Source organism: Phyllobates terribilis, unplaced genomic scaffold (genome assembly GCF_046119375.1).
Source record: "Phyllobates terribilis strain yellow unplaced genomic scaffold, ASM4611937v1 Scaffold_12__6_contigs__length_324123572, whole genome shotgun sequence".
NCBI lineage: Eukaryota > Metazoa > Chordata > Amphibia > Anura > Dendrobatidae > Phyllobates > Phyllobates terribilis.
In genome coordinates, this window is record NW_027362772.1 from 18644 (window position 1) to 85131 (window position 66488).

At 47.5% G+C, this 66488-nt stretch overlaps 1 protein-coding gene across 1 annotated transcript; it reads left to right on the forward strand.

The window, feature by feature from the left end:
* The first annotated feature begins 31466 nt into the window (after window positions 1-31466).
* On the forward strand, window positions 31467-32822 carry LOC141172916 (uncharacterized). Its single transcript, XM_073657533.1, has 2 exons — window positions 31467-32105; window positions 32275-32822. The coding sequence occupies exons 1-2, from the start codon at window positions 31656-31658 to the stop codon at window positions 32782-32784; spliced, it is 960 nt and encodes a 319-aa protein (XP_073513634.1). The 5' UTR covers window positions 31467-31655; the 3' UTR covers window positions 32785-32822.
* The last annotated feature ends 33666 nt before the right edge of the window (window positions 32823-66488 follow it).

Consider the following 66488-nt stretch of genomic DNA (forward strand, 5'->3'; position numbering starts at 1 on the left):
GGCCATCCCTTTCCCCCTAGGGATCTTAAGGTGCAGTTCTGTCCTCTTCGGTCTCCTCTTCGGTGGGACTCCTCTTCGGTGGGACTCCTCTTCGGTGGGTCTCCTCTTCGGTGAGACTCCTCTTCTGTGGGACTCCTCTTCGGTGGGTCTCCTCTTCGGTGGGACTCCTCTTCGGTGGGACTCCTCTTCGGTCTCCTCTTCGGTGGGTCTCCTCTTCGGTGGGACTCCTCTTCGGTCTCCTCTTCGGTGGGACTCCTCTTCGGTGGGTCTCCTCTTCGGTGGGTCTCCTCTTCGGTGGGACTCCTCTTCGGTGGGACTCCTCTTCGGTGGGTCTCCTCTTCGATGGGTCTCCTCTTCGATGGGTCTCCTCTTCTGTGGGACTCCTCTTCGGTGGGACTCCTCTTCGGTGGGACTCCTCTTCGGTCTCCTCTTCGGTGGGCCTCCTCTTCGGTCTCCTCTTCGGTGGGTCTCCTCTTCGGTGGGACTCCTCTTCAGTCCCCTCTTCGGTGGGTCTCCTCTTCGGTGGGTCTCCTCTTCGGTGGGACTCCTCTTCGGTGGGTCTCCTCTTCAGTCTCCTCTTCGGTGGGTCTCCTCTTCGGTGGGTCTCCTCTTCGGTGGGACTCCTCTTCGGTGGGACTCCTCTTCGGTGGGTCTCCTCTTCGGTGGGTCTCCTCTTCGGTGGGTCTCCTCTTCGGTGGGTCTCCTCTTCGGTGGGACTCCTCTTCGGTGGGACTCCTCTTCGGTGGGACTCCTCTTCGGTGGGTCTCCTCTTCGGTGGGACTCCTCTTCGGTGGGTCTCCTCTTCGGTGGGACTCCTTTTTGGTGGGACTCCTTTTCGGTGGGTCTCCTCTTCGGTGGGTCTCCTCTTCTGTGGGACTCCTCTTCGGTCTCCTCTTCGGTGGGACTCCTCTTCGGTGGGTCTCCTCTTCGGTGGGTCTCCTCTTCGGTGGGTCTCCTCTTCGGTGGGACTCCTCTTCGGTGGGTCTCCTCTTCTGTGGGACTCCTCTTCGGTCTCCTCTTCGTTGGGACTCCTCTTCGGTGGGTCTCCTCTTCGGTGGGACTCCTCTTCGGTGGGACTCCTCTTCGGTGGGACTCCTCTTCAGTCTCCTCTTCGGTGGGCCTCCTCTTCGGTCTCCTCTTCGGTGGGTCTCCTCTTCGGTGGGTCTCCTCTTCGGTGGGACTCCTCTTCGGTGGGACTCCTCTTCGGTGGGACTCCTCTTCGGTGGGACTCCTCTTCGGTGGGTCTCCTCTTCGGTGGGACTCCTCTTCGGTGGGACTCCTCTTCGGTGGGTCTCCTCTTCGGTGGGTCTCCTCTTCGGTGGGACTCCTCTTCGGTGGGTCTCCTCTTCGGTGGGACTCATCTTCGGTGGGACTCCTCTTCGGTGGGTCTCCTCTTCGGTGGGACTCCTCTTCGGTGGGTCTCCTCTTCGGTGGGTCTCCTCTTCGGTGGGACTCCTCTTCGGTGGGACTCCTCTTCGGTGGGACTCCTCTTCGGTCTCCTCTTCGGTGGGTCTCCTCTTCGGTGGGACTCCTCTTCGGTCTCCTCTTCGGTGGGACTCCTCTTCGGTGGGACTCCTCTTCGGTGGGTCTCCTCTTCGGTGGGACTCCTCTTCGGTGGGTCTCCTCTTCGGTGGGACTCCTCTTCGGTGGGTCTCCTCTTCGGTGGGTCTCCTCTTCGGTGGGTCTCCTCTTCGGTGGGACTCCTCTTCGGTGGGATTCCTCTTCGGTCTCCTCTTCGGTGGGACTCCTCTTCGGTGGGTCTCCTCTTCGGTGGGTCTCCTCTTCGGTGGGACTCCTCTTCGGTGGGACTCCTCTTCGGTGGGTCTCCTCTTCGGTGGGACTCCTCTTCGGTGGGTCTCCTCTTCGGTGGGTCTCCTCTTCGGTGGGACTTCTCTTCGGTCTCCTCTTCGGTGGGTCTCCTCTTCGGTGGGACTCCTCTTCGGTGGGTCTCCTCTTCGGTGGGACTCTTCTTCGGTGGGACTCCTCTTCGGTGGGACTCCTCTTCGGTGGGTCTCCTCTTCGGTGGGTCTCCTCTTCGGTGGGACTCCTCTTCGGTGGGACTCCTCTTCGGTGGGACTCCTCTTCGGTGGGATTCCTCTTCGGTCTCCTCTTCGGTTGGACTCCTCTTCGGTGGGACTCCTCTTCGGTGAGTCTCCTCTTCGGTGGGTCTCCTCTTCGGTGGGACTCCTCTTCGGTGGGTCTCCTCTTCGGTGGGACTTCTCTTCGGTCTCCTCTTCGGTGGGTCTCCTCTTCGGTGGGACTCCTCTTCGGTGGGACTCCTCTTCGGTAGGACTCTTCTTCGGTGGGACTCCTCTTCGGTGGGTCTCCTCTTCGGTGGGACTCCTCTTCGGTGGGACTCCTCTTCGGTGGGTCGCCTCTTCGGTGGGACTCCTCTTCGGTGGGACTCCTCTTCGGTGGGTCTCCTCTTCGGTGGGACTCCTCTTCGGTGGGACTCCTCTTCGGTGGGTCTCCTCTTCGGTGGGACTCCTCTTCGGTGGGTCTCCTCTTCGGTGGGTCTCCTCTTCGGTGGGTCTCCTCTTTGGTGGGTCTCCTCTTTGGTGGGTCTCCTCTTTGGTGGGTCTCCTCTTTGGTGGGTCTCCTCTTTGGTGGGACTCCTCTTCGGTGGGTCTCCTCTTCGGTGGGACTCCTCTTCGGTGGGTCTCCTCTTCGGTGGGACTCCTCTTCGGTGGGACTCCTCTTCGGTGGGTCTCCTCTTCGGTGGGACTCCTCTTCGGTGGGACTCCTCTTCGGTGGGTCTCCTCTTCGGTGGGACTCCTCTTCGGTGGGACTCCTCTTCGGTGGGTCTCCTCTTCGGTGGGTCTCCTCTTCGGTGGGACTCCTCTTCGGTGGGACTCCTCTTCGGTGGGTCTCCTCTTCGGTGGGACTCCTCTTCGGTGAGTCTCCTCTTCGGTGAGTCTCCTCTTCGGTGGGTCTCCTCTTCGGTGGGTCTCCTCTTCGGTGGGTCTCCTCTTCGGTGGGTCTCCTCTTTGTGGGACTCCTCTTCGTCTCTCTTCGGTGGGTCTCCTCTTCGGTGGGTCTCCTCTTCGGTGGGACTCCTCTTCGGTGGGTCTCCTCTTCGGTGGGTCTCCTCTTCGGTGGGTCTCCTCTTCGGTGGGAGTCCTCTTCGGTGGGACTCCTCTTCGGTGGGACTCCTCTTCGGTCTCCTCTTCGGTGGGACTCCTCTTCGGTGGGACTCCTCTTCGGTGGGACTCCTCTTCGGTGGGTCTCCTCTTCGGTGGGACTCCTCTTCGGTGGGACTCCTCTTCGGTGGGTCTCCTCTTCGGTGGGACTCCTCTTCGGTGGGTCTCCTCTTCGGTGGGTCTCCTCTTCGGTGGGACTCCTCTTCGGTGGGACTCCTCTTCGGTGGGACTCCTCTTCGTCTCTCTTCGGTGGGTCTCCTCTTCGGTGGGTCTCCTCTTCGGTGGGACTCCTCTTCGGTGGGACTCCTCTTCGGTGGGACTCCTCTTCGTCTCTCTTCGGTGGGTCTCCTCTTCGGTGGGTCTCCTCTTCGGTGGGACTCCTCTTCGGTGGGTCTCCTCTTCGGTGGGTCTCCTCTTTGGTGGGAGTCCTCTTCGGTGGGACTCCTCTTCGGTGGGACTCCTCTTCGGTCTCCTCTTCGGTGGGACTCCTCTTCGGTGGGACTCCTCTTCGGTCTCCTCTTCGGTGGGACTCCTCTTCGGTGGGTCTCCTCTTCGGTGGGACTCCTCTTCGGTGGGACTCCTCTTCGGTGGGACTCCTCTTCGGTCTCCTCTTCGGTGGGTCTCCTCTTCGGTGGGTCTCCTCTTCGGTGGGACTCCTCTTCGGTGGGACTCCTCTTCGGTGGGTCTCCTCTTCGGTGGAACTCCTCTTCGGTGGGACTCCTCTTCGGTGGGTCTCCTCTTCGGTGGGACTTCTCTTCGGTCTCCTCTTCGGTGGGTCTCCTCTTCGGTGGGTCTCCTCTTCGGTGGATCTCCTCTTCGGTGGGTCTCCTCTTCGGTGGGTCTCCTCTTCGGTGGGACTCCTCTTCGGTGGGACTCCTCTTCGGTGGGTTTCCTCTTCGGTGGGCTCCTCTTCGGTGGGTCTCCTCTTCGGTGGGACTCCTCTTCGGTGGGACTCCTCTTCGGTGGGACTCCTCTTCGGTGGGTCTCCTCTTCGGTGGGTCTCCTCTTCGGTGGGTCTCCTCTTCGTCTCTCTTCGGTGGGTCTCCTCTTCGGTGGGTCTCCTCTTCGGTGGGTCTCCTCTTCGGTGGGACTCCTCTTCGGTGGGACTCCTCTTCGGTGGGACTCCTCTTCGGTGGGTCTCCTCTTCGTCTCTCTTCGGTGTGTCTCCTCTTCTGTGGGTCTCCTCTTCGGTGGGACTCCTCTTCGGTGGGTCTCCTCTTCTGTGGGACTCCTCTTCGGTCTCCTCTTCGGTGGGACTCCTCTTCGGTGGGTCTCCTCTTCGGTGGGTCTCCTCTTCGGTGGGTCTCCTCTTCGGTGGGACTCCTCTTCGGTGGGTCTCCTCTTCTGTGGGACTCCTCTTCGGTCTCCTCTTCGTTGGGACTCCTCTTCGGTGGGTCTCCTCTTCGGTGGGACTCCTCTTCGGTGGGACTCCTCTTCGGTGGGACTCCTCTTCAGTCTCCTCTTCGGTGGGCCTCCTCTTCGGTCTCCTCTTCGGTGGGTCTCCTCTTCGGTGGGTCTCCTCTTCGGTGGGACTCCTCTTCGGTGGGACTCCTCTTCGGTGGGACTCCTCTTCGGTGGGACTCCTCTTCGGTGGGTCTCCTCTTCGGTGGGACTCCTCTTCGGTGGGACTCCTCTTCGGTGGGTCTCCTCTTCGGTGGGTCTCCTCTTCGGTGGGACTCCTCTTCGGTGGGTCTCCTCTTCGGTGGGACTCATCTTCGGTGGGACTCCTCTTCGGTGGGTCTCCTCTTCGGTGGGACTCCTCTTCGGTGGGTCTCCTCTTCGGTGGGTCTCCTCTTCGGTGGGACTCCTCTTCGGTGGGACTCCTCTTCGGTGGGACTCCTCTTCGGTCTCCTCTTCGGTGGGTCTCCTCTTCGGTGGGACTCCTCTTCGGTCTCCTCTTCGGTGGGACTCCTCTTCGGTGGGACTCCTCTTCGGTGGGTCTCCTCTTCGGTGGGACTCCTCTTCGGTGGGTCTCCTCTTCGGTGGGACTCCTCTTCGGTGGGTCTCCTCTTCGGTGGGTCTCCTCTTCGGTGGGTCCCTCTTCGGTGGGACTCCTCTTCGGTGGGATTCCTCTTCGGTCTCCTCTTCGGTGGGACTCCTCTTCGGTGGGTCTCCTCTTCGGTGGGTCTCCTCTTCGGTGGGACTCCTCTTCGGTGGGACTCCTCTTCGGTGGGTCTCCTCTTCGGTGGGTCTCCTCTTCGGTGGGACTCCTCTTCGGTGGGTCTCCTCTTCGGTGGGTCTCCTCTTCGGTGGGACTTCTCTTCGGTCTCCTCTTCGGTGGGTCTCCTCTTCGGTGGGACTCCTCTTCGGTGGGTCTCCTCTTCGGTGGGACTCTTCTTCGGTGGGACTCCTCTTCGGTGGGACTCCTCTTCGGTGGGTCTCCTCTTCGGTGGGTCTCCTCTTCGGTGGGACTCCTCTTCGGTGGGACTCCTCTTCGGTGGGACTCCTCTTCGGTGGGATTCCTCTGTCTCCTCTTCGGTTGGACTCCTCTTCGGTGGGACTCCTCTTCGGTGAGTCTCCTCTTCGGTGGGTCTCCTCTTCGGTGGGACTCCTCTTCGGTGGGTCTCCTCTTTCGGTGGGACTTCTCTTCGGTCTCCTCTTCGGTGGGTCTCCTCTTCGGTGGGACTCTCTTCGGTGGGACTCCTCTTCGGTGGGACTCTTCTTCGGTGGGACTCCTCCTCGGTGGGTCTCCTCTTCGGTGGGACTCCTCTTCGGTGGGACTCCTCTTCGGTGGGTCGCCTCTTCGGTGGGACTCCTCTTCGGTGGGACTCCTCTTCGGTGGGTCTCCTCTTCGGTGGGACTCCTCTTCGGTGGGACTCCTCTTCGGTGGGTCTCCTCTTCGGTGGGACTCCTCTTCGGTGGGACCTCCTCTTCGGTGGGTCTCCTCTTCGGTGGGTCTCCTCTTCGGTGGGTCTCCTCTTCGGTGGGTCTCCTCTTTGGTGGGTCTCCTCTTTGGTGGGTCTCCTCTTTGGTGGGTCTCCTCTTTGGTGGGTCTCCTCTTCGGTGGGACTCCTCTTCGTGGGTCTCCTTTCGGTGGGACTCCTCTTCGGTGGGTCTCCTCTTCGGTGGGACTCCTCTTCGGTGGGACTCCTCTTCGGTGGGTCTCCTCTTCGGTGGGACTCCTCTTCGGTGGGACTCCTCTTCGGTGGGTCTCCTCTTCGGTGGGACTCCTCTTCGGTGGGACTCCTCTTCGGTGGGTCTCCTCTTCGGTGGGTCTCCTCTTCGGTGGGACTCCTCTTCGGTGGGACTCCTCTTCGGTGGGTCTCCTCTTCGGTGGGACTCCTCTTCGGTGAGTCTCCTCTTCGGTGAGTCTCCTCTTCGGTGAGTCTCCTCTTCGGTGGGTCTCCTCTTCGGTGGGTCTCCTCTTCGGTGGGTCTCCTCTTCGGTGGGTCTCCTCTTCGGTGGGACTCCTCTTCGTCTCTCTTCGGTGGGTCTCCTCTTCGGTGGGTCTCCTCTTCGGTGGGACTCCTCTTCGGTGGGTCTCCTCTTCGGTGGGTCTCCTCTTCGGTGGGTCTCCTCTTCGGTGGGAGTCCTCTTCGGTGGGACTCCTCTTCGGTGGGACTCCTCTTCGGTCTCCTCTTCGGTGGGACTCCTCTTCGGTGGGACTCCTCTTCGGTGGGACTCCTCTTCGGTGGGTCTCCTCTTCGGTGGGACTCCTCTTCGGTCTCCTCTTCGGTGGGTCTCCTCTTCGGTGGGTCTCCTCTTCGGTGGGACTCCTCTTCGGTGGGACTCCTCTTCGGTGGGTCTCCTCTTCGGTGGGTCTCCTCTTCGGTGGGACTCCTCTTCGGTGGGTCTCCTCTTCGGTGGGTCTCCTCTTCGGTGGGACTCCTCTTCGGTGGGACTCCTCTTCGGTGGGACTCCTCTTCGTCTCTCTTCGGTGGGTCTCCTCTTCGGTGGGTCTCCTCTTCGGTGGGACTCCTCTTCGGTGGGTCTCCTCTTCGGTGGGTCTCCTCTTCGGTGGGAGTCCTCTTCGGTGGGACTCCTCTTCGGTGGGACTCCTCTTCGGTCTCCTCTTCGGTGGGACTCCTCTTCGGTGGGACTCCTCTTCGGTCTCCTCTTCGGTGGGACTCCTCTTCGGTGGGTCTCCTCTTCGGTGGGACTCCTCTTCGGTGGGACTCCTCTTCGGTGGGACTCCTCTTCGGTCTCCTCTTCGGTGGGTCTCCTCTTCGGTGGGTCTCCTCTTCGGTGGGACTCCTCTTCGGTGGGACTCCTCTTCGGTGGGTCTCCTCTTCGGTGGAACTCCTCTTCGGTGGGACTCCTCTTCGGTGGGTCTCCTCTTCGGTGGGACTTCTCTTCGGTCTCCTCTTCGGTGGGTCTCCTCTTCGGTGGGTCTCCTCTTCGGTGGATCTCCTCTTCGGTGGGTCTCCTCTTCGGTGGGTCTCCTCTTCGGTGGGACTCCTCTTCGGTGGGACTCCTCTTCGGTGGGTTTCCTCTTCGGTGGGCTCCTCTTCGGTGGGTCTCCTCTTCGGTGGGACTCCTCTTCGGTGGGACTCCTCTTCGGTGGGACTCCTCTTCGGTGGGTCTCCTCTTCGGTGGGTCTCCTCTTCGGTGGGTCTCCTCTTCGTCTCTCTTCGGTGGGTCTCCTCTTCGGTGGGTCTCCTCTTCGGTGGGTCTCCTCTTCGGTGGGACTCCTCTTCGGTGGGACTCCTCTTCGGTGGGACTCCTCTTCGGTGGGTCTCCTCTTCGTCTCTCTTCGGTGGGTCTCCTCTTCTGTGGGTCTCCTCTTCGGTGGGACTCCTCTTCGGTGGGTCTCCTCTTCGGTGGGTCTCCTCTTCGGTGGGTCTCCTCTTCGGTGGGACTCCTCTTCGGTGGGGTCTCCTCTTCGGTGGGTCTCCTCTTCGGTGGGACTCCTCTTCGGTGGGACTCCTCTTCGGTGGGACTCCTCTTCGGTGGGTCTCCTCTTCGGTGGGTCTCCTCTTCGTCTCTCTTCGGTGGGTCTCCTCTTCGGTGGGTCTCCTCTTCGGTGGATCTCCTCTTCGGTGGATCTCCTCTTCGGTGGGTCTCCTCTTCGGTGGGTCTCCTCTTCGGTGGGTCTCCTCTTCGGTGGGTCTCCTCTTCGGTGGGACTCCTCTTTGGTGGGACTCCTCTTCGGTGGGTCTCCTCTTCGTCTCTCTTCGGTGGGTCTCCTCTTCGGTGGGTCTCCTCTTCGGTGGGACTCCTCTTCGGTGGGTCTCCTCTTCGGTGGGTCTCCTCTTCGGTGGGTCTCCTCTTCGGTGGGACTCCTCTTCGGTGGGTCTCCTCTTCGGTGGGTCTCCTCTTCGGTGGGACTCCTCTTCGGTGGGTCTCCTCTTCGGTGGGTCTCCTCTTCGGTGGGTCTCCTCTTCGGTGGGACTCCTCTTCGGTGGGTCTCCTCTTTGGTGGGACTCCTCTTCGGTGGGTCTCCTCTTCGTCTCTCTTCGGTGGGTCTCCTCTTCGGTGGGTCTCCTCTTCGGTGGGTCTCCTCTTCGGTGGGTCTCCTCTTCGTCTCTCTTCGGTGGGTCTCCTCTTCGGTGGGTCTCCTCTTCGGTGGGACTCCTCTTCGGTGGGTCTCCTCTTCGGTGGGACTCCTCTTTGGTGGAACTCCTCTTTGGTGGAACTCCTCTTTGGTGGGTCTCCTCTTTGGTGGGTCCCCTCTTCTCAGGAAACACAACCAGATATTAGGAGCAATGCTCAACTGACAGAGTGCCACTACTGACCACCGTGCTGCCCTCATCCCACTAAGTAAAAGTGTTTTTTCCTGTTTTACGCAGAATGCGGACTACTGTGCAGCAACCTATACTCCCGAGGGGCCGCAGGAAACTGGAGTGAATAATGTCCTCCTCTTCCTTTAAATTACGCTTATGCCATGTTCTTACTGGTGAGACGTAATAAATAGCATTAAAGCTGCAGTAATTTTTTTTTTTTTATACACTGCTCAAAAAAATAAAGGGAACACTTAAACAACAGAATATAACTCCAAGTAAATCAAACTTCTCTGAAATCAAACTGTCCACTTAGGAAGCAACACTGATTGACAATCAATTTCACATGCTGTTGTGCAAATGGAATAGACAATAAATGGAAATTATTGGCAATTATCAAGACATCGTCAATAAAGGAGTGGTTCTGCAGGTGGGGATCACAGACCACATCTCAGTACCAGTGCTTTCTGGCTGATGTTTTGGTCACTTTTCAATGTTGGTTGTGCTTTCACACTCGTGGTAGCATGAGACGGACTCTACAACCCACAGAAGATGCTCAGGTAGTGCAGGTCATCCAGGATGGCACATCTGTGAGAGCTGTGGCAAGGAGGTTTGCTGTGTCTGTCAGCGTAGTGTCCAGAGGCTGGAGACGCTACCAGGAGACAGGCCAGTACACCAGGAGACGTGGAGGGGGCCGTAGGAGGGCAACAACCCAGCAGCAGGACCGCTACCTCCGCTTTTGTGCAAGAAGCAACAGGAGGAGCACTGCCAGAGCCCTGCATAATGACCTCCAGCAGGCCACAACTGTGCATGTGTCTGCACAAACGGTTAGAATTTACTCCATGAGGGTGGTATGAGGGCCCGACATCCACAGATGGGGGTTGTGCTCACAGCCCAACACTGTGCAGGACGCTTGGCATTTGCCACAGAACACCAGAATTGGCAAACTCACCACTGGCTCCCTGTGCTCTTCACAGATGAAAGCAGGTTCACACTGAGCACATGTGACAGACGTGACGGAGTCTGGAGACACCGTGGAGAGTGATCTGCTGCCTGCAACATCCTTCAGCACGACCGGTTTGGCAGTGGGTCAGTAATGGTGTGGAGTGGCATTTCTTTGGAGGGCTGCACAGCCCTCCATGTCCTCGCCAGAGGTAGCCTGACTGCCATTAAGTACCGAGATGAGATCCTCAGGCCCCTTGTGAGACAATATGCTGGTGCAGTGGGCCCTGGGTTCCTCCTAATGCAGGACAATGCCAGACCTCATGTGGCTGGAGTGTGTCAGCAGTTCCTGCAAGATGAAGGCTTTGAAGCTATGGACTGGCCCGCCTGTTCCCCAGAGCTGAATCCGATTGAGCACATCTGGGACATCATGTCTCGCTCCATCCACCAACATCACATTGCACCACAGACTGTCCAGGAGTTGGCGGATGCTTTAGTCCAGGTCTGGGAGGAGATCCCACAGGAGACCATCCGCAACCTCATCAGGAGCATGCCCAGGCGTTGTAGGGAGGTCATACAGGCACGTGGAGGCCACACAATACTGAGCCTCATTTTGACTTGTTTTAAGGACATTACATCAATGTTGGATCAGCCTGTAGTGTGTTTTTCCACTTTAATTTTGGGGGTGACTCCAAATCCAGGCCTCCATTGGTTAATAAATTTGATTTCCATTGATGATTTTTGTGTGATTTTGTTGTCAGCACATTCAACTTTGTACAGAACAAAGTATTCGATGAGAATATTTCATTCATTCAGATCTAGGATGTGTTATTTGAGTGTTCCCTTTATTTTTTTGAGCAGTGTATTTTAACCCAGCTAAAAAGTGAACTGGCCCCCTCCTGAGGGGCAACTTGAAAAAATGTCTGAAGTCAGATCAAGTCCATTCTCTTCCTTCAGCTTGGCTCCGCTGGGCGCAGTTCTTCTTTAGCAAATGTTCATACAAAATCATCAATGGAAATCAAATTTATTAACCAATGGAGGCCTGGATTTGGAGTCACCCCCAAAATTAAAGTGGAAAAACACACTACAGGCTGATCCAACTTTGATGTAATGTCCTTAAAACAAGTCAAAATGACGCTGACACACTCCAGCCACATGAGGTCTGGCATTGTTCTGCATTAGGATGAACCCAGTGCCAACCGCACCAGCATATGGTCTCACAAGGGGCCTGAGGATCTCATCTCTGTACCTAATGGCAGTCAGGCTACCTCCGGCGAGCAGATGGAGGGCTGTGCAGCCCTCCAAAGAAATGCCACCTCACACTATTACTAACCCACTGCCAAACCGGTCATGCTGAAGGATGTTGCAGGCAGGAGATCGCTCTCCACGGCGTCTCCAGACTCTGTCACGTCTGTCACATGTGCTCAGTGTGACCCTGCTTTCATCTGTAAAGAGCACAGGGAGCCAGTGGCGACTTTGCCAATCCTGGTGTTCTGTGGCAAATGCCAAGCGTCCTGCACGGTGTTGGGTTGTGAGCACAACCCCCATCTGTGGACGTTGGGCCCTCATACCACCCTCATGGAGTCAGTTTCTAACCGTTTGTGCAGACACATGCACATTTGTGGTCTGTTGGAGGTCATTTTGCAGGGCTCTGGCAGTGCTCCTCCTGTTCCGTCTTGCACAAAGGCGGAGGTAGAGGTCCTGCTGCTGGGTTGTTGCCATCCTACGGCCCCCTCCACGTCTCCTGGTGTACTGGCCTGTCTCCTGGTAACGCCTCCAGCCTCTGGACACTACGCTGACAGACACAGCAAACCTTCTTGCCACAGCTCACATTGATGTGCCATCCTGGATGAGCTGCACTACCTGAGCAACTTCTGTGGGTTGTAGAGTCCGTCTCATGCTACCACGAGTGTGAAAGCACAACCAACATTCAAAATTGACCAAAACATCAGCCAGAAAGCACTGGTACTGAGATGTGGTCTGTGGTCCCCACCTGCAGAACCACTCCTTTGAGTGTGTCTTGATAATTGCCAATAATTTCCATCTATTGTCTATTCCATTTGCACAACAGTATGTGAAATTGATTGTCAATCAGTGTTGTTTCCTAAGTGGACAGTTTGATTTCACAGAAGTTTGATTTACTTGGAGTTATATTCTGTTGTTTAGGTGTTCCCTTTATTTTTTTGAGCAGTGTGTATTTTCTTATGTCCATGTATTTACTACTAAAAGTAATTTTTTACATTTAGGTTTCATTTTTCACTGGTTATTACAGACTTATTGCTTCCCTGCACATTCAAGTTTCATGTTTTCTTTGGGCATAGATCAGCTAAAAGGCACTCAGGAAAAAAAACAGATGAAAGATCTACAACCTCTCCCTTAAGAGTGTCAGAAGGAGCTCACTGATAGATTCTCAGTTAGCTAATTTTGCAGCCAGGAATAGACAGTGCAGCACAGATGCTACAGAAGGCAACATTTTTCATGAAACTCAATTACAGAAATCAATTTTAGCCCCAAATACTTGCATTAAAGTAAAAAAAACAAATGGCCCCAAAGCTGGACAACCGCTTTAACTCCTTACCAACATCTGCCGTACATGTCTGGTATAAGTCAGTAGCGGGTGTATGGAGTAGAGACAGCTCGCCCCGTACATGGCAGATAATGGCTGTGACAAACAACCAGGACCTGCCTCTAAGAGCTGCGAGTGGAGTGAAGATCTGCCCACCACTGTTAACCTGTTCAGTGCTGCTGTCAATCACTAACAGCAGCATTAACAGCGCGCCGGCATTGGGACGCATCGTTCCATGCGCCCACCGGCGCTCCTGTGACGCGATCACAGGGCGCAGATGGACTGCTATGACATCCGGGGGTCTGCTGAAGCCTCCGTGCCTGTCATCATAAAGCTTCATTTGGGCTGTAAAGAAGACCGTGATTTTGCTATATGGAGCATTACTGTGGTATCGCTGTATATAGCACAAGCAATCAGATAATGTATACAAATGCAGTGAAAATTAAAAAAAAAAAAAAAAAAAGCTTAAAATATTAAAACCCCACACGTTCAACTCACCTCCCACTAAAAATAAAGATAATAAAAATATACACATTTGTGGTATGGTCTCTTTCAGAGAAATACAATCTATCCAAATATAAAAAACAAACGATCAGTGAACACAGAAAAAAATTCAAAAAGCCAAAATTGCATTTTTTTCGTTCGCCACAATACTACAGAAAACCCTGTAAGAAGCGATGACCGTGTCATATGTGTCCCAAAATGTTATCAATAAAGTCCTCTTGCCCTTCAAAAAATAAGCCCCCACACAGCTCCATCAACCCGAAAACTGAATATGTTACGGGTCTCAGAAAAAATGGTGACACCATCAAAAAAAGATTTTTTCTTTTGCCAAAACTCTTGGAGAAGTTTGGTCTTGCTGTGATCACACTGAGGAGTAGGATCCTATTACCAGGTCATTTTCACCACACTATGTGCGCCGTTAAAACCCTTCCCAGAAAAACAGGGTCAGGCTTTTTTTTTCCTCGCACTTTTACTGCACTTGGAATGTTTTTCCCGTCTTCTAGTACTATGTGGTAAATGAATGGTGGGATTTATAAGTACCGCTCGTCCTGCAAAATAACAAGACCTCACACTATGTGGACAGACATGAAAAAGTTATAGCCCTTGGAAAAAGCCAAGGAAAAAACAAAAAAAACATCAATTGGTTCTGTTGGGAAGGGGTAAAGCTGAAGAAACGCATGTAAGAGCAGAATATGGAGGAAGGTGAGATATCACAGGCTGGTGGATACTACCTGCTCCATCGCTGGCAGAGTAACCCATCCCCATGGTGGCCGCTGAGATCTTCTCTTGTAGAAACGGATCCAAAATCTATAAAACATGGGGAACAGTCAGCAGAGGGTTTGGTGATTGGCTCATATTGGCGATATACCCAGGGGCATTACTGGGCACAGGGAAGATTGGGAATGAATAGGATTGGCTGTTAGATATGTGATCTCTTCAATTAAAGGGGATGTCTAGTTGGAAGAAGTTCTCACTGATCTCTGGATAGGTGATGACTCTTAGATCGGTGGGTTTGGCCGCTATGACCCAATCAGCAGAACAGCACTTATAGATAGAAGTGAGCGAAGTGCAAATGTTCAACCGCCGGTCCGTTCATTCTCTATGGGGGGCGCTGTACTCAGCTTTCTCCTGCATAGAGAATGAATGGAGCGGTGGTCCGGGGAGGGTCTAGCAGGGATTAGTTGGGTTCCCAGCAGATCTAGAAGTTGTCACTTATCATGTGTTGGGGAATAATGACTTCTCCTCTGATAAATGTGCTGATTCCTGTCAGTTGTGGTCGCTGAGTGCGTGTGATGGGATGCGGCTCCGTCCGTTATATTATATCACGTCTTATACCTATAATCTCGCTGATCGCAGGTGTCTGTCTTCACACTCAGATGAGATGGAACAAACTGACCATATAGAACTTTTTTTTTTTTCTTCTAATTCAAACCGAGCAATCCTATTGGCTGAGTATGAATGCAGTTACCATGGTGACAGAAGTAGCTGCAGATTTAAAGGGACAAGATACTAATATTGTACTAAAGTGTATTTTATTATATACTTCACATAACTGACTGGGTACACCTTGGTGCTGGTGGGATGGCTTTTTTTTTTTTAATCAATAAACATGTTTACTAAGTACCCTATATTATATATATTTCCTATTGCTTTTTACTTACTTATAGCAGGGTATATGTTCATATTGTTTCTATCCTAAGTTTGTCTATTTTCTAATAGATGGTGGCAAACTTCTTCCTCGCCTTTGAAGCACAGCTTTCAATTATTCCTATCGTAAACCAGGTAAAAAGCTTTGAGCCGAGCGCGATCAGACTCTTTCAGTCCCGCAGCAGGTAAATCTGTGACCATCGCCGGCACTCCTGCTGTTCCTAGTACCGATCCCTCTGAGCGGCTGTGCAGTAATGAAGGCAGGATTCACCCCAAACTTGCTCGTCTTTTTTTTCGATTTCCAGTTCTGGTAATTAGTGATACACATGTGTATATCCAGTGGTCAACTCAAAACCTATGTATGGAAAATCAATTGTTTGCTGTATGTGACGCGCCCCCTGGGACATATTCCTTTTTGAGGGGAATACCCGGCACCGGATCAGATGGGGGGTTGTAGTCTCCGAGCGGCTGTGACCCGGCCCCGTGCCCAGGGCGTCAAGCTCAGTGTTATGTGGCAGTCCTACGGATGTTATTAAGAGTTCTTTTGTGTCGACTACGCCACCCGTTGTGATGCGGTCACTGTGGCCGCCGCTGCAGCAGGGTCCGCTGAGGCTGATGATGCAGGTGCAGCTTGTGATGATAACCCCCAACGGGAGGGGTATAGCCTCAGGGGGGACAGGTGCAGAGGATGGGGGTTGTGGTGGTGCAGTGCAGACGGCAGTGAAGACAGAGTCGGGTTATGCAGTTAAGGGTGTTTACTTACTGCAGATGTTGTACTGGTCACTCCAGCTCCGAGTGACCACCCGAGCCGTGCTGCGTCCACCAGGTCCTGGATCCAGCCAACCCCCAAACAAGTCCGGAGCGTGGCCCTGAGCTCTCCTTCTGTCCCGTTCTCTGGCCGTCCCCACCAGTGATCCACCTAGGTCCAGCTCCCTCGGGTCTTCTGTTGGGACACCCTTGGCCTTGGGTTCCCTGACCCTTCATGTGGTGTGCCTTCGGGGTGGATGTAGTGGGTGACCGTGGCAAACGCTGCCCACGGTCTCCGGTCTCTGGCTGGGGAATGTTTTTACCCCCACCAGCTTGGGTTCCGGTACCCTGATGCCGACTCTTCACCCGGGGTTTTAATTTGGGATCTTAGAGTCCTGTTCTTCTGTGCCTCTGGGTCTCTCTCTCTCCTCTCTCACTCTGGGTCTTTCCTTCTCCTCTGCTCCTGACTTGTTCTCTGCATCTGACCCTGTTCTTAGTTGGTGCCCACCTTATATACACCCTCTATGTGTGAGCTCAGGTGACCAGCACCCAATGAGCTCCTAACTTTACCCAGGCTGCTCCCCCTATCTGCCCCTACACTACTTGGGATGTACCACCCCCCTCCCACTCCAGCCAGGAACAGACTCGGTCGTACCTGCACATTTCTAAGTGGGAGTACCGTCGGTCTGCTCCTCGGAAATGGGATGTGTGTAGTGCATGCAGCCTACCGAGCTCAGATCCACACTCCATCCTTACCCGGGAGTGGAATATCACACCTCTGGATTGAGGTGCAATACCCCTGTAGCAGCCGAATCCTCAGGGTGCTACATTCCCCCCTGGTAAATCACAGCACGTCCTCGGGCTGTAAGACAAAAACAACACCAAAACATACAAATTTTTTTTTCATAAACATATAAAACATATAAAACATTATATATATATAAAACTTTTCATATAACATTCTCGTCGTCTCTTGTTTCTGGTTCCTCCTCCTCCGGACACTGTGCAACGTGTGTCCGGGAAAAGTGCGACAGTCTCTTAGAAAAACAGGTTTTCTATAAAACCGGAAGGGGGCGCTTTAGGACGCCCAACTATATACAGGGGAAGTTGGCCGCTATCAGTCCTCGGCCAGGTAAGGAGGGAAAGGGAATGGCTGCTCACAGTCCTCAGCCTGTGGGATTAAGGGGTAAACGGGTAAACAGTTCACTCAGCTGGTCCCAACGGGGACTATATATATGTAGCAACAGTTTCAGTTTCTTTATACCCCGATTGGGTAACTTATTTACAGCACCTGCTCTGCCGCACTCAACGGCGTCTTCCTCCTGCTCTTTGCTTATAGCTGGTGGTAACTTCAGACCCGTCCGGGTCCTCTTGCTCCTCCTCCTCGCACCGCAACTCCTCCTCCGTCAGGCGGTGCACGTGGAGGGCGTAAGGTCCTTTGGCACACTTGTGCCGGGTAAAGGTGACCTCGTCCCCGATATAAAGGTCACGACCTCTGTGCCCCTCCGGCAGATGGGACTCAACGTCTCTGCGCGTTACAAAAACGTCGCCGGGGGTGTTGTGGTCTCTGATGAAGCCCCACCCATGCTGCTGGTTGAACTTGATCACTGTCCCGATGGTGCGGGGACAATGCGCTGCACGGGGGTCTCTCCTGGCCCGGCTCTTCTGCTCCGCGCTCCTTATCTGGGCTTGTTGTTCCCGGACCCGCCTCTCTCTCCGCTCCCTCTCAAAGACCTCGAGCTGCTGGCGGCAGCACTCTGCACGCTCCGCTGCGGCTGCCCGAGTCTCTTGAGTGAACCCCATGAGATTTTCTCCGGTGGGGTCCCACTCAAACTGCGCTTCTGCTAGCGGGGGCGAGATCCTTATCACGGGCTTCGGAGCCGGAATCAGGGGTGCACACATGGGCCTTGCCCTCTTTTGGAGCTCTTGTTCGTAGTACTCCCTGGGCCAGACAAAGGGCTGCCCGTCCGGCCATGTGTGTTGGGCGAACAGATCTTCTCCCAGATGCGGCACTTTAGGTTTTATGGGCGCGGTGGTGGTGGCGCCCGGGTTGCCCAGGCCTTGCGGCCAGGCCTGGGGCACCTGGAAGGTGAAGGGCACCGTTAATACGGCGGCGCCCTGGGCTACCTGGCCTTGCGGCCAGGCCGGAGGCTCCGCGGAGGTAGGGGGCGCTGTTGGTATTGCGGCGCCCGGGGGTACTAGGCCTTGCGACCAGGCTGGTGGTACTTCCTGCTTGGTCACGCTCGGGGTCGAGGCGTGTGACGTCACAGGGGTCGCGGCGGCAGCTTCCGTTTGAGGCCTAGTCTGCGTCGGTGACATGGCGTTTTCGGGCACAGCAGGGGGACTTTCGGGCTCTGCGACGGGGAGCTGGGGCAGGTAAGCGGTGTCCCGGCTTGGGGTGTAGACGTCCCCTTTACCTGCCTCCATGCGTTCGGCTCCCTTCTCGGCGCCGTCTCCGGCCTTTGGTCCTCCCGCGCCATCCTCAGAGGCAGTCTGTTTCCTCATCTTGGCTGGCGTGCTCCGGGTCTTGGTTTGCTGGGCCATCTCTCGGCTCCACTCCGCCAATGTCTCTCGCTGTACCCGGGCCATCCTCCGTGCGAGGCCCTCCAGGGCAGTTTGTGCACACTCCCGGTCTCGGGGGAGCTGTGCAAGGACCTCCACTAGGCCTAGTGGGGTCGCGGTTTCCAGCAGGCTCCTGACCAACGGGTCGGTGCTGCTCTGCTCTTCTTCCAGCAGGCTCCTGGCCAGCGGGCCGGTGCTGCTCTGCTCTCTCGCCATCTCCGGGTGAGATTCTCTGCTGCTCCTCTCCAGGCTTCCTGCCTCCGGGTGCGCTCGCTCTAGACTGCTCCAGGCGGCACCCATCTTTGTTCTCTCCTTTCGTCTCCTCCCACTTCGAGGGCGGTCCCGGGGCAACTCGGTGACTGTCAGCTCCAGGGGTAGTTCTTTCACGCTGACAGACACCTCCAGCATCACAGTCTCTGTTGGTGGGGGCGGTTTCCACTTTTGGCGCCATTTTCTGTCCCGGCCCACGATGGGAGGCGGCCTCTTGCCCTCCTTTGGCACGCCCATAATGGCGTCCGCTGCTCTTCCAAGGCGGGAAATCTTCGGATTTGGCGGGAAGCGTCGCCCAGTGGCGGGAAACTCTGCAGATGGCGGGAACAAGCTGGAAATGGCGGACAATCGGCGGGACACGACCTGTGATGGGGTCCGATGGTGTGGACCCTCCGGAACCGGCGGGAGACTTCTTTCTGAGGTAAACTTGCACTTTTCTTCAGGCACGCAGTACCCGGGTGTTGCGGGCACGTAATCCTGCCGACTACGCCAAAGTTGACGCGCCCCCTGGGACATATTCCTTTTTGAGGGGAATACCCGGCACCGGATCAGATGGGGGGTTGTAGTCTCCGAGCGGCTGTGACCCGGCCCCGTGCCCAGGGCGTCAAGCTCAGTGTTATGTGGCAGTCCTACGGATGTTATTAAGAGTTCTTTTGTGTCGACTACGCCACCCGTTGTGATGCGGTCACTGTGGCCGCCGCTGCAGCAGGGTCCGCTGAGGCTGATGATGCAGGTGCAGCTTGTGATGATAACCCCCAACGGGAGGGGTATAGCCTCAGGGGGGACAGGTGCAGAGGATGGGGGTTGTGGTGGTGCAGTGCAGACGGCAGTGAAGACAGAGTCGGGTTATGCAGTTAAGGGTGTTTACTTACTGCAGATGTTGTACTGGTCACTCCAGCTCCGAGTGACCACCCGAGCCGTGCTGCGTCCACCAGGTCCTGGATCCAGCCAACCCCCAAACAAGTCCGGAGCGTGGCCCTGAGCTCTCCTTCTGTCCCGTTCTCTGGCCGTCCCCACCAGTGATCCACCTAGGTCCAGCTCCCTCGGGTCTTCTGTTGGGACACCCTTGGCCTTGGGTTCCCTGACCCTTCATGTGGTGTGCCTTCGGGGTGGATGTAGTGGGTGACCGTGGCAAACGCTGCCCACGGTCTCCGGTCTCTGGCTGGGGAATGTTTTTACCCCCACCAGCTTGGGTTCCGGTACCCTGATGCCGACTCTTCACCCGGGGTTTTAATTTGGGATCTTAGAGTCCTGTTCTTCTGTGCCTCTGGGTCTCTCTCTCTCCTCTCTCACTCTGGGTCTTTCCTTCTCCTCTGCTCCTGACTTGTTCTCTGCATCTGACCCTGTTCTTAGTTGGTGCCCACCTTATATACACCCTCTATGTGTGAGCTCAGGTGACCAGCACCCAATGAGCTCCTAACTTTACCCAGGCTGCTCCCCCTATCTGCCCCTACACTACTTGGGATGTACCACCCCCCTCCCACTCCAGCCAGGAACAGACTCGGTCGTACCTGCACATTTCTAAGTGGGAGTACCGTCGGTCTGCTCCTCGGAAATGGGATGTGTGTAGTGCATGCAGCCTACCGAGCTCAGATCCACACTCCATCCTTACCCGGGAGTGGAATATCACACCTCTGGATTGAGGTGCAATACCCCTGTAGCAGCCGAATCCTCAGGGTGCTACATATGCATCTCATTTGCAGGATGCACACTATTCATTTCAATATGGAGCGGAATAGGAGGAGACTTTCATTACTGTCGCCCTTTACTTCCTCCCTGCTGATAGGAAATGCCATGCTGTTTGCTTGTGTCCTGTGATTACAGCAGCCTGCAACAGTTTTCAGCGTGCACTCCCCGGCTCAGGCATCAAGCAGTAAATGATAACATTAAAACGCTGCTACCCCTTTGTTAGTCACTTTTTTATCTTCTTCCCCTTCTACGAATGCTGTAGTCCGTTATTCTAGAACTGCTCTGAAAATGGTTGTCTCTGGAGTGTTGGGATTCGGGTTTAGGGTGGGTTATGGGAATTGAAGTTCAGATACTTTGTTCATATTTTTACTATGGAATTACTATGTCGTGTATGTTATTTGAAAGATGGAATATTTGTAGTTGGAGTTTTTCAATAAAAATGATTTGATTAAAAAAAATGAAATTAAAATTCCTCTGTTCTTGAGAAAGCATAGGATTTTACTAAGAGGTAAATGGCACGTTCCTTGTTTTCCAGGCACTTTACATTTTTGCTAGTTTTGTACGATTACACAATCCCTTTTATAGGCCAGTGCCAGTTGTACATCTCTCCCTAAACTCTTGTTCACACTATATTTTAAGCCAGTTTTATTCTATGGTTTCTAGATGTTGTCCAGCTTTGATAAATAATTAGTATTTATACTTTTGCTTTTAGATAGACTTGAAGAATGCAGATCCGGAAAGGGTGGAGAAACAAATTGAGAAGATGTTTGACGTTCCCGCTAGTGACTGTATCCGGGTACGATGCGCTCCAGATCAAAATCATTCCTGTAGGCAAATTTAACTCCGCTGTCTGTACCTTGTCTTTTTATTTTTTTCTACAAAATGTGGCTGGAAAAGGGGCAATGTAGCGAGGAATTGACATCAATTTTTGGTGTTAAAAAAAAACCCCCAAAAAAAACAACTTTTGTGATGCATCATTTTTGTGCAAAAATGTGCAGCTTCCTATTTTACAGCACTCTTGCAACTTTTAGAAATTGGGCTTGGTAAGCCACATAGGTCTAAGAACGACCCATTGGGGTTTTAGGTGTTAAAAAAATGATCATATGAAAGATTTTGTGATCTGCGTTTACCTGATTGTAATAACAACATTAAAGCCCCATTCAGATGTGCAGGTTTTATCCATGAGAAACTTAGCAGAATGATATATAGGTTTGTGGGAGAAGATTCAGTATAAATTGTAATTTATTCATTAGATTTGAGAGTCCTCAGTGGTTGATACCTTTAATGGCTAACGGAAAAGATGGTAACAAATTGCAAGCTTTCCAGCCTACTCAGGCTTCTTCATCAGGCTGACCTGAGACCTGAGTAGTCTGGAAAGCCTGAAATGTGTTACCATCTTTTCCGTTAGCCATTAAAAGGTAACAACCACTGAGGACTCTCAAATCTAAATACTCTTCTATCTACTGGCTAATACGGTACAAAGATAGATGTTTTTCCTGTATCAATTTATTCAGTGGAATCCTGCTGTTTGTACAGATGAGTCCAGTGGGCGGTCCTACTAGTGATTGACAGCTATCTTTGCCTGCATGGTCAATCACTTAGTAGGACCGCCCACTGGACTAGTGTACATACGGCAGGACTTTTCACTGCATAAAATGCCAGTTTTGCTGACTCTCTTCCCACAGATATGTCTATCAGTCTGATCAACTTCTCTGCTCTACAACACCCCCTACAGATCTTATACCATTTCAACATGACAGGTTCCTTTAATCACCTGCAGATGACATAAGTAGCCATGTTCTGTGTGGCTTACGGAGGGGCTTGATTGCTTGTCAGCTTCAAACAGGTTTCATTTCTTCTGATTCGTTGTAGCCGAGTTCTAAACTGTATTAAGAAATTCATTTCTCTGTTTATTTCTATTAGATGTCGGGGAAGCTTGGAACAAATGTGGAAAGTGTTCTTCAAGAAGTTGTCAGGAGGCTTCCACCGTGAGTACGGACTAATGCGGCTCTATCCATCTTCTCTTTATTAAAGGGAACCTGTCACCTTGGAAAATGCTATGTACCTGCAGGTATAGGGTTAATCTGCAGATAAATATTGTTACAATGCTGCCCGACCGCCTTATTGATAGTGTAGGTATCGGGAGAAAATTAACTTCTTTCCTCCCTGCAGCCGCCGGCCTTCACTCATCGTTGTGCACGGAGCGGCTACAGTCTTGGATCACAGCACCGCTCGCTATATCAGGGGCGACGGCTGTAAACCCGGCCCGGATTTTGATTGACAGCTTGCTCTGCACAGATGCGCTGCAGAACCACTTAGAATCTGAGTGAAGGAGTAGTATGTTCACAGATAGAGAATATGGCTCATCCACGTGCGGATCTGCTCCACGTCCGATTACATATTTGTGGGAGAAACCCTAGTGGCAGCCTCATATTTCTGACATGGATCCTCTAGCACTATTTGTGCACCTGCGGCTCCCAGCATAACTTGATGAGAGACCGTCAGTCTGCTGGGACCTGTAGTTTCACTACAGCAGGAGTGTCACAAGCTGCGGACCTCCGCTCACTCCAGCACTGATCGGCATTTTCAGCACGTGAACGTACGCTATGCTTTCTGGAGACACAAGGGTGTAGATAATTTTATCAAACCCTTGACTGTAAGTTTGCTGAACCCTAAGTGGATTATATTGTTCCCACAGTTTCAGTTTTGGACCATTTAAGGGGAATTTAAAGGGTTCTGGCCACTGATTTTCCTTAAAGGGGATCAGTATCCCTGTATGTCTTTGTATATACTTGATAAAGACCTATAACAGGTCGAAACGTTATGTGATGGCGGAATAAACTTTGTCTTTTGGAATTCATCACTCTGCACTGAACGCGGTTTACTTACCTTTATCCCCCTTAACAGGATGTCTTATTTTTGTGTTTAGTCCCAAGATTGAAAAGGGCAGCCCTCTTAAAGCCCTGCTGTTTGACTCCACGTTTGATCACTACAGAGGCGTCGTAGCAGCATCGCCCTGTGTGGAGGTGACGTGTGTAAAGGCAATAAAATCGTGTCTGCCCACTCTGGCAAGTGCTATGAAGTCAATGAGGTTGGCATACTGACCCCAGAGGAAGTGCCAGCCGAAAAACTAAGTTTTTTTTTAATAATTTTATTAGCCTTTCCCTCTGTCTTCACCAATCAGCCCTCTGTATTGATGATCAGATCAAAGATGTAGACAGGGATTGTCTCACGCTGCATCTCCTTCCTGATTGTATCACTGAGAAGACAGAAGCTGCCCCATCCCATTCTCCAAGAAATGCAGAACCCAATGCATCTGCTGTCCGTGATCCGCTTATTGTCAGAGGACATCATTAGGGACTGCATTTTCTCATTGCTTAAGAAATTGTTAATTGCTGAATAATAAAACTGCAGCACCGCTCCATTTAAAGCAGTGTTTCCCAAGCTCCAGTCCTCATGGCCCCCAACAGGTCAGGTTTTCAGGATTTCCTCAGTATTACACATGTGATGAAAGTATCATCAAGGAATCAGGAATTCTCTCACCTGTGCAATACTATGGAAATCCTGAAGACATGACCTGTGGGGGGCCGTGAGGACTGGAGTTTGGGAAACACTGATTTTAAAGGGACTGTCAGCACAGAATGACTGTTGAAACCAAGTACAAGCGCTCCGTGGATCACGGCGTGGGCCAATCCTTTATATACACCTTCCCACCTGCTTGTTTTACCTCTGTCTCCTTCCTTCTCTGGTTCTATGAAGCCAGAGCTGTCAATCAAAGAAGAGGAGGGTGTGGATAGAGGGCAAACAAGCAGGTGGGAAGGTGTATATAAATGATTGGCCCCGTCATGAAGCACCGAGAGTTGGGACTTAGTTTGAACAGTCATTCTGTGCTGACAGTCCCTTTAGGTGAACGAGATCCAGATGCAGCTCATTTCACCGTGTAAGGGTGTGTGCCCACTATGCGCCCACTACGCGTTTTTTAAGCGTTTCCGCAGCGGCAATTCCGCCGCAGGAACGGTTAAACGCTTGGTAGAAGGTCTGCAATGTTCCCCAATGATAATCCGCATGTGCTGTGCACATGCTGCGGAAATTTCCGCTGCGGATTATCATTGCGGAAAAATCCGCAGCACTACCAATTATTTTGCGTAAGCGCAAAGTTTTTGCCGCCATTGACTGGCATTGAATCGCTTAATATCCGCATGACTACATGTGCACATGCGGATATTAAGCGATTCAATGTGCGGATGTACCCGGGTCTGGAGAAGAGGAGACTCTCCTCCAGACCCGGGTACCATAGTTCCTGTTAAAAAACAAAGAATTTAAAATAAAAAATAAACCTTATACTCACCTTCTGATGGCCCCCGGTCTCCTTAGTGATGCGTCCTGGCTCCCCGGTGGCTCGCGATGGTCTAAAAGGACCTTTCATGACGTCATTTAGTCATGTGACGGGTCGCATCGGATAAGGAGACCGGGGGCCATTGGAAGGTGAGTATAATGTTTTTTTAACTAACTTGGTCACACTATATAAAATCCGTGCCGGTTGCATGGATTTATATAGTGTGACCAAGTTGTCAAGCACTTTTCCATGTGATGCTAAAATCGCTTGGAAAGCGCTTGACAACCCGCATGCAAAATCGTATGTGCAAAACGCGTGACAAACGCTTGTCCCTGGCTGAAAAAAATGCATGTAAAATCCACATGCCAGGGAGATACAGAAACGTTCAGGAAAAAACCGGAGCATTTCTGCATCGTGGGCACATAGCCTTAGAGTGCCGCTGTGCAGGCAAAGACTGCATCCCCCTCTTTCTGAGAATCAGTGGGCTTGAAGGGGTACGGCCCCCCATCAGTTATAAAGCCATGTCATGTCATCAATCATATGAGTGTTATGTGGCAATGGCATTGTCTTGACAGCCAAGGATCCTACTGAAGGCCTCCATGTCTTCCATGATTGTACAACTATGAAGCCCATCCCATAACTGGGATTAATATCAGATTGGTCATTTTACTCTACACTGTAGCGGTAAAGCCATTGGATGTTTTCGGTGACCTGAGCCTGAAAAGTTAAATTCTCCCGTTACATCATTTTTGGCTTCACCACATCTGTTCGTGTTAAAACTAAAAAAAATATCTTCTAGAAATCCTATCGAGTGGATGATGGAATGAAAAAGAAGAAAAAAGATGAAGCGGCAGAATCTCTGGAGTTTATTTTATTCACATTGCCTCACCAAGAAAAGTAATAAAAAGATCAGAAAATATTTATAAAAACTACAGCTCTAACTGCAAAAAAAGCCCAGATACAACGAATCTACTGAAAAAAAGCCCAGATACAACGAATCTACTGGGAAAAAAAGCCCAGATACAACGAATCTACTGGGAAAAAAAGCCCAGATACAACGAATCTACTGGAAAAAAAGCCCAGATACAACGAATCTACTGGAAAAAAAGCCCAGATACAACGAATCTACTGGGAAAAAAGCCCAGATACAACGAATCTACTGGGAAAAAAGCCCAGATACAACGAATCTACTGGGAAAAAAGCCCAGATACAACGAATCTACTGGGAAAAAAAGCCCAGATACAACGAATCTACTGGAAAAAAAGCCCAGATACAACGAATCTACTGGGAAAAAAAGCCCAGATACAATGAATCTACTGGGAAAAAAGCCCAGATACAACGAATCTACTGGGAAAAAAAGCCCAGATACAACGAATCTACTGGGAAAAAAGCCCAGATACAACGAATCTACTGGGAAAAAAGCCCAGATACAACGAATCTACTGGGAAAAAAGCCCAGATACAACGAATCTACTGGGAAAAAAAGCCCAGATACAACGAATCTACTGGAAAAAAAGCCCAGATACAACGAATCTACTGGGAAAAAAAGCCCAGATACAATGAATCTACTGGGAAAAAAGCCCAGATACAACGAATCTACTGGGAAAAAAAGCCCAGATACAACGAATCTACTGGGAAAAAAGCCCAGATACAACGAATCTATTGGAAAAAAAGCCCAGATACAACGAGTCTACTGGGAAAAAAGCCCAGATACAACGAATCTACTGGGAAAAAAGCCCAGATACAACGAATCTATTGGAAAAAAAGCCCAGATACAACGAATCTACTGGGAAAAAAAGCCCAGATACAACGAATCTACTGGGAAAAAAGCCCAGATACAACGAATCTATTGGAAAAAAAGCCCAGATACAACGAATCTACTGGGAAAAAAAGCCCAGATACAACGAATCTACTGGAAAAAAAGCCCAGATACAACGAATCTACTGGAAAAAAAAGCCCAGATACAACGAATCTACTGGAAAAAAAGCCCAGATACAACGAATCTACTGGGAAAAAAAGCCCAGATACAACGAATCTACTGGAAAAAAAGCCCAGATACAACGAATCTACTGGGAAAAAAAGCCCAGATACAACGAATCTACTGGGAAAAAAAGCCCAGATACAACGAATCTACTGGGAAAAAAAGCCCAGATACAACGAATCTACTGGAAAAAAAGCCCAGATACAACGAATCTACTGGAAAAAAAAGCCCAGATACAACGAATCTACTGGGAAAAAAGCCCAGATACAACGAATCTACTGGGAAAAAAAGCCCAGATACAACGAATCTACTGGAAAAAAAGCCCAGATACAACAAATCTACTGGAAAAAAAGCCCAGATACAACGAATCTACTGGGAAAAAAGCCCAGATACAACGAATCTACTGGGAAAAAAACCCAGATACAACGAATCTACTGGGAAAAAAAGCCCAGTTACAACGAATCTACTGGGAAAAAAAGCCCAGATACAACGAATCTACTGGTAAAAAAAGCCCAGATACAACGAATCTACTGGAAAAAAAGCCCAGATACAACGAATCTACTGGAAAAAAAGCCCAGATACAACGAATCTACTGGGAAAAAAAGCCCAGATACAACGAATCTACTGGAAAAAAAGCCCAGATACAACGAATCTACTGGAAAAAAAGCCCAGATACAACGAATCTACTGGGAAAAAAAGCCCAGATACAACGAATCTACTGGGAAAAAAGCCCAGATACAACGAATCTACTGGAAAAAAAAGCCCAGATACAACGAATCTACTGGAAAAAAAAGTTTTATAGCTTTTAGAAGGCAAGGATAAAAACAAATTGTAAAAGTGAAGATTATCCCACATGCACTTTGTCACCCAAGGATCTGCATAAACTGCAGCCGGCCCATCTCAGCACCACTTCTTTTGTTTGTGCTTTTTCCTTATTGCTTTCTGTGTCTTTTTAAAAGGGTTTTTCCATCATTTTTTTAAAGTAATTTTTTCCGATATCCAAAGCATTTAAAATTGTGTACGACCCTGTGCCGGATATAATAGAGCGACATTTTATCACACTAGGAATATTCTTATAGTGCCACTAGATGGCGCTCTAATCCTGCATGCAGTACTGATGCTCCTGTCTGCTGCTTTCTAGGAATATACATGGATGTTTGGTGCCCAGGAGAGAGCAGAGCTGAAAGGGGATTCTGTTATTAAAGCAAATAAAATGCCAATATTGTGTTATGGAAAGTTCTGCAAATTAAAATACAATTTTGTGTTTTTATTGCCATTCAATACTAATCTGTTGTGGCCGCACGATGGTTCTCAGCTGGTTACAGTGCGATTAGCAGAGCTCTCTGATGTGGTATTTAGGCTCTGGGAAGTTATAACATATATGTTGATAGATCCAAAATAGTTTTACATCCAAAATTCAGTGCTGACTAATGTCACAGCATTTCTGACTTAAATGAATGTAACTAGATGAAATACTATTTTGCTGCATGCAGCCACCACCAGGGGGAGCTGTTGACATGTGATTATGTACAGCTAGTATTGGACCCAACCGCAGCAGTAGAAGTCTGTCTCCAGTGAGCGCCCTCTAGTGCCAGCTGTATATAGCTGTAGTGAACTCATGCAGTGCTGGGTCTCAGAGCCGTTGCTACCTTCTTTTATGGTAGATTTGTACCTGATATTCAATGTAGAATTTGATGAATCTGCACTAATTGTGAATATATATTACTCTCATTGCTTCTAAGATATGCTGGGCAAGTAGGTTATCTAATGGCTGGGATGAAGGACGCACAGGAAGCACAAATAGGAGACACTCTGCATTTACTGAAGCAGCCAGTGGCTCTGCCCGGCTTTAAGCCTGCGAAACCCATGGTGTTTGCAGGTGAGTTGAACCCTAATACAAATTAAATGGTCGCTGTACTTGATCTCATTCGATAGATAATGTGCAAAATCCCTTTATAAAGTTCAATTAAGTTGGAGTTACTTTTCAGGGGTTAGATAACCTAAAAGTGTCGGCCGGTAGGGTCTCCCTTCTGTCTAAGTGTAATTTGTCTCTAGCAGCAGAAACCCCCCTATATGGATTACCGGAAGTGGGGCTTGGCCTTCGTCTCTCTGCTCCTGCCTGTCAAACTGTATATGCAGGCATAACAGAGATGCAGCCTTTCAGTTAATTGCAGGCATCTCATTAAGCAATGGCGGAAGCAATACGTGCTGAGTAATGAGAGAAGGGATGTCCCAGGACCTATAGTGCTGACAGAATGCTGATAAAGAGCAATCGTCCACTTCAAAAGAGTGGATGGCAAGTTACAGAGCATGTGTATTGGTACTGTTCCAGGACATACTGTTTTATCTACAGTCCATTTAGAATCAAAACTCTGTTCTACATAATATTGTACATGGAACAGAGTATTATGCCAATGTAACTGCAACACGCATCGAAGTCAAAATCTCGGCAGAATTACACCTATAGCCCCTCAGACTATGCAAAACACCAATTGAGCTTTAACAACTTCAGCTCAAGTGCTCAAAAACTGTGTAACGGGGTCAGAAAGCTATTGTACAGTATACAGTATATATTTTATTAGTGTAATATTAAAACCTGTATTACAAGAGCACTTAGTTCAAGATTCAGCCTCCAGATGGCGTGACATCAGAGATTAGACCCATCTGCAAGAGCGTCCTCAACAATGAATATATAGTCAATCACAGGGACTAGACGTGTAATGGATCAGTACAACAGTATAACGAGTGTTGTGTAGAGATGAGTGAACCCGAACTGTAAAGTTTGGGGTTCATACCGGACACCTAGTGTCCAATGCTGAACTCCGAACACTGACAAGTCCGTTTTAAGAGTGAGAGACCTCCTAGCCCTTACTACGACCATTTTACAGCATCAAAGTTTGTGTCTCCATTGACTTCTATGGGGTTCGGGTTCAAGTTCTGGTACCCGAACCAAACTTTGGACTAAAGTTTGGTCGAAACCGAACATCCACGGGGTTCGCACATCCCTAGTGTAGTGTAAATTCTACGTATTTTGCGCCTGAGTACCAATAATGAGGAGATCCTTACCCATTATGTGCCTGCCACTCTCCTAAACACGCGTTTCACTTTTTTAGCTTCTTCAGAGGGTCACAGAGTATACCAAACACTGCCCCCCGGGCACCAGATGTAACCCACTGTATCAATTCCTTTAAGGCTAAAGTTACAGCTATAGAATAGATTGACCTTGACAATTCAAGTGCTTTCTTGTGGGAAGTATGTGCACCCCCCGATCATTTCAGTGGAGAGCGACCATTCCCAGCCAACTCTATTGAGAATCCATGACCGGCACAGGCGCTGTACCCTCGCCTGTCACACTTTAGTAATCCTACTAATTCCTTGTAACGGCCAGGAACGCCTCCATGATTGGATTAGGAACGGTGATCACAGAGTAGATAAATGCCAGAGAACCTTTATTCTGCAGCCGCATTTTTCGTCCCATTAGACTCGGCCTATTTTACAGAAGCCGAGATAATTGAGGAGAGATGTAAGGAAGGAACCTCACGATCCTCCAGGACTAGTCAGCTCAGAGCCGTGACGTGTGGACAAGGTTTTTCTACATTGTGGGGAATTTAGGGAGCGCTGCAGCAAGGGGGTTGGTAATGACACGCCACCGTGACACATAATGCATGGACTGTCTCCTCTCATTTGTTCTTTGAAGCTTGTTTTTCTCGTGAGTGATGCTCGGCGCATGAGAAAAGCCCAAACAATTAACATCAAAAGGGTTTTCTGCGATTTGTAAAATCCTGCGCCCCGCTGATCCCCCGCTGCGGCTCCCCATAGGTGGATTATAATGAGGGCAATCCGGGCTACCGCCCGGGGCCTCCGGTCTCTATGGCCGGATTGCCCTCATTATATGTGCAGCCCCGCGGCACATACCGGACCACTCCCCCAGCAGCGGTGCACAGCCGCTGCTTCTTCTTCGGCCGGGCCAGCACTGCAGCAGTTAACTTCCCTCTGCTGGCCCGGCGGTGTCTCCTAGCTGTGACGTCACGCAGTGCGCGCCCGGCCTGCACTGCTACTTACCACCAGAGAGGAGCAGGAGCCAGGAGGACTGGAGCCAAGCCGGGGGATGGTGAGTGTGTGTGTGTGTGTGTGTGAGTCTGTCTGTGTGTATGTATGTATGTGTGTGCAGGCAGATATCATTGTGTGATGTCGGTTTATATGTATTTTTGTGTTTCAAATGTGTTTATGCGTGTATGTATATGTCTGTATATGTTTGTGTGTGTGCGTGACTGCGTGCGGCCTCCTGCTGAGTATAGATGGCACTGCGTGGCCTCCTGCTGAGTATAGATGGCACTGCGTGGCCAGGACGCATCGGATAAAGACACCGGGGGCCATCAGAAGGTAAGTATAATTTTTTATTTTATTCTTTTTTTACAGATTCTATGGTACCCTGGTCCGGAGGAGAGTCTCCTTTCCTCCAAACCCGGGTACCATCCGCACATTGAAACTCATGGAATCTGCATGTACAGATGCAGTGATGCGGATTCCATGTGTTCCAATGCAAGTCAATGGCGGCGAAAGCGCCGCGCTTCCGCAAAATAATTGTTAGTGCTGCGGATTTTTCCGCAATGATAATCCGCAGCGGAAATTTCCGCAGCATGTGCACAGCACATGCGGATTATCATTGGGGAACATGGCAGACCTTCTACCAAGCGTTTTTTAAGCGTTTCTGCAGCGGAATTGCCGCTGCGGAAAAGCTTAAAAAACGCGTAGTGAGCACACAGCCTAAAAAAAATTATTATAATTAATATTGTGCCAAATTAATTTCACGTGAACTATCACATGATCTATCACAGGGGATCATGTGACATGTCATACATACAGGTATGTGTGCATGTGTGTGTGTGTGGGGGGGAAGGGGCCGTGCCTTCTAAACTGCCCGGGGTACTTGCTACTCTAAAGGCCCTGTCACACATAACGAGATCGCTAGCGAGATCGTTACTACGTCACAGTTTTGAGATCGCTGGAGAGATCGTTCGGGAGCCGTCAAACATGTATAACTTGCCAACGATTTCGGCCGCCCCAGCGATCTAACTAACGATCTCGTTGGTCGCTGGGACGCTGTCACACAGCAGCTATTTCAACGATCCACACTCAACGATACACACTTTGAGGGACTGTACTGTGACAGAAAGGCGTACATAAAATTACCTTTCCGCGCCCACTCATCTTCGATTGGTGGACGCTACTGCGTTCTGATTGGCCGGGGGTTTTTAAAAAGGCGACGTTGGGGCAATTCCGCTCCCTTGTTCCTATCTGCGCTTTGCTTTCGGATCGTAGCAGTGTTCTCCGGGCAAGTTTCGTCCATCTGGGATTTGTTGAAGCCTTGTCAGCGTCCTGATTTTTGGATCCTAGTTGCGTTCTACTGCTGTGATTCCATTCATTTGTGGATTTTCTTCAGCTGTGACTGAACATTGACTTTTGGGTTTTTCAGGCACTGTATTGCTTTGTTTCCACGGTAAGTTATTTTAGTGGATTTTTATCACACTCAATAAGTATATATTTGCTTATATATTGGAGGCCATTTTTAGTCAGCAAATGGTGTGTAGTACTTTTTACTTTGTTTGAAAATGTTTCATGTATGCTCACTGTATTGCTATCCTTTTCAGATGGCTTTCAAAAGTGAAGAGTTTGTGAGGGAAATGATTGACCTCTACCGCTCCCTGCCGTGCCTTTGGCAAATAAAATCAACAGACTACTGCAATAGAGAGAAAAAGAGGGAGGCCTACCAGCAATTGATTTCCCTCTTTAAAAGGCATGGCCCCAACGAGAAGGTGGATGAAGAGCTGGTGAAGAGAAAGATCCAGGGTCTACGTACCGTATATAAGAAAGAACTCAACCGGGTGGAGAAATCAAAGAAGTCAGGTACCGGCACAGATGAGGTTTATGTGCCGACATTATGGTATTATGATTTGCTTGCCTTCACCCGTGACCAGGAGCTACCTCGGCGAATGGTGTGTACGATACGGCAGACCCCGGAAGAAGACCCCGACATACGGACTGACTCCCCTGTTGAAGATGTAAGTACCTTCTTTGCTTCCCTGTAAATAGCATTTATACTTTCAATGTACATGCCATAGTTTAGCCGCCCCTCATATTTGTTTTTTAGTGCACGTGTACCCATGCTGGTCATAACATACCTGCTGGATGTTGTAACCAAATCTTAACTTTATTTTTGTGTTCCCACAGCACCATTGGCAAGATGACGACATCTCGGCTACGGAACGTGGTATGGAGGAGGCGAGTGTTATGTCAAGGAATGAGGAACCTATGGCATCGGTGAATGAAGACCCTATGGCCTCTACAAGTGAAGACCTTGTGCCTCGGCGACAGAGAAAATCAAGGAAAAGAAAGGCCAGCTTGCCGCCATCGCCAGATCTAGTATCTCTGGCGAACAAGATTCTACTTCTGCAGACCCAGGCCAAGCGGGACAGCTTTGCAACATATGCTGGCGAGAGACTACAGAGGCTGGATGACCGACAGAGGGCGCATGCAGAAAGGGTCATGTTTGAGACTTTAAATAAAGCGGCAGCCGGTGAACTTAATGAAACGTCTACTGTACATACTCTGATTGACCCTGGCCATTTTCAACAACATTCTTGGACCCATAGGCCGGACCCACTTCACAGCACACCAGTGCAGAGGATCCGGCGTCCACAAAGCCTTGCCCCCCCCCCCACAGTATCCCATGTGTTCTGATTCTTTTGTTTCCCCCAGGCACGGATACACAAATACAGGTAATCGATATGAAGAACTATAGTGATGTTTCATTTCAATTTTTTTTTATCATTTTGTAAATATTGTTAATTTAATACTTATTTAAATTGTTAAAATTGTTTATATTTTTGTTTGTTTATAAAAACAAGGTTTATTGTCCTCTTTTTTAACTTTACCCCTGCCCTCTGATCTCACCCTGATTGAAATAAAAATGTTTTTTGGTTGCCTTATTTTCTGCTTTACCTCTTCCCGAGGGTGGGACCCCTCACCCCTGCCCTCCGATCCCTTCCCAATCTCCGTTCCCTCCCCTCCATTGTCTACCGTCTATTCCCATCCCTGCTCTCCGCTGGTGATCACCTCCTCCCCTTCTCCTCCTCCGGCTCCAGGCTTTATCACCTGTCTTCTGTCTTTTCCCTGTGTCCTCTGGTCTTCTTCACAGCTGGTTTTCTTCCCCTCCTCTTCCTACTTCCCTTCTTTTAGTCTTTGGGGTCATAGTCATGGTGCACGGTATGGCAATGATCTGCCATACCATGCACTATGAGTCTGACTCAGATTATAGGTTGTATATACTAGATTCTTGATAGGGCGTTGATCCAGGGAACTAGTCTGATTGCCGTATGTGGAGTCAGGAAGGAATTTTTTTTCCCAAAACGGAGCATGGGTTTTTTTTGCCTTCCTCTGGATCAACATGTTAGGTCTTCCTTATAGTTTTCATACTATGTTCCTATTCTTTCCTCTTCTCTCTTCTTCTTGAATTAGCTGGCATCTGTGAAAGCCGACTTCAGACGGCTTTCCTGCCCCCACACAACTTCAGCTAATAATATCAATAAGTAGGCGGCAATGAAAGCCGACTTCAGACGGCTTTCCTGCCCCTACACTACTTCAGCTGATAACATCAATTAGTAGACAGCTATTAAAGCCGACTTCAGACGGCTTTCCTGCCCCCACACAACTTCAGCTGATAATATCAATAAGTAGGCGGCAATGAAAGCCGACTTCAGACGGCTTTCCTGCCCCTACACTACTTCAGCTGATAACATCAATTAGTAGACAGCTATTAAAGCCGACTTCAGACGGCTTTCATGCCCCCACACAACTTCAGCTGATAACATCAATTTGCAGGCGGCTATTAAAGCCGACTTCAGACGGCTTTCCTGCCCCTACACAACTTCAGCTGATAACATCAATAAGCAGGAGGGTGTGAAAGCCGACTTTGGAGTGGGCTTTACTGCCCCTGCACTGCTTGTTTTAGGCAGTATCACACAGGATAGGATTAGATACACAACCCGTCAGGCAGTATCACACAGGATAGGATTAGATACACAACCCTTTAGGCAGTATCACACAGGATAGGATTAGATACACAACCCGTCAGGCAGTATCACACAGGATAGGATTAGATACACAACTCTTTAGGCAGTATCACACAGGATAGGATTAGATACACAACCCGTCAGGCAGTATCACACAGGATAGGATTAGATACACAACACGTCAGGCAGTATCACACAGGATAGGATTAGATACACAACTCTTTAGGCAGTATCACACAGGATAGGATTAGATACACAACCCTTTAGGCAGTATCATACAGGATAGGATTAGATACACAACCCGTCAGGCAGTATCACACAGGATAGGATTAGATACACAACCCTTTAGGCAGTATCACATAGGATAGGATTAGATACACAACCCGTCAGGCAGTATCACACAGGATAGGATTAGATACACAACTCTTTAGGCAGTATCACACAGGATAGGATTAGATACACAACCCTTTAGGCCGTATCATACAGGATAGGATTAGATACACAACCCGTCAGGCAGTATCACACAGGATAGGATTAGATACACAACCCTTTAGGCAGTATCATACAGGATAGGATTAGATACACAACCCGTCAGGCAGTATCACACAGGATAGGATTAGATACACAACCCGTCAGGCAGTATCACACAGGATAGGATTAGATGTAACAAAGTGTAGACAATAGTGGATATAAACTAATTTTTTTTTATAAAAATATAAAAAATATAACCAACCAAATAATATCAACTACATAACAAAAAATAAGTTATTGGCTGCCGTGACGGTCATGGGCTGCCACAAATCTTGCCAGCATCACTCCGTGCTGGTGGATCTCTTCACTCAGTCTCCGTTGTGACGCCAGGAGATCTTGTAGTGTTGGGATTTCTACGGAGGTAATAGTTAAACTTAAAAGTCCAATAATTCTGTACATTCATCAAATTAAGGCTATGTGCCCACGATGCACCACTCCCGGGTACCATCCGCACATTAGAACGCGCTAATTACGCAAGTACAGATGCAGTATTGCGGAATTGGCGCATTATAATGCAAGTCAATGGCGGCGCAAAAAAACCACCTTATGCAAAATAATTGGTAGTGCTGCGTTTTTTTCCGCAATGATAATGTGCAGCGGAAATTTCCGCAGCATGTGCACAGCACATGCGGATTATCATTGGGGAACATGGCAGACCTTCTACCATGCGCTTTTAATGCGTTTCCACAGCAGCAAAAACGCTGCAGAAACACCTTAAAAAACGCATCGTGGGCACACAGCCTATCAGGTACATGTTTGGTATTTAACACTTACGGTTTTCAGGTTGCTCGGATGATGACGAGCTTAAGGACCACCCGGATCCCCTGGCACCACCGGCTAGAGAAAGACACAACACTTAATAGTACATGACAGCCCTATACTTTCCAAGTTGTATGGACCGTATTTTATGTCAAAGCATTACCGAAAGATGAAGCTGCACCTATATCACGGAGTGATGCTGGCGAGCTGGCAGAGGAATGCTGCTGGGGCTCCAGGGCTGGAGGTGACTCCCTTGGGGGCTCTGGGGCTGCAGGCGCTGGAAAACAAATAACATTAGATACCTAAGGTGATTGCAGTTGTAACTAATGTGCTGCCATATATTGTGTTAACATATTTTAAAACCACTCACCACGGCGGGGCAGGGTCCGTGACCGGATGCTGACGATTCGGTCGGCAGACCTATATTTCAGGTCCGCCAGCTTTTTACGGATTTGTGTAGCAGAGCGCTGCACCCCAAATCTCCGGACCAGGCCCCGACCGATCCTCTGCAGCACCGCCTGTTTATGGAGCACTGGATGCTCAGAGTGCACATGGCACTCATAATCAAGTGCATCCAGGTGCTCCACAAGGTAGCACACCTCAGCGTCACCCCAAGGAGATGCCCTGACCCTGGATGCCATAATGCTCTTAATAAGCTAGGCCGCAACTACGTCGTTAGACCCGCCCACGACGCATGAACGTCGGTAACCACGCCCACGACGCATGAACGTCGCCAATAAACCCGCGGTTTATTAGAGAACCCTATTGTGACTTGAATTATTAGCGTGTCGGACTAGAGACGCTGTATTGATAATGCGACGTCTGTAGAACGCAGCAGTGTCTCTATTGTGACGGTCACACAGGAATACTGGTGTTTAGGTGGTTTTATGTAGAAATATGTATCTATATTTTTATGTAGGTATGCATACTTCTGTGTCTGTGAGTATGTGTGTGTATATCTGGTTATCTGTATATAAGTGTGGATATGGGTGTAGATTTTTATGTATCTGAATATGTATGTGTATATGGATGTGTATATGGATGTATACATACGAGTACAACAGTGGCGTACCACCATTGGTGGCAGGCCACATAACTGCTATGGGGCCCGTGGCCGTAGGGGGCCCGTGAGCCAGCGGACCCCATAGCAGTCTCCCCCATTCTGGAGTAGTAAGTATGTATTTATATATTTTTGTAAATCAGTCAGTACTGATAATACTGGAGGACTGGGGCTGCCTTTTACCCTATGGGGGGCTGCATTATACTGTGTGCTCTCCCATCCTGGTATACAGGGCTGCGGAGTCGATAAGCCAAACCGACTACTCAATTTCCATTACTCCGACTCCACCTCCCTCATACATGGCTCATGTGATACATTAGGGTCATTACACTGTGCATGTGGAGGCTAAAAAGGAGGAAGTCACCATCGGGGTATCATACTGTGTTAAGGGGGACACTTTTGTTGGCATCACATTTTTATGGGGCTATGAAAGAGTAATTTAGGAGTTCAGAAAGGAAGAAAGGCTGGAAGGTTGTGGGATCTGCTCTTCTGTGTCCCCAACAATTATTTTCTTTTTTTTTTTTTTTTTTTTGTGGGGGGGGGTCCCAATTATAACTTCTGCTATGAGCTCCCATGATTCCTATGTCCGCCCCTGGAGTACACGTATGTGTATACGGGCCCTTACTATTGAAACAATGATAAACAAATCTTTTGCAAAGTTAAACACAGTTTATTACACAAATCAATACAAAACTGAAAGTAGTGTATAATTGTCAGTAGTTGCCCACTATAAGTTCTGATGTTGCCAAGTAACAGCACCAGGACCGTTAAAATACTGGCAGTAGTTGTCGCGGCTGGTTTTCGCATCCTGGGTGTTTCTGCCATATCCCACTGGTTGAAGGCCTGCAATTGCAGGATCGTTTGAACGCCATTCACCGAGCTCCACTTCCCCATTGGCTAGGTCCACAGAGTCCACGAAGCTAGGCGGACAGTACGTAATTGCATCACGTCGACGAAGAAAGTTGTGAAGTGTGCAACAGGCCAAAACAACAGAGTCTATTGATGTAAGCTTCATGTTAATTGGCGTGTGAAAAACTCTGAAGCGGTTGGCCATGATACCGAAGGCATTTTCAACAACACGACGTGCCCTTGACAAACGATAATTGAAAATTCTTCTTTCCTGGGTAAGACTTTTTTGGGGGAACGGTTTAATAAGATTGGGATGAAGTGGGAAGGCTTCATCGCCGACAAAAACAAAATTAAGGTTACCTGTAGTCTCTGAGTTGGGAGGCAAGTGTAGGTCACAGTTGTCCAATCGCTCTCCAAAAAGTGTGTGCTCTAAAACACCACCATCAGAAACCCTGCCGTTCATGCCAACATCTACATTTATAAATTCGTAATTGGCATTAACAAGGGCCATCATGATGATGCTGAAATAGCCATTATAATTATAAAAATAGGATCCGCTATTTGGTGGCTGAGTGATTCGGACATGTTTCCCGTCCAAAGCCCCACCACAGTTAGGGAACTGCCACAGCTGCTCAAAATCAGAGGCAATCTTTTTCCATTCCTCCTCCGTGTTGGGAAACTGTATGTAACTACGTAGACTGTGGTAAATTGCATTACATGTCTCCGGGATTAGAACACTGAGCATGGGCCTGGAAATGGCTGCAGAAAAATGCAAGTCTTGGAGTGAGCGTCCGGTGGCCAGGAATCTCAGTGTGACTGCCAATCTTTCATCTGCCGGAATGGCAGCACGCATCGCTGTATCCTTCCGTTGAATACGTGGCGTAACTCGTTCCAATAACTCTTTAAAAGATTCCTCTGACATCCTCAGATAGTTGCGGAAATCATGAGGATTCTTCTCCTGAAGCTCTCTTACAAGTTGCATGTGGGACAATTCAGACCTCTTCTGCAGCCACTCTCTGGTCCACATGCGACGCTTTCGTTTGGAACGCCTCTGTAGCTCTCGTGCCTCATCTTGACGCCGAGCTTCCTCAACCAGCAATGCAGCAACCACAATAGCACACTGCCCGTCGTCCATGATGTGCAAACTGCAAACATAACATGAAAAGATGAGAACACTTTCAACAAAACAATTAACACAAGTATTGAAACTGTATATAAAAAATATCATGGAAAACCATATTCCATTCTGTTAGTGAGCATGACAGAAAATGCGCTATGTGGGTGCATGTGCATGAGACCCCTAAAATATCTGCCCATGCAAAAGCATACATATATATATATACAAATAGAAGCCAAGCCCTCCCTCCCTGAAAAGCAAAGATAACAGATAATTAGTAAATGTGATAAAAGAATAAAAATGGAAACGCATCTGAGACCTCAAACAATACCTACCTTACTAAAGATGTCTGATATGTTCAAAGCGGAGTCACAGCTGGAGAACGCTGCAATGATCCGCAAAAATCAGCACTAGTCCAATGAACGGATATTAGCAGCCCGGAGAACTCTGGTAGGATCTGCAATAAAGCACGAGGTCAGAAACAAAGGACGGAATCGCTATTCTGTTGCCTTCTTTATGCGCGTCCGGAAATGAGAACGCCGTAGCGACCACCAATCGGGGACGAGGGGCGCGGAATAGTCCAATTTATACACGCCTACGTGTCTCAGTTCTGAATCGCTGGACGAGGTCGTTGGCTAGGTGTCAAATACAGCGATGCACACTGCCCAGCGGGAGTGCAACGACCCAGGAATGGTCCAGGGAGCTTTGTAACGATCAACGATCTCGCAGCAGGGGCCTGATCGTTGGTACCGGTCAAACGTAGCGAGATCGCTAGCGATGTCGCTGTTGCGTCACAAAACCCGTGACGTATCAACGATCTCGCTAGCGATCTCGTTATGTGTGACAGGGCCTTTAGGCTGCATTCTCACATTTGTGTGAAATGTCCGTGTGCTGCCAGATCTTTTTATCGGATGGTTCACGGACTCGTACAGTTTTATAGATCCATTCACACATCCATGAAAATCACGGATCTGAGAATGAGATCTAAGAGGGTCAGAGAATGTCCTGTTCTGATCCAATATTGAGGATTAGAATAGGACATGCTCAATGCATCAGTAAAATAGGGCAGCACACCGACCCTGCACACAGATGCAGGAATGTAGCCTTATTATGTATAGCACAGTCCCTTAGTATATAGTGCACTCACTTATTATGTATAGCGCCATCCTTAGTTCATAGAATCATAGAATGGTAGAGTTGGAAGGGACCTCCTGGGTCATCTGGTCCAACCCCCTGCTCAAAGCAGGATTCACTAGATCATCTCAGACAGATGTCTGTCCAGCCTCTGTTTGAAGACGTCCATTGAAGGGGAACTCACCACCTCTCGTGGCAGCCTGTTCCACTCATTAATCACCCTAACTGTCAAAAAGTTTTTTCTAATATCTAATCTTTGTCTCCTCCCATTTAGTTTCATCCCATTGCTTCTAGTCTTTCCTTGTGCAAATGAGAATAAAGATGATCCTTCTACAATGTGACAGCCCTTGACATATTTGTAGACAGCTATTAAGTCTCCTCTCAGTCTTCTTTTTTGCAAGCTAAACATTCCCAAATCCTGCAACCGTTCCTCATAGGACATGGTTTGCAGACCAGTCACCATTCTGGTCGCTCTTCTCTGAACTTGCTCCAGTTTGTCTATGTCTTTTTTAAAATGTGGTGCCCAAAACTGTACACAGTATTCCAGATGAGGTCTGACCAAAGAGGAGTAAAGACCGATAATGACTTCACGTGATCTAGACTGTATGCTTCTGTTAATACATCCCAGAATTGTATTTGCCTTTTTTGCTGCTGCATCACACTGTTGACTCATGTTCAGTCTATGATCTATTAGTATACCTAAGTCTTTTTCACATGTACTGTTGCTTAGCTCTATTCCTCCCATTCTGTATATGCTTTTTTCATTTTTATTGCCCAGATGTAGTACTTTGCATTTTTCCCTGTTAAAAACCATTCTGTTGGTTGCTGCCCACTGCTCCAGTTTATTTAGGTCTTTTTGAATCCTCTCTCTCTCTTCTCTAGTATTAGCTATCCCTCCTAGCTTTGTGTCATCAGCAAATTTAATCAGTTTACCCTCAATTCCTTCATCTAAATCATTGATAAAGATGTTGAACAATACAGGTCCCAGGACGGAGCCCTGTGGTACCCCACTTGAGACATTCATCCAGCTGGATGTGAAGCCATTTACAACCACCCTTTGAGTCCGATCACTAAGCCAGTTATGAATCCACCTAACAGTTGCCTGGTCCATTGCATACTTGGTCATTTTTTCAATAAGGATGGTGTGAGATACTTTGTCAAATGCTTTGCTGAAGTCAAGATATACTATATCTACAGCATTTCCCTGATCCACCCAGTCAGTGATTCTGTCATAGAAGGAAATTAAGTTAGTCTGACATGACTTGTTAGTTACAAACCCATGCTGACTCTGGTTAATCACTTCATTTTTATCCATGTACTTACATACATGTTGTTTAATAATTTGTTCAAAGATCTTTCCTGGTATAGAAGTCAGACTCACCGGCCTATAGTTCCCTGGGTCCACCTTCTTCCCCTTTTTGAAGATAGGAACAACATTTGCTCTTCTCCAGTCTTCTGGGACTTCTCCTGTTCTCCAAGAATTTTCAAAGATTATGGAGAGTGGTTCTAAAATTTCTTCTACAATCTCCTTCAGTACTCTGGGGTGTAATTCATCTGGACCTGGAGACTTGAACTCATTTATGTTAGCTAAATATTCCCTCACAATCTTTCTGTTTACTGATAACTTGGATTCCTCTATTCCTTTAAAAGGACAGTGAACATCAGTTGATGTTACATTTTCTTTCTGAGAGAAAACAGATGCAAAATAGGAATTAAAAAGTTCGGCCTTCTCAACATCCTCTCTTACCATTTCTCCATTTTCATCCTGTAAAAATCCTATAGCATCTTTGACTTTTCTTTTACTTTTGACATACCCCCAAAATCCTTTTTTATTGCTTTTGACATCTCTTGCAAGCCTTAATTCATTGTCAGCTTTAGCTAACCTGATACGTGCCCTGCAGGATCTGCAGACTGCATTATAATCTTCTTTAGATATGCCTCCCTCTTTCCATTTAATAAACATTTCTTTCTTTCTTTTTAGCATGTGTTTAAGTTCTGTGTTCATCCATCCTGGTTTCCTTAAATGCTTCCCATTCTTCCTACTTTTCGGGATTGTTAACGATTGTGCTTTGAGAATCTCATTTTTAAAAATTTCCCATCCTTCCTGGACATTTTTGTCCTTAAGGACATCCAGCCATTGGATCCCTCCTATTCTCTTTCTGAGTCTCTTAAAATCTGCCTTTCTAAAATCTAACCTTGAAGTTTGAGTCTTCACATGTCTTCCTCCTCTAGTTATCCAAAATTCTATAATAGCATGATCGCTGCCTCCTAGGGTCCCAGCCACCTTTACCTCCTCAACCATTTCCTCCCTGTTTATAAGAATTAGATCCAAAGTAGCAGATCCCCTTGTTTTCTCCCCTACCTTTTGGAAGATAAAGTTGTCAGCAAGAGAGGATAAGAATTTGCTTGACCTGTTAGTTTTACTTGAGAGAGATTCCCAACAAATGTCTGGATAGTTGAAATCTCCCATGACCACTACATCATATTTTTTGGAGAACTTGGTCATTTGATACATAAAGAGTTCATCCATATATTCAGCTTGCCCAGGTGGCCTGTAGTAAATGCCTACAATGGTGTCCTTTCTGTTGTTCTCTCCTTGTATTCTTACCCAAACAGTTTCCACAGAACTCCCAGTCTCTGAAGCTTCAATCTCTGTGCAGATATACGCTTTTCTAACATACAATGCAACACCTCCTCCTCGTTTATCAAGTCTGTTTCTTGCAAATAAGTTGTATCCTTTTAGCCTTTTATTCCAATCATGTGTATCGTCCCACCAAGTTTCAGTGATTCCAATGACATCATATTCCTTTTCCTGCATTAGTAGTTCCAATTCTCCTTGTTTGTTGCCCATGCTTTGTGCATTTGTATAAAAACATTTTAGTTTGTGATTGGTTTCTCTTCCTCCCATATTTTTATTATTTAGATTTTTTTGTCTTTGTTCTTCTTTTCCACTTCCAGTAGCAGAGATCTCAATAGTATTTGTCAGCTGTATGGCTTTTTCTGGCCTTTTGCTTCCCTTCCCACATTGTTCTAGTTTAAAGCTCTCCTGATGAGTGCAGCAAGGCAATTTCCAAATACATGTTTTCCAGTCTTCGTAAGGTGCACCCCATCTCTAGCAAGTAGTCCATCGTATAGGTAATTCATTCCGTGATCCAGAAATCCAAATCCTTGTTGACGGCACCATCGACGTAGCCAGTTGTTCACCTGTAGAATCTTATTCCACCTCATTGTTCCATGGCCATCCACTGGGAGGATGGATGAGAAGACCACCTGCGCTCCCAATTCTTTCACTTTCTTGCCCAAGTCTTCAAAGTCACTGCAGATGGTTTCCAGGTCCTTTCTTGCGGTGTCATTTGTCCCCACATGTATTAGCAGGAATGGGTAGTGATCTGTAGGTCTGAAGAGTCTTGATATCCTGTCAGACACATCTTTAATTTTTGCTCCTGGAAGACAGCACATTTCTCTTGAGGTTATGTCTGGTCTGCAGATAGCAGCCTCTGTTCCTCTTAACAGGGAATCCCCCATGACCACCACTCTCCGTTTTTTCTTCACAACATTCTTCTTTCTCCATCCAGGAGGATTCTGAGGGCTTACAAGGTTATTCATTGCTGGCAAAGTCTTATCTTGCTGTATTTCTTCATGGTTCTCCTGCGAGAGAGCCTGGTACTGGTTCCTGAGCAGTATAGGTGCTGACTGCCTCTCGATCCTCCTGCTTCTGTGGGTCACATGCTTCCATTCCTGTTTCCTCAGGTGCAGTTCGAATTTCTTCTCTTTCTGAATCATGAAGAGATAATTCTGCTCTGTCTAAGAACTCTTCACCTTCCTTAATGATTTTCAAGGTAGTTAACCTCTCTTCTAGATTTCGCAACTTTTCCTCCAACAGGGACACAAGCTTGCATTTCTGGCATGTGAAGTTTGGCTTTTCCACTGGCAAGTCTGTGAACATGTAGCAGGATATGCAGCTCACCAAATGGCTCCTGGACTCTTCCATGTTCTTACTGTTAATGTTCTGAAAACAGTGAAAAAAGCTTCAAAAAAAAGCTTCAAAATGCGCGCGCCGGTAGGCGCGCGGTTTACCGATGTCCTCTTTTCAGCTCCAACAGCCAAAATCCAGTGTTCTTTGAGCTCACGGAGACTCTTCACTTACCCCAAAATGCAGTGGGAATATGCAAATTATCTCCTCAGGACTCCTCCCCTGGTTTACCGATGTCCTCTTTTCAGCTCCAACAGCCAAAATCCAGTGTTCTTTGAGCTCACGGAGACTCTTCACTTACCCCAAAATGCAGTGGGAATATGCAAATTATCTCCTCAGGACTCCTCCCCTGGTTTACCGATGTCCTCTTTTCAGCTCCAACAGCCAAAATCCAGTGTTCTTTGAGCTCACGGAGACTCTTCACTTACCCCAAAATGCAGTGGGAATATGCAAATTATCTCCTCAGGACTCCTCCCCTGGTTTACCGATGTCCTCTTTTCAGCTCCAACAGCCAAAATCCAGTGTTCTTTGAGCTCACGGAGACTCTTCACTTACCCCAAAATGCAGTGGGAATATGCAAATTATCTCCTCAGGACTCCTCCCCTGGTTTACCGATGTCCTCTTTTCAGCTCCAACAGCCAAAATCCAGTGTTCTTTGAGCTCACGGAGACTCTTCACTTACCCCAAAATGCAGTGGGAATATGCAAATTATCTCCTCAGGACTCCTCCCCTGGTTTACCGATGTCCTCTTTTCAGCTCCAACAGCCAAAATCCAGTGTTCTTTGAGCTCACGGAGACTCTTCACTTACCCCAAAATGCAGTGGGAATATGCAAATTATCTCCTCAGGACTCCTCCCCTCGCCAGGTACCACTCCTGATCTCTGCAGGACAAGCAGGGTTAAATTCCTGCAGAGACCGGCCACGCCCCCTAAGGCCAAATGGAAAACTCCATGCTGTTGCAGCTGTGCAGAGGAGAGCTGCAAGAGGCAAACCTCAGCGAGCCGACCTGATGGGAGGAGACGCCGAACGCTGACGATGGAGAGTAGGACGACGCTGAGGAGGCACGTGAGTTACCGCTGTGACAGCACCCCCCTTACGCCCCACTGTTCTTTAGGCCAACCCGACGGAGAAACTGCTCAAAAATCGCAGGGGTGAGAACGATGCTGTCGGCAGGCTCCCAAGACCTTTCCTCAGGACCGAAACCCCTCCAATCAACTAGACAGGCAGGTGGGGAAAAATGCTGCATAGTGAAAATGGTTTAAAAAGTAGAAGTGTCTATTTTTATCAATTAACAAAATACAAAGTGAATGAACACAATACATCATCAAAGCATCAATTCTTCTGGATGCACTTACACAGTTTTGAAGGAACTCGACAGGGAGATTGTTCCGAACATCTTGGAGATCTAACCACAGATCCTATGTAGGCTTTCACAAAACCTTCTGTCTCTTCATGTAATCCCAGACAAACTTGATGTTGAGATCAGGGCTCTGTGGGGACAGATCATCACTTCCAGGACTCCTTTTTCTTCTTTATGCCCTTTACAGTTCTTAATGACATTGGCTGTATATTTGTGGTCGTTTTGCTGCTGCAGAATAATGTTGGAGGCAATCAGATTCCTCCCTGATTGAATTGTATGATGGAGTCCTTAATGCTGAAAAATACAGGCAGATAATTAGCCTTCAATCCTGACTAAATCCCTAACTCCATTTGCTAAATTGCATGGACCATCCACTGTGCTTCACTTGGCAATCAACCTCTGCCTTAACGAGACGCGCGTTCCAACAGTGCAGAGCAAATTCACACCACCTCCATACTGCGCAGCACAGCAATCAGGCAGTCTTCAAATTAATATGCCTTGAAGATCGCAGTCATACAGCTGAAGAGTGGTGGACAGCTCTCCAGGCTCAGTTTCAGCAATAGCTGTCTCCGCTGAACCTGGAGCCAGGGAAGGCCATGTACGATAATGGTGCCAACCTGTTTGCGGCTCTACGCCAAGGCGAACCCACACACGTGCTTTGCATGGCTCACGTCCTCAACCTGGTGGTACAGCGATTTCTCCGCCACTATCCCGGCCTGGATGAGCTGCTTCAGAAAGTCCGGAGGCTGTGTGCTCACTTCCGCCGTTCGCACCCCTCAGGTCATCGACTTGCATTGATACAGAGGTCTTTCTCCATGACAGTTAACAGGTTGATAGTGATGTGCCAACGCGGTGGAATTCCACTCTGCACATGTTGCAGCGACTGTGGCAGCAGCAACGAGCCCTGACGCAGTATGTCATGTCGTATAGCCTGTGCCAACGCAGTACGGACGTGGGGCATATCACGTTTACGGAGTGGGAACAGATTAAGGACCTCTGCACCCTTCTGCACAGTTTTGAAATGGCTATTATTAACCCCTTTACCCCCCAGGGTGGTTTGCACGTTAATGACCAGGCCAATGTTTACAATTTTGACCACTGTCACTTTAGGAGGTAATTACTCTGAAACGCTGATTATGAGATTGTTTTTTCGTGACATATTGTACTTCATGATAGTGGTAAAATTTCTTCAATATCACTTGCGTTTATTTGTGAAAAAATTGGAAATTTGCCGAAAAGTTTGAAAATTTCACAATTTTCAAAATTTTAATTTTTATTCCGTTAAATCAGAGAGATATGTCACACAAAAGAGTTAATAAATAACATTTCCCATATGTCTAATTTACATCAGCACAATTTTGGAACCAAAATTTTTTTTATTAGTGCGCTATAAGGGTTAAAAGTTGATCAGCGATTTCTAATTTTTCCAACAAAATTTACAAAACCTTTTTTTTTAGGGACCACATCACATTTGAAGTGACTTTGAGGGGCCTTTATGACAGAAAATACCCAAAAATGACACCATTCTAAAAGCTGCACCCCTCAAGGTGCTCAAAACCACATTCAAAAAGTTTATTAACCCTTCACGTGCTTCACAGGAATTTTTGGAATGGGGAAGAAAAAAATGAACATTTAACTTTTTTCACAAAAATGTTATTTTAGACCCCAATTTTTTTATTTTTGCAGGGGTAACAGGAAAAAATGGACCCCAAAATTTGTTGTGCAATTTCCCCTGAGTACGCAGATACCCCATACGTGGGGGAAAAATGCTGGGCGCACAGCATGGCTCAGAAGGGAAGGAGCGCCATTTGACTTTTTGAATGTAAAATTTGCTTGAATAATTAACGGACGCCATGTTGCGTTTGGAGAGCCCCTGATATGCCTAAACAGTGGAAACCCCCCACAAGTGACACCATTTCGGAAACTAGACCCCTCAAGAGTTTTATCAAGGGGTATGGTGTACATTTTGAACCCAAAGATACGACAGAATTTGATAACATTAGGTCAACATATTAAATAAGTTGTCATTAGTCTTGAGCGCAAGTGCTCGCTACTTGAGTTTGCATCGAGTACTCGGGTATGCACCAAGTATCGCGGGTGCTCGAATGACATGCTCGAGTCCCCGCCCCGCATGTTTCACGGTTGTTAGACACCCAAAAAAAACATGCGGGGATCGCTCGTGCATGGCAGGCGATCCCAGCAATGTTTTTTTTTGGCCACGAAGCATATGGGGCGGAGATTCAAGCATGTCACTCGAGCACCCGCGATACTCAGTGCATACCCGAGTACCCGATGCAAACTCAAGTAGCGAGCACTTGCGCTCAACACTGGTCGCCATATTATCTTTTTTTTTTTCTTTACTTTTGAAAAAAAAAAAACCCTAGCCCCAACCCTAATACAACCCCAACCCTAACCCTAGCACATCCGTAACCCTAGAGTTTATTTTTTTACACCATTCCTCGCGTGGTATAAGTGATTAGACTACTTTATTCTTCGGGTCGGTGTGATTACAGCAATACCAGATTCATATTGGGTTTTTATGACTGACAGCGGTCACACACTAAAAGACGCTTATTTTGCAAAGACTGATTTTTGGGAGGCAGAATAAACAAAAAGCAACAATTCAGGAATTGTTTTTTTGCGTTTTTTTTTATGCCATTCCACGTGTGGTAAAATTGATAATGCAGCGTTATTCTTCAGGTCAGTGCAATTTTTATATAGTTTTTTTTATGTTTTGCCGCTTTTACACAATAAAAACGATTTTCTAGAAAAAATATTTTTTGTGTCGCTTTATTCTGAGAGCTATAACTTTTTTTTTTTTTGGACAATGTTGCTGTGTGGTGGCTTGTTTTTTTGCGGGACAAGATGACTTTTTTAGCTGTACTATTTTTATTTACATTTGTCTTTTTGATCGCGTCTTATTCCATTTTTGTTTGGCGGTATGATGATAAAGCATTTTTTTTTTTTTTTTTTACTGTGTTCACTAAAGGGGTTAACTAGTGGGACAGTTTTATAGGTCCGGTCACGGCGATGCCAAATATGTGTACTTTTATTGGTTTATTTTTTTTTTCATAATAAATAAATATTATGGGTTCAATATATTTTTATTTTTTGGGGATTATTTTTTTCTTTTTTCTTTTTTTATATTTTTACAATTTAAAAAAATTTTTTTTTTTTCACTTTTCTACTTTTTTTTTAACTTTTACACATTGTCCCACTATGGGAGTTTCACTTTTTACAGCCTGATCGGCTGCATGGCATAGAGAGCAGCAGCTCTCTTTGTCATGCAGCCTGTCAGCGCTGCACACCGGTGAGACATTTGTCAAATGTGAACACTCCTGATTGGAACTCGATGTGCTGGGTTGGCTGTATTCGAAGAGGTTTTGGTCTTCTTTACAATAGTTCAACTCTAGTGAAATTAATTTTTTGGTGCAGATATTGTTCTCCACAAAAGGGGTACACAGACCTGATAAACTCAAAATTGGTATATAAAGCAGGCTACATCTCCGCTTAAAATTGTTTGGGACAGATATTGTTCTCCATACAGGGGGGGGGGGGGGGGGGGAGTTGAGTAAGAGTAGTTCCGTGACCCTCAACTGTACTGTACGGTCGGGGCAAGAAGAGGAGGAGGGTGACTCTGAAGGTGAGGAATAGGATAGCACATGGGATGATGAGGTTGTCCATCCAACTTGGTGTGAACCCAGAGGCACGCAGCTGAGTAGCTCATCCGAGGAGATGGAGGAGGAAGACGAGAAGGTTACGTTGCGTCCTATGGCGCAGACACAAAGTAATGCAAACACGAGGAGCACTGCATCCTTTGCAACAACTGTGGCAGTGACCGGCAGCAGTCGCTGGTCTGCAGCTCGCAGGGGCGGCAAAGGTTGCCTAGTCTGGGCTTTTTTTTTTTTTGAGACCGCAAAGGATGAGCCAGATCGCGTTATCTGCAAAGTTTGCGATAAAAAACTCGGTAGAGGGAAAAAGTGCTAATAATTTGACTACTACATGCATGAACCTTCACATATGCACACATGTGTTACGCTGGTAATCTTACCGCGCTAAAATGCGGACCTCAACAACCATCAGCTGCCCCATCAACCGCATCAGCTGCTTCTTCCTCCTCCTCCTCTGTTACCGTGCCAAGTATTGTCACGCAGGTCTCCCACCGCAGAACTTCTAGTTCTGTACCCGCTCCAGTCAGGCTGAAAGAGAGCCTGTCAGCTGTATCACAAGCAGACATGCCTGCTGTGTTTGTTTCACTGAGCACACCACGTTTCTCAATCCACCGTTACATCTGTACTTGCACCTCACTCACGGTCCAGCAGTTTGTCCGTTTCACCATACTCGGCCCTCTATCAGCACCACAGCCAGCCCTCAGTGCTGCATTTGTGGTCACGTAAAAGATTGTTTCCTCCCACACATGACAAAGCTAAGAGGTCGAACTCCACCATCTCCAAACTGTTGGCCACGCAAATGGTGGTGTCAGTCCCTAATTTTTTGAACTGTGAACACTGCTGTATGGCTGATTTTTTACTGAGGAGGTAACCGGAGAACCTGAAGGAAACCCCCACAAACACGGGGAGAACATACAAACTACTTGCAGATGTTGTCCTCTATCATCATGGAGTTAGCTCGTTGTGTAGGAGACCGACCACCACTGCTGTCTACCTTTTGACCATTGTGTTGAAGCTTGCAAGGTGTTATGGGTTTACCGTCACAGAGAGGAGCCAGAAGCGTCTGATTCCTCCCACTCCTGCAGTCATTAGAAGCCTTTCGCCTTCATATTAATCGGTGCAGGGGTTTATCTGCTCAGTTGTGAGCTCTTGGAAGCTTGCCGTGATTTAGGCTCTCAGCAGATTTGCTCCATGCATCTCCCCTACTGTGATAAAGCTGTACTCCAACACATCAGACTGTCGCCTACCATGGAAACCTTGAAAAGGAAGCTGAAGATCCACTTCTTCTGACAAGCGTACAATATGTGGTAACCCTCACTCCAGCGTACTTTTGCACAACCAGCTGTACCCTGACCTACTGTATCCTCAACCATCCCTTGCAGATTGTTTGTGCGCCCTCGCAGGCAGGGTCCTCTCTCCTCTTGTACCAGTCGGTGACCCCTTTTCACATGCAAAGCACCACGGAATAAATGTCGCTGCAATAGTAATAATAAATATAGTATTTGTACTCTGGCATCAATTGACCCACTTTCCTGGTGTCTACACCCTTAATTTGATGTGTTTTGACATCTTTTGGGCCAGAGTGAAGGTGTTGCATATGCTTTTTTTTTTGTCCCATCCCCCCCATTGAGCAGTATGGTGTTCGGAAATGTTCGGCGAATGTCTAAATATTCTATGAACATTTCCGAACCGAACATTGAAATGTTCGCTCATCTCTACTTGTTAGCTAATTAAAAAAAAAAAAAAAAAGATTGCTCTCAGTAGGAAAAAACAAGATAATCTTATAGTTATGATACCTTTTAATGGCTAACAAAAATAATAAAATAAACGATGTTACAAAGCAAGCTTCTTAGGTCTCTTCCTCAGGCATGGTATAACAAAATATCTGAAGAAACACAAATATATGCACAAAAAAAAGACAGAGGTATGGCATAATAAATGGAGATTTAACTAAACAAACAAACGGAGCTTAGAGCTGATGACACTGCTGGACATATTCCAACACTGAAGGGAAGGAATCCTGATATATCTTTCATCTGCTGCACTACGTTTCCTTGCTTGACCATTGCATCTACAGCACTTAACGTTGCCCATTTCTTGGTGTCCTCGATGTTGAGAAATACAGGCAGATTCTTATCCACCATTCAGTACCATTACGGAGGTGTCTGACTGGTGCCAAAATCATTCTGCAGCCGGACAACAACGATACAGGCAATGTCATTAAGAAAATACAGAATGAAGTACATACTACAGTACAGCAAAAGAACAAGTCAACCGAACATGCAGTGTACAACTAGGAGGGACCGATGTGCAAAGAAAATATCACGTATACCAAGTGCACTGCCATGAAATTGTACATTATGAAGGCCTGGGATCAAACAATTTTAATAATAAAAAAATAAAAATAAACTGCTCCCATTGGGGGCCCGGAAACAGAGAATGGGCCGGGGGTGAGACCCAGGAACAGTAAGAAGGGAAAAAATGCCGAACACTCCACCATACCACAAACTCTGCCACCAGATATGAGGATCGACGCTCTCACCCTTCCACCAGCCCCAAAAGAGTGCAGGCAGTTAGGAGTGACCCGGGCACTCCTCAAGGTCAAGAACCAAAAGGCAGGTTACAGGGTCCTCTGCGACAGGCTTCTCCATACTGTCATGTAGGAATTGAACCAACTTGGCCAGTAAGCCCAAAACTCTGGACAGTGTCACAGAAGGTGGAGGAACGTCCCCCGGCCCTTGCAGCACATGAGGCATACATCCAGGAACTGGCGCTGGACCCTACTCATCCTGGCTGTGGTGTAATATGTGCAATGTAGGATACAGAGTTGAGCCGCTCTCTCGGAATAGCTAGGAATTAGTTTGTCTAAGCTGTAGAAAATGGAAGGGTAAAGAAGATTTCACTTCAGAACATGAAATGGGTCACCAGCCACATAGACCTGACCCAGGTAAACCGAGCCTGCCTCTTCCCATAAAGGCCCTCACTCCAAATCTAATAATTCAATAAGAGTGCTGGTGACGCGCCCCTGGGCCTTCTGTGTCGTGCGGCATCGCGTGCACGGGGGCTTACCCGGAGCCGGACCAGATGGGGGTAGTAGTCTCGTGGCGGTGACCTGGTCCGTGCCCAGGGAGTCAAACTAAGTGGCAGTCTATGGCAGTAGATGTTAACTTGGATGTCGACTACGCCACCCGTTGAGTGCGGCTTTGCAGCCGCCGCTGCAGAACAGTCCGCTGAGGCCGGTGGTATGGGTGCAGCGATGATGTTATAACCCCCAACGGGAGGGGTATGGCCTCAGGGCAGCAGGTGAAGATGATGGGGGTTGTGACGGTGCAGTAAGAAGAGTCAGAGTCAGGAGATGCAGTTTCAGGGTTTTTACTCACGGGTGTTCTCTCAGTCACTCTGGCCTTGAGTGACCACCCGAGCCGTGCTGCGTCCACCAGGTCCTGGACTCGGCTAACCCCCAGGCAGTTCCGGAGCGTGGTCCTGAGCTCCCTTCTCTCTCTCTGTCTCTGGCCGTTCCCACCAGGGATCCACCTTTGGCCGGCTCCCTCGGGTCTCTTGGTGGTCAAACCTCCTCTGGGTTCCCTGACCCTATACTTGGTGTGCCTTTCTGGTGGATTTGGTGAGGGTCGTGGCAAATCTTGACCACGACCTCCGGTTCCTGGCTGAGGATAAGTGGCCTCCACCAGTTCGGGTTCCGGTACCCGTGTCCGCCAACCCTTCACCCTTTTTGGTCTGATTCTGGGTTCTTAGGGTTCCCTCTGGTCTTCCACTCTGGGCCTTTCTTTCTCCTCTCTCCTCTGCAGGCTTGGCTCTGGAGCTGGGCCCAGCCGGAGCCACAGCTCCCTGTCAGCCCTCCTGGCTGAACTCTTCCTAAAGACTCCCTCAGCTCTCCCTGTCCTAAGATGGTGCCCACCATATATACTCCCTCTATGTATGAGCCCAGGTGACTAGCACCCAATGAGCTCCTAGCTTTACCCAGAGTACTCCCTCTATCTGCCCCTACACTACTGGGATGTTCCACCCCCCTCCCACTCCAGCCAGGGACAGACGCTGTCGTACCTGCACATTTACTTGGTGGGAGTACCGTAGTTCTGTCCCCCGGAAATGGGATGTATGTAGTGCATGCAGCCTACTGAGCTCAGTCCCCCACTCCATCCTTACCCGGGAGTGGAATACCACACCTCTGGGTCGAGGTGCAATACCCCTGTAGCAGCCGAGTCCTCAGGGTGCTACACTGCTATGCCAGAGAGGGGTATGATTGTGAGAAAAAGGAGCACAGAAAAGTTTCCATACCATGGTCTAGATTGATATAGCCTGCATGAAAATCAGTTATGTATTGAAGGGGCCCTCTAGAACAGGGATGTCAAACACACAGAGGGCCAAAATGAAAAACTTGGACAAAGTCGTGAGCCAATCAGTATACAGTATAATGTGCCCCACATAGTCCTCCATACAGGGTAATGGGCCCCACATAGAGGTGGCTGTTCTGGTGCCGCAAGCCAAATATAAATCACCCTGCGGGCCAGAGCTTTCCATGTATGCTCTTGGAGGAGCAAAAAAGTATGTGCAAAGGGTGTTTAATCTGTGAGTCATAGGGTCAAACAATGGCCACAAGGGCTCTCAGGAAGTCATCCCTGTTCCACCTACATATACAGGAAAGCTGAACAAACCAATAATGCGCAAAAGGATAATAATACGCCCAATAATACAGTCTAGGGTCCGATAAAACCACCCCCTCACCCGAGCATATTACAGGAGCGGGCGATGGATCCCAGTTCTGTGACCCTGCAAAATGAATGAGGAAAAGATGGAGTTACGCTTATTGAAGGTATTGAAGTTCACATATATTGGGGATATAACCTGATGTGAGCCGCGACCGACAGGAGTAACTTCTCTTATCTCCTTACCATAGCTTTTATAATCAACAAAAGAGCGAAGCTGTGTAGCGAATTCACCTAAATATGTAGATACTTGGACTCCTAGATAAGAGAACTTTGAAACCCATATCAAAGATAGGAGGGAGGCTTGTCTGGAGGTGACTTTCAGGTCTACAGGAAGACAAAAGACTTATCCCAGTTGATTTTTAGACCTGAGAAGAGGCCGCACTCATCAATCACATTCAGCGCTGCTGGTACTGACACGTTAGCACCTTGCAGGTACAGGAAAGTGCTGTCTGCGTAGAGACTAAGTTTGCTGTGTGTTGGGGCCTGGATAAACCCCTGAATCTCTGGGGTGGAGCGGATAAGGGCGGCCAGTGGCTCCACTACAGTCACATACAGCATTGGGGACAGCAGACATCCCTGCTGCGCGCCCTGGATCAGGGGGAAGCATATACGCACCACAGTGTCCGCGTATAGGAGCTTCTCCCATTTAGTAATCACTGGCCGAAAGCCCATCCAACGCTTGGTCGCCCAAAGAACAGACCATTGTATTGGCATCAAGTGAGACCATAACGTGTCCTCCTTAGAGAAAAATAAATAAAAACGCTGGAGGTTGAGGGTTGTCGACTTTCCTGGCACAATATCAGTTTGGTCACAATGAATAATTTGCCAAATATATGAACGCAGAGGAATTTCCAATACTTTATCTAGAATTTTTACATCAAACTGAAGTAATAAACAGGCCTGTATGAGGAATAAAGATTGGTAAAAATTATCAAACTCCGACAGAACATGTTTAGGGTCCCCTCTAGTTCTCCTCTCTTCGCCCCTAAGTGCCCTGATTACCATGGGGTCACAGTAACGATTTGCCATATAGGTAAGTAGTTTACCACATTTGTCCCCATTTAGTATTCCTGTCATACATAAAAGGACCATGTTGCTCATCATCTCTAAGCAGAGGGAGTGTAACAAGTAAGGCTGCCGGCCACTGGGACTTATGCTCCACAGGTACTGGAGCTCCTGTGTGATACCTCAGTCATCTTCACATCCCTCACAGCAGGAGCCAGGATATAATGAGCAAATGCTTCAAAAGTATCCCATACCTGTTGTATTATACGGTCCTCATTGTTATTTTAAAATAAAAAAAAGGAGAAGGAGAGAGACACAAGATGGATTTATATGTCACAGTGGCCTTGGAAATGGACCCTCCCAAGAGGGGAACAGGGAGAGGAGTAAGATCTGGGATGGAGTGACAGAGGTAATAATAGAAAATGACTGCAGCCAAGGCAGAGTCCGGCACCAGGGCAAGATCTATGTGGGAGAGGCAAGAAAACAAAAACCTGTCCAGAACCTCTGTAGCATTGGCGTCTCTGCCCCCTGATAGGCAGAGACGCCGTCCCCCTTACCGCCGCGCTCCCGGCCAGGCATCTTCCGGCTCTCCAGCTGCTGCTGCCGGCGCGTGCAGCTTCCCGGGCACTGTGCTTAAGGCGCGCGCGCGCTCCCTCTTAAAGGGGCCGCACGCGCCGTCCTAAGGAGTCCCCGGCCAATGGCCGGAGGTCTCATCATATAAAAGGAACCTCCTCCAAAATGGAGGTGCCTGTGCAAGGTTGTAGCTCTGTGTTCTAAACTCTGCTTCAGCCCTCAGGTCCCGCTGGTAGCCTGACTACCAGTCCAGTCCGCCAGCCTGACTACCAGTCCAGTCCACCAGCCTGACTACCAGTCCAGTCCGCCAGCCTGACTACCAGTCCAGTCCGCTAGCCTGACTACCAGTCCAGTCCGCCAGCCAAGTACACTCTCCAGCCCGACGGTCTGCCTACGGTCCAAACCCGCCAGTCTGTCTATGGGCCAGGCTTGCCTGCCTACCCGGAGAACGTACCAGTTACCTGCCGTGCCTACCAGCCAGCCTATCTGGATGCTCCTGCCAGTTACCTGTGGTGTCCGCCAGTCCGTCTACCCGTATCACCAGTCAGTCTGCCTGCCGTGCCCATCTGCTGTACCGGTCAGTCCCTGCCTTCTGACCCGTGGGAGTCACCTGCTCTCATACAAGGACTGGCCCAGAGTAGCACCTGGTCCCTCTGCTCGGTCCTATCCTGGTTCACGGAGTCGATTGAGCCGCCATGCGACCTTGGTCAGTCCGAGTTGATACCTAGTTACGTCCCTCTGGTCCCTCGTTGCACCGCAGCACAGAGGTTCCACCACCCGGATCCCTAACAACCTCCATATAGTGTGAACAGGTGCACGCTGCAATGACTGCATAACATAAAATAAGAAAGAACAGCAGCACTCTGTAAGGGCCAAGAGGTGGTGGTCAGGTTTTTTGTTTTCTTGCAGTTTACCATGGAGGTTTTGACTGCCTCCTTTTCTGACTCTGCACTCCACCCATCAACCCAAGGGTGCTTTTAATTAGTGTTGCTTTCTAACTGTCCACTTAAAATTGTAGGCTTATAGCCAAAGAGAGGCATGTTTAGGAAAATAGTTACCCATCATGCGGAGGTCACCTTGCCGTGGTTGAAACCAAATTGCCTGCTACGTGTCTCTGCTCCACTTGGCTCTTACATTAGTTTTGCTACATCTACCCCAAAATAGGGTGACATTTCCTATAATCTGCCGTCCTTGTATTATACGGGGTTATCTAGGACTTTGATAGATCAGGGGGCTTCTTACACTCGGTGATCCACTGTTTGCAGCTCACATGGCACCCAAAAGTGAACAGTGTATGGAGTCAGGATACCACATAGTGGCCATTCTCAGGTACTACAGCTCAGCTCCCATTGAAATAAATAAGAGCAGAGCTGCAGAACCTGATAACAGTCTCTACACAGTGTACAGAGCTCAAGTCTTCCACCTCCGTATACTGTGTACACCCAGCTGCCGGGGGAGCGGCTGCGGACCTCCACCCATCCAAAAGATAAGTCATCAATATCTAAGTCTTTGACAACCCCTTTAACATATGGAGAATTTAAGATAACATATATAATGTGTTTGCAAAATTAATGTTTATGATATAATTTCCCAATGTCATCACCTCAAATTTTGTGATCCAATGGTCACTGACCTGACACAGTGACATGATCTTTCCAAGATAGTCATCTGGTGAGATAATTGTGCCCAAAATCATAGGTTCAAGATATTCCTTTACTACAGATTTGTCAGGAAATTCAGATGGATTTACAATAGTAATCTCCGATTCTCCATATTCCTAAAGAAATAATGTGGAAAATTAGATGGGATCATACAATTGGAGCTGATCTGCAGAACCCGGCAGTGACCAGTGACCAGCGTGCTAGAGTGGTGTGGATCCGCGCCGAACACCATCTGGCCACCGCTGCACACAGAAGATTGTTGGTGATGCCAGTTGTTGGGACTTCCACCGATCTGACATTGATGACCAGTGCTGGAATTAGGTCATTAATGTTACAGTAGCAGAAAACCACTTCAACTGCAAATACTGAACAAAAAATGTCAACATCTCAACATCAAAGTCCAATTTTACTGATTTTGTTTCCCCCAGAAATAATGAAACACCCTGATAGTTAGTTTTGGGGTATGGCACAACAAATCAGAGAGGCCCACAATACAGCGCAGAGTGGTTACGTATAAGGCATTACTGCTTCATGGAAGCCATAGACAGAAAGTACCTTAATCAGCTTTGGAGAGGACAACACAGCCTTCTATGGGACTGTAGAGGACGTCATTATGACAGATGCATTGTATTCCTGCTCCAGTCTTTGGTTAAACACCTCCATTTGTAAAAGCCCCAGGAAGCCCAACCTGTGCAGGACATGAACGTTAGTTATAATTTATAGAGAGGCAAGTATACCGAAAGTGTTAATAAAATGAACAACTACTTAGTGCTCGATAGGTATCCACCACTCTAATAGAAATTGGTCTGGAAAATACCAGTAACGCGGTGTCCATCATAATAGAGAAACACCACGCTATTTGCACTGCCTACTATACACAAGGCAGGTCATAGACTGAACTACAAACCAGTTCAAGACCAGATCATTTCTGATCATCACCAGGCATATTTTTTTTTCCGTACATGGGATTTTAAGATCTCTAAAAAGGTCTCTGGTTCAATCATCCAAATAACGTTTGCCTCCATTTTGTCAGTACTGAATTCCCCTGTAACTGGGGCTTATATGCCAGGCCCAGTTACAGGGAAATTTGGTAATAACAAAACATGACAAAATTCAACTTCCTGCAAACTGCTGAGTCAATCTGGGGCTAACCTAGCACCGCATGCTGCCAGCAACCGGTACTCACATGATCACCGCCATTGCTTCCTAAACTATATGCACAGCACTCGTTTAGGAAACAATCAGGAAGGCAGAGGTGGTAATAAACCATTTCTGACTTCTCTATGGGAAGTCCAGCAGGCTCACATGTACATGTACATGTGTATTGATGAGGATATGAGGATTCAGATCTACACAATACTGTACCGGTGACAATCCTGGCTATGGAAATGCAGGATAATATGTCACAAACATATCTGGATAAGCTGGAGGTTTGGGCCGAGAAGGGACAAATGTGAATTAACAATGAAAAATACATTTTCACTAGTCAGACTCCATATGGAACATGGTGCACAGATTTGGCCACCAGTGTGCAAGAAAGGCAAAGCCGAGGTCTAGCAAGTTCAAGGTGGGAGATTAAAGCAAAGATGGAATAGGTGGACTGCAATACAAGGAAAGAGTAATACAATTAATTAGTTAAAATTATTAGTTATTATGATTAAATTATTAGTTAAAAAAAATGCTAAGGAGTGACATACTGTAATATATTCAGTACCGTATCTATAACAAAAGGACCAAGACCAGGATTCTTTACTGTAAGAGCGTGAGACTGTGCAACTCTCTGCTGAATTCACTAGGGGACTAGATACCATTCGTGAGTGTAATATACAAGTGGTTAACACATTACCAAGATGAATTGTTGACCCAGTGGTTTGCTCTGCCAAAAATTGGACTTTACCTTGCAATGTGTTTTTGCTTTCCTCCTGATCATTGTTACAAAAGAATTTTCTGAGCTGAAGACGTTTTTTTTCAGCCTTACACACTATATCAATAATTAAACTTGCACAAATGACCCCTTTTCAGAAATTAAAGTTATTGAAATGTCTATCTAATGCTCAATTAATCGGTCCGTAGGTGATAACTGTGCCCTTATGATCACTGTAGGACACATTAATGCCCGCACGGTATATTTTCATCATCAGTATAGGAAATGACTGAAATAAAATATATAGTGATATAAAATAATTCAGATAATGGCAGTAGAAGACGCACCTCCAGCCAGCACCCAGAGCTGCACTGCTGTCCCGACTAACAGACACTTGAATCGTTCAAGGTCAGCTTTTCCAGCGCACTCTTCATATTGCTGTATTCAGATTGGTCAACTGGAAACATTCCTGGAACAGAAAGTTAAAAGAAACCATTAGGGTATGTTCACACAATATTCTGAAGTGGATTCTGCTCCAAAAACCACATTTAGGGTATGTTCACACTGAGTTTTTTGACTGCTTCAGAAAACGAAGGGGCCGATTCATCCAGCAGTTTACGTCCGTTTTCTAGTGTAAAATTGCTTAAAATTTTGTGTTTTTTTTTTTTGCCCGTCTGGGAACACTTTGCCAAGTTTTTGAACGGTGGTCAGAACTCAACTGGGAGTGGGTATGGCCACTCAATAAATGCGCATAAAACAATCCACATTAAAATACTGTGTGTGAACTTACCCCAAGGGTGTGCGAACATGGCATCTTTTTCAAGTGGATTCCTTCCAGGCTGCTTTTTCAGCCTGGAATCTGCCAGATAAAGCGCCCCATAATATGAACATAATGCACAGCAATGTCAAAGCAACATTGCTGTGCACATCTTCTGTCTTATGTCTTTTAACCACTTTAGGATTCGGAAACTGAAGTGGTTAAAATAAGGAACAGGTTCATTCTTTGAGTGTCTTCCGCTAGGAAGCCGCCTGCTCTCTATAGTTACCAGTGTAAAGTGAAAGCCGCTGCAAAGCCGCCGGAGAAGACACCTCAGGAAAACGACCGTTGCGGTCTTCCTCAAGCGGCCTTGTCTGGGAAATCTCAGTGGCGGTACCGAAATCTAAGAGATGCCGTGTGCACATATCTTAAAATGGTTTTCCAAAAACTCAGGAAGCAGCAGGGAATGGGTTCAATTCAAAATCCCTATTCTCACCTCTTTGTTCCCCCCATGGCTCCATCACTATTGCTCCGGTAGTCCGCACTGGTCTCCGCTTACTTCCTGCAGGCTTTCCGTACATCATTCATGTGACTAAGGTACTGACTAGTGTTGAGCGAGTATGTTCTGTTAACCCTTTCGGCGAGTATGCTCGGGCCGAGCTCCGAGTATTTATAGCTGCTCGGTGATATGGTTGAATCGTTTGACAGTTTTATTACATGTGAGGAAAGTGTAAGAAATAGACATTCCTCTCATGTAATAAAACCATCAAACAGTTGCAAATCATGCACACGGGAGCGATTCAACCTTATCACCGAGCAGCTGGAAATACTCGGAGCTCGGCCCGAGCATACTCGGTGAAAGGGTTAATAGAACATACTCGCTCAACACTAGTATTGACCTCAGCAGTGAAGCCGACATCTCCAGCACATGACCTTTAAGGCACCCGATTATCTTAAAGAGTAACCCTCTTTTAATTGTTATTTCAAAAATCAAGAGTACACATGAAATTAAACAACTTTGTAATATATCTTATGAAAGACATTTTCTTCATTCTCTGCCAAAATTTATCATTCACTATGAAATTCTGAGGTAAAATCTGTACTCAGTGAAGACACTTTCCCATTACTGAGATAGGAGATGGCAGCTGCTACGGATACAATTCTATGTGGGCAGGAAGAGGGAGGAGCTTGAGACAGCTCCTCCCCCTTATCAGTAGCAGCTGCCATCTCCTATCTCAGTAATGGGAAAGTCTGTCTTCACTGAATACAAATTTTTACCTCAGAATTGAGACTTGATGATGACTGATCAATTTTAGTAAATAAAGAAGCAAATTTCTTTGATAAGATATATTCCAAAGTTTCCTATTTTCATGTAAACTATTGATTTATGAAATAAAAATTAAAATGATGGATTCACTTTAAGTGTCCACATGAATGATATACTGGATTTGGTCACTGCCAAAAGTGAGCAGGGACCGTGAGAGCCGCGATTCTGAAAGGGCAGAGTTTGAGAAGGTCTTTTCTTTTATTTTTTTATTCCATATGTAATCATTCCTAGATTCCCATCTCTCTGCTATATATTTTTTACAAATCGCAGAAAACCCATTTGATGTTAATTGTTTGGGCTTTTCTCATGCGCCGAGCATCACTCACGAGAAAAACAAGCTTCAAAGAACAAATGAGAGGAGACAGTCCATGCATTATGTATCACGGTGGCGTGTCATTACCAACCCCCTTGCTGCAGCGCTCCCTAAATTCCCCACAATGTAGAAAAACCTTGTCCACACGTCACGGCTCTGAGCTGACTAGTCCTGGAGGATCGTGAGGTTCCTTCCTTACATCTCTCCTCAATTATCTCGGCTTCTGTAAAATAGGCCGAGTCTAATGGGATGAAAAATGCGGCTGCAGAATAAAGGTTCTCTGGCATTTATCTACTCTGTGATCACCGTTCCTAATCCAATCGTGGAGGCGTTCCTGGCTGTTACAAGGAATTAGTAGGATTACTAAAGTGTGACAGGCGAGGGTACAGCGCCTGTGCCGGTCATGGATTCTCAATAAAGGTGGCTGGGAATGGTCGCTCTCCACTGAAATGATCGGGAGGTGCACATACTTCCCACAAGAAAGCACTTGAATTGTCAAGGTCAATCTATTCTATAGCTGTAACTTTAGCCTTAAAGGAATGGATACAGTGGGTTACATCTGGTGCCCGGGGGGCAGTGTTTGGTATACTCTGTGACCCTCTGAAGAAGCTAAAAAAGTGAAACGTGTGTTTAGGAGAGTGGCAGGTACATAATGGGTAAGGATCTCCTCAATACTGGTACTCAGGCGCAAAATACGTAGAATTTACACTACACTAGGGATGAGCGAACCCCGTGGATGTTCGGTTTCGACCAAACTTTAGTCCAAAGTTTGGTTCGGGTACCAGAACTTGAACCCAAACCCCATAGAAGTCAATGCAGACACAAACTTTGATCCTGTAAAATGGTTGTAGTAAGGGCTAGGAGGTCTCTCTTTCTTAAAACGGACTTGTCAGTGTTCGGAGTTCAGCATTGGACACTAGGTGTCCGGTATGAACCCCAAACTTTACAGTTCGGGTTCGCTCATCTCTACACAACACTCGTTATACTGTTGTACTAATCCATTACACGTCTAGTCCTTGTGATTGACTATATATTCATTGTTGAGGACGCTCTTGCAGATGAGTCTAATCTCTGATGTCACGCCATCTGGAGGCTGAATCTTGAACTAAGTGCTCTTGTAATACAGGTTTTAATATTACGCTAATAAAATATATACTGTACAATAGCTTTCTGACCCCGTTACACAGTTTTTGAGCACTTGAGCTGAAGTTGTTAAAGCTCAATTGGTGTTTTGCATAGTCTGAGGGGGCTATAGGTGTAATTCTGCTGAGATTTTGACTTCGATGCGTGTTGCAGTTACATTGGCATAATACTCTGTTCCATGTACAATATTATGTAGAACAGAGTTTTGATTCTAAATGGACTGTAGATAAAACAGTATGTCCTGGAACAGTACCAATACACATGCTCTGTAACTTGCCATCCACTCTTTTGGAGTGGACAATTGATCTTTATCAGCATTCTGTCAGCACTATAGGTCCTGGGACATCCCTTCTCTCATTACTCAGCACGTATTGCTTCCGCCATTGCTTAATGAGATGCCTGCAATTAACTGAAAGACTGAATCTCTGTTAAGCCTGCATATACAGTTTGACAGGCAGGAGCAGAGAGACGAAGGCCAAGCCCCACTTCCGGTAATCCATATAGGGGGGTTTCTGCTGCTAGAGACAAATTACACTTAGACAGAAGGGAGACCCTACCGGCCGACACTTTTAGGTTATCTAACCCCTGAAAAGTAACTCCAACTTAATTGAACTTTATAAAGGGATTTTGCACATTATCTATCGAATGAGATCAAGTACAGCGACCATTTAATTTGTATTAAGGTTCAACTCACCTGCAAACACCATGGGTTTCGCAGGCTTAAAGCCGGGCAGAGCCACTGGCTGCTTCAGTAAATGCAGAGTGTCTCCTATTTGTGCTTCCTGTGCGTCCTTCATCCCAGCGATTAGATAACCTACTTGCCCAGCATATCTTAGAAACAATGAGAGTAATATATATTCACAATTAGTGCAGATTCATCAAATTCTACATTGAATATCAGGTACAAATCAGCCATAAAAGAAGGCAGCAACGGCTCTGAGACCCAGCACTGCATGAGTTCACTACAGCTATATACAGCTGGCACTAGAGGGCGCTCACTGGAGACAGACTTCTACTGCTGCGGGTGGGTCCAATACTAGCTGTACATAATCACACGTCAACAGCTCCCCCTGGTGGTGGCTGCATGAAGCAAAAATAGTGTTTCATCTAGTTACATTCATTTAAGTCAGAAATGCTGTGAGATTAGTCAGCACTGAATTTTGGATGTAAAACTATTTTGGATCTATCAACATATATGTTATAACTTCCCAGAGCCTAAACACCACATCAGAGAGCTCTGCTAATCGCACTGTAACCAGCTGAGAACCATCATGCGGCCACAACAGATTTGTATTGAATGGCAATAAAAACACAAAATTGTATTTTAATTTGCAGAACTTTCCATAACACAATATTGACATTTTATTTGCTTTAATAACAGATTCCCCTTTCAGCTCTGCTCTCTCCTGGGCACCAAACACACATGTATATTCATAGAAAGCAGCAGACAGGAGCATCACTACTGCATGCAGGATTAGAGCGCCATCTAGTGGCACTATAAGAATATTCCTAGTGTGCTAAAATGTCGCTCTATTATATCCGGCACAGGGTCGTACACAATTTTAAATGCTTTGGATATCGGAAAAAATTACTTTAAAAAAATGATGGAAAAACCCTTTTAAAAAGACACAGAAAGCAATAAGGAAAAAGCACAAACAAAAGAAGTGGTGCTGAGATGGGCCGGCTGCAGTTTATGCAGATCCTTGGGTGACAAAGTGCATGTGGGATAATCTTCACTTTAACAATTGTTTTTTATCCTTGCCTTCTAAAAGCTATAAAACTTTTTTTCCAGTAGATTCGTTGTATCTGGGCTTTTTTTCCAGTAGATTCGTTGTATCTGGGCTTTTTTTCCAGTAGATTCGTTGTATCTGGGCTTTTTTCCCAGTAGATTCGTTGTATCTGGGCTTTTTTTCCAGTAGATTCGTTGTATCTGGGCTTTTTTTCCAGTAGATTCGTTGTATCTGGGCTTTTTTTTCCAGTAGATTCGTTGTATCTGGGCTTTTTTTTCCAGTAGATTCGTTGTATCTGGGCTTTTTTTTCCAGTAGATTCGTTGTATCTGGGCTTTTTTTTCCAGTAGATTCGTTGTATCTGGGCTTTTTTTTCCAGTAGATTCGTTGTATCTGGGCTTTTTTCCAGTAGATTCATTGTATCTGGGCTTTTTTCCCAGTAGATTCGTTGTATCTGGGCTTTTTTTTCCAGTAGATTCGTTGTATCTGGGCTTTTTTCCAGTAGATTCGTTGTATCTGGGCTTTTTTTTCCAGTAGATTCGTTGTATCTGGGCTTTTTTTTCCAGTAGATTCGTTGTATCTGGGCTTTTTTCCAGTAGATTCGTTGTATCTGGGCTTTTTTCCCAGTAGATTCGTTGTATCTGGGCTTTTTTTTCAGTAGATTCGCTGTATCTGGGCTTTTTTCCAGTAGATTCGTTGTATCTGGGCTTTTTTTCCAGTAGATTCGTTGTATCTGGGCTTTTTTTCCAGTAGATTCGTTGTATCTGGGCTTTTTTTCCAGTAGATTCGTTGTATCTGGGCTTTTTTCCAGTAGATTCGTTGTATCTGGGCTTTTTTCCCAGTAGATTCGTTGTATCTGGGCTTTTTTTCGCAGTAGATTCGTTGTATCTGGGCTTTTTTTCCAGTAGATTCGTTGTATCTGGGCTTTTTTCCCAGTAGATTCGTTGTATCTGGGCTTTTTTTCGCAGTAGATTCGTTGTATCTGGGCTTTTTTTCGCAGTAGATTCGTTGTATCTCGGCTTTTTTCCCAGTAGATTCGTTGTATCTGGGCTTTTTTTTCAGTAGATTCGTTGTATCTGGGCTTTTTTCCCAGTAGATTCGTTGTATCTGGGCTTTTTTTTCCAGTAGATTCGTTGTATCTGGGCTTTTTTCCAGTAGATTCGTTGTATCTGGGCTTTTTTCCCAGTAGATTCGTTGTATCTGGGCTTTTTTCCCAGTAGATTCGTTGTATCTGGGCTTTTTTCCCAGTAGATTCGTTGTATCTGGGCTTTTTTTCCCAGTAGATTCGTTGTATCTGGGCTTTTTTCCCAGTAGATTCGTTGTATCTGGGCTTTTTTTTCCAGTAGATTCGTTGTATCTGGGCTTTTTTTCCCAGTAGATTCGTTGTATCTGGGCTTTTTTCCCAGTAGATTCGTTGTATCTGGGCTTTTTTCCCAGTAGATTCGTTGTATCTGGGCTTTTTTTTCCAGTAGATTCGTTGTATCTGGGCTTTTTTCCCAGTAGATTCGTTGTATCTGGGCTTTTTTTCCAGTAGATTCGTTGTATCTGGGCTTTTTTCCAGTAGATTCGTTGTATCTGGGCTTTTTTCCCAGTAGATTCGTTGTATCTGGGCTTTTTTCCCAGTAGATTCGTTGTATCTGGGCTTTTTTCCCCAGTAGATTCGTTGTATCTGGGCTTTTTTTCCCAGTAGATTCGTTGTATCTGGGCTTTTTTTTCAGTAGATTCGTTGTATCTGGGCTTTTTTTCCAGTAGATTCGTTGTATCTGGGCTTTTTTTCCAGTAGATTCGTTGTATCTGGGCTTTTTTTTCCAGTAGATTCGTTGTATCTGGGCTTTTTTTTCCAGTAGATTCGTTGTATCTGGGCTTTTTTCCAGTAGATTCGTTGTATCTGGGCTTTTTTCCAGTAGATTCGTTGTATCTGGGCTTTTTTCCAGTAGATTCGTTGTATCTGGGCTTTTTTTGCAGTTAGAGCTGTAGTTTTTATAAATGTTTTCTGATCTTTTTATTACTTTTCTTGGTGAGGCAAAGTGAACAAAATAAACTCCAGAGATTCTACCGCTTCATCTTTTTTTTCTTTTTCATTCCATCATCCACTCGATAGGATTTCTAGAAGATATTTTTTTTAGTTTTAACACGAACAGATGTGGTGAAGCCAAAAATGATGTAACGGGAGAATTTAACTTTGCAGGCTCAGGTCCCCGAAAACATCCAATGGCTTTACCGCTACAGTGTAGAGTAAAATGACCAATCTGATATTAATCCCAGTTATGGGACGGGCTTCATAGTTGTACAATCATGGAAGACATGGAGGCCTTCAGTAGGATCCTTGGCTGTCAAGACAATGCCATTGCCACATAACACTCATATGATTGATGACATGACATGGCTTTATAACTGATGGGGAGCCGCACCCCTTCAAGCCCCACTGATTCTCAGAAAGAGGGGGATGTTGTCTTTGCCTGCACAGCGGCACTCTAAGGCTATGTGCCCACGATGCAGAAATGCTCCGGCTTTTTCCTGAACGTTTCTGTATCTCCCTGGCATGTGGATTTTACATGCGTTTTTTTCAGCCAGGGACAAGCGTTTGTCACGCGCTTTGCACATACGATTTCGCATGCGGGTTGTCAAGCGCTTTCCAAGCGATTTTAGCATCACATGGAAAAGTGCTTGACAACTTGGTCACACTATATAAATCCATGCAACCGGCATGGATTTTATATAGTGTGACCAAGTTAGTTAAAAAAACATTATACTCACCTTCCAATGGCCCCCGGTCTCCTTATCCGATGCGACCCGTCACATGACTAAATGACGTCATGAA

What these genes read in the sequence shown, in the direction of transcription:
- LOC141172916 (XM_073657533.1), top strand. Translation starts at nt 31,656, where the DNA reads ATGTTTCATGTATGCTCACTGTATTGCTATCCTTTTCAGATGGCTTTC. An exon ending in CTGACTCCCCTGTTGAAGAT is followed by an intron (nt 32,106 to 32,274) that starts GTAAGTACCTTC and finishes GTGTTCCCACAG; the next exon opens with CACCATTGGCAAGATGACGA.